General features: G+C 42.5%; 1 protein-coding gene across 1 annotated transcript; it reads left to right on the forward strand.

The window, feature by feature from the left end:
- Nucleotides 1-26,269: 26,269 nt before the first annotated feature.
- Nucleotides 26,270-57,512, forward strand: LOC144768391 (protein-glutamine gamma-glutamyltransferase 5-like). The gene is made up of 10 exons (XM_078652020.1): nucleotides 26,270-26,425; nucleotides 33,103-33,279; nucleotides 42,493-42,708; nucleotides 43,669-43,787; nucleotides 46,524-46,652; nucleotides 51,144-51,321; nucleotides 52,780-52,918; nucleotides 55,806-55,909; nucleotides 56,030-56,275; nucleotides 57,159-57,512. The coding sequence occupies exons 1-9, from the start codon at nucleotides 26,416-26,418 to the stop codon at nucleotides 56,266-56,268; spliced, it is 1,311 nt and encodes a 436-aa protein (XP_078508146.1). The 5' UTR covers nucleotides 26,270-26,415; the 3' UTR covers nucleotides 56,269-56,275; nucleotides 57,159-57,512.
- Nucleotides 57,513-72,089: the final 14,577 nt, after the last annotated feature.

A 72,089-nucleotide genomic window follows, 5' to 3' on the forward strand; every position in this document is an offset into this window, starting at 1 on the left:
CCCTATCCCTTCTTTTCAAATTCTCTCCTATTGTCAATCCTCCTCTCACTCCATATGCTGCTGTTTGCTTGTATAATGATAGTAATACTTTGAGGAACCAAAGTATTATTAAGGCTCAGGTTACCGTGATCAGCATGGTGGCCCATATCAGCCCCTCATCATTGGTCCAAAAGTCATGGGACATCCTGAACCGTCACCAGCGGTAAAGAGGATCCACAGAGCACAGTGGGAGCAAAGTAGGGATAAGGCTATTGGTGATCATGAAACTCTGCCACTTGCACAGCCTGCATGCGTTTCTGCATTCAGGTAATTGGGCCTGTTGTCAAGATCTTGGAGCAAACGGATTCATCCCGAGATGATTTGAGCTGATATATGGGATGATATAAAAGCATTAGGGATGTCAAAGGCAGAGTGAGAAAAGATAAAATTGCAATGGTAAAACTATTGATATGTTTGTGGTGGGTTTAAATCAGTTCAGCATTAGAAGCTATGACTTACCTCAGCATTGGCAGAAATATCAGAAAAACACGAATCTTTGGAAAACTTCCCTTATTCCTTTCTGCCCTGTCCCACCTGATCTTTGTCTCTTTTGCGTAGCTACACCACCATAAATTTCCAGCTTTCACTATCAGAATCTCATGCTGCCAAATTTCCCGATGCCTCCTCCGACCTTGTAGGATCCAGACTTGGCAGCAATTCCGCTGGGGACACTCTGGAGAGACTCCAAAGGGCAAAAAGGCAGTATTAAGCAGTGAAATCTTTCATGCAGCTACTCGCCACACCGATGGGCAGCCTACATTGCACAGACATAGCCGCTGAATGTCAGTGGAACAATTCAGCATCTAATGGTATGAGATGGTACTATCTCAAGTCAGATAGCTCTTGCCAAGCCAAACCACTATATCTACATTTGCCCATTGAGCATGCGCATACATGGTGAAGCTGCTGCCAGAGTCTGAATGTCCGCTGCCTAACTCTGCCTCAAGACGTATTCTACTTAGCTATAACTCCAATAATTCCTCGCTCTTTGTGAATACTGTCTGCTATGCACTTGTAACCACACCAAATAAAGTATGCATCCCAAAGTGCCCTCTTCTCATCTAACCACCTGACCAAGTAGCAAATTATCTTCTAGTAGATGGCCGTCTTTGCTTAAATACACAATCTCGGGTCATCTCAACTGCCAAAATACAGCCTCCAATCAGAAGCACTCTGCTGATTCTTGAAGGTAGGCTCACCCTCCACACATCCACAAAATAAAAATGTAAAAAAGAATTTTTAAAAACACCGAAACATTTGAAACCATGTACGATAAAACTCCAATCTAATTTGACTTCCAAATATCCAGCTCTTTGCGAACACTGATCCTTACACGTGTCTGCCCCATCTATTTTAGAATTCAGATATTGATTATGCCTCCCCCAGTGATCCACATTTATGTATTCAATATTTTGCATATCTCTTCAGGACCTTCTCCTTCAATTGTATGTTGTACTTTCTACTTCTAAGATCATTCTTCTACTGAAACATACCTGACTACGTTGATGCAAGTAATCCCTGGAGGACTGAGAAGGTATTTTATTGGTTCTACCTATTGGCCACAACAAAATCAAAACAAAGAAGACTAGCCTGACAAACTTAGACTGATGATGCTCCAAATTGTTGCATTTCCAAACTTAGGGAAAGCCTTTTCAGTGCAAGATTTGAAGAACTTTGACAAAAAAACAGAATATGGAGCAAAGGAAAGTGAATGATCTAGGATAAAAGTCAACTTAAATAGAGATTAGAGGTGAAAAAGGTAATTTAGTATATGCCGGGTACTGGCACTAAGTTATGAGTAATGGGAGAGGTATTGAAGTATAGATACGATAGAGATACTTTAATATGGACATTTGCACATTTACTATGGGCTAGGCGGGGCAAGATATACTAGAGAATAAACAGGGAAGATGTACTATTATTAGGTAGCAGTATAGTTACTAAAGGCCTTATTACGAGTACAGTGGTCCACAGGACCGCCATACTCGCGTTGGCGGTAGGACCACAGCCACCACTGCGGGTCCGCACGCAGTAATCAGAGTATGGCGGTAAGCCCACCATAAGACAGCCGCGTCTGCTGTGGATCCAGGATCCCTCTGCGGTTTCACAGTGTAAGGGGGCAGAAATATGCTGGTGGTGCCACTGCGGCACAGCCTTGTATATTATGAGTTGTCTGTCTACCGCCCCTTTCATGGTGGTGAGTCCACCATGGTGAAGAGGCAACTAAGGGGGTTTTAACAGGGCTCCCTGCCGCTCCTAGGCCTGAGGGTGCATATGGGAGGGGCCCATGATGTGCCCCCCTGGATTTACAACCCAGTTCCTGCATGTCACACCATGTAGATACGAGCTGCAGGCACTGTCACAGTGGGATCTGCAGTTAAGGCTTGCCTATGAGCCTTACACAACCACTGCCGTGAGACCATAGCAGCACTGCCCGCCATGGATTACAGTTATAATCCGGCAGGCGCTCGACGGTTGGTCTGTCCTCCAGTTGGCGCGGCAGTGGCGAACGGACAGGAGGACCACCAAACTTGTAATATGGCCCTAAGTTATATGGAGTGGAATAGGTACTAAGATTTCTGTGAAGTATATGTGCAGGGTAAAGGCAGGGCTAAAGGCACAAGAGCTGCCATTGTATAGGCAGGGGTACGGGGCTATGGTTTGGGTAGGAATACCGGTACTACGATAAGGCTATATTTCGTAGTGTATAGGCAGTCGTAGAGATACTAGAGTACAGAGAGGAGAAGAGGTACCAGGGGATAGGCAGGGGATAGGCAGGGGGTAGACGTAAAGGCCACAGTAGATGTAATTGGGTTTTGACTGACAAGAGAGCTACTAGAGTATAGGCCAGTGTAATGGTATTAAGTAAAGATGGGTTTTTGGTAGGGACCAAGGTACTAGGGCATAAGCAGGAAGAGTGATTCTAGAAAACAGGTGGGACAGATGTACTATTGTATGGACGGGGGTAAGTTAGTATGGTATATCCAGAGTAGATGACTCAGGACTTAGGTAGGGATAGAATTATACTAGGGTATAGGCAGGGGGTAGAAGTGCTAGGGTACAAATAGGATGAAATGTGATGTGCTATATGCATGGGTAGGTGTATACATTGTGATAGAGGTGAAAAGTTATGAGCTGTAAAAGAGGTACTAGTGGATAAGTAGCGTTATGGTGTTAGGGTAGAGGCTCTGATAAAAAAACACATAGTTGAGGGAACTAGGGAAGAACCAAGGACGTAACCATGGTAGGGAGCTGGCGTTTCCCTCCATACATAAAAAAGAAAGGAGTTAAAAGGGATGTGTGGAGATTGCCGTGTGACCCAGAAACAAAGGATGAAATGTTTTTTTTTTAGATAAAGGGTGCTCACAAGAATGGATTCGACACTTTAGGAATCCCATTCACCTAGAAGCCATCAAGGTAACATGTTGGTGGAGAAAGATCTCCTTAAATACGTGGAGTGGTGTGGCTCACTGGTTAGAGGCGGCAGGCCCGGAAGTAGAAGTCGGCCCGGGACCAGGATACGATTCCTGACGTGGTAGCGTCGTGGACCAGGGTCTGCGGACTCGATAATTCTCGCCTCGGTGCCTACTCTAACCAGGGGTCCCACTCGGCAACTCTGAGCATTAGCTTGCCTAATGTCCACAACGGCCCCATCAACGCCGGGGATGCCTGGCTCCACCTTGGGGATTCCCAGCAGGGACCATCCCACAGAGAAAGCCAGGATGGGTTCCCCAGCGGTATACAGCGCCAGGACGCCGGCTGGCAACAGTGCGCTTTACAAGTATACACATTACATTCATTAAATATGTTTTTCTCCAGAATCACATGCAATCCTTTTATTGTTTCCCCCTTTCACTTTACCCATGAATTCTACACGTTTTGCTACGTAGAGGTCAAAGTTTAAAAAAATATCCATTGATGGCTAGGAGTCCTAATCACTCAGCGTCACGGAGGTCCCTCCAACTTGTTTTGGAGTCTCACTTTCTGAAACTGATGCACTGGTTATGGATTGAATCTAATACATATTTAATGCCTACCTTTTTCCATCCTATCATTACTGCACAGCGCCACCTGCAATTTTATGACAGCAGCAGATGGAGGAATGCTTTAGGCATTGCTGCACCTGATCCCTGGCATGCCATGAATAACCTATAGTGCTATTTACATAACATTCGGGTAACGCTCTGAATACAGGATGCCTACTTAAATATATGTCTATCCATTTCTCATCCTGGGGAATGCACAGCATGTGAAGAAAGAGTTTCCCTTTAACCGGTAAACACTTCACGCCCCATGTTCTTCCTTTAATCCCAAGCACAATTATACCCTCCTATTTATTTGTGGTTAACCACAAAAATGCATAATCTCGGGCGCTGTGCCAACCAACGCCGTATTCATGCAGCGAGAGGGAGCTCATTAAAATCTGATGGTGTTTTTATTGAAAATGCATGAGGCTTCTTTTACATGATTAATGAACATTTATTGAGTGATGAGTAAGCTCTGTAATTATCTGTCAAGCCCATAGTATCGGTTCATTAAAACAGATTTTTCCCCATTCCTCTGGGCTTAAAGCTGAAATTTACCAGCTCCTCCACACAGGGGTAAATAGGGGCATTTTTATGAGTTCTGGCGCATCTCTGCAAATCAGCAGGGATGCGCCAGAACAAATGCGTCACGCAAAACTACCCTTGCGTCATGGCGGATGTGCCGCATTTACAATGCGGCACGCCGTGGCGCAAGGGTAGGCAGATGCGTGACACATCTCGTGACGTAAGGGCGGCGCATCGCTGGAGTCGCGTTGCGCTTGTGACGCGACTCCAGCGATGCGCCGCCCTTACGTCACGAGATGTGTCACGCATCTGCCTACCCTTGCGCCACGCTCGGGTGTGCCCTATACTTAACGTGCTGCGTCAGTCCTTACGCCTGCTTCAAGCAGGCGTAAGGAATTGACGTAGCAGCGTCGCACAAGTGCCTGCGTGAATGAAATCTTGTAGATTTCACGCAGGCACTTTTGCGAGGCGCACTTGCCCCGGAACGCCCACCCTGCGCTGGAACGCCCACATGTGGCGCAGGGCTTTACAACGTGACGCATCTGCCTAGATGCTTCACGTTGTAAATGGGTCGCAGGGATGCGCCACATTTGCGCCACCATTGCGTGACGCAACGGCGGTGTAAACGTGGCGCAAGTGCCCTGTAAATCTGCCTCATAGTGTTTTCCCAGCTGTGGATGAGCACCTGGTAAAACCCTATTTGGGGTGTGGAAACACCGGGGCAAAAATTACAAGGAAATGATGGAGCCAGGAGCTGTGGCAAATTTTGCAGCTTCACACTCCTCCATTTCCAAAATGCAGGGATGCACAGTATTTACAACACTACAGATCAACCCTAGCACTGGTGCTAAAAATAGCTGCCTAGCGCCAACACAGACACCCTTGAGCCATAGTGCAAGTGTACCTGAGTTGCAGGGAATGATTGCCTGTGTGCAGGAAGGGACACCTTCCTGCACATAAACAGTCATTAATGGCGTTTTGCTCTTTCTACGTGTGCAGCCGAATGAAGCAAACATAGAACAAGCAAAAATGAGGAAAGGTATTTCTGCTCGTTGGGCCAGTCTATCGCCTGCTATTGCATGGTGTTAGTTTTTTGGCGCTGATTCAGATTTACCGATCCTTGTAAATCTGGGGCAGCGTCAAAAAGGATGACAGAACGCCAACAGCAACACCCATTGCACGCCCCTTTCAAGCAGATACCAGCGTGAAAAGGTAGCATATTTACAAAGTGGCATGGGGCCACAAAAACTACCTTTACTCTGCTTTGTAAATATGGTGCAGGGAATTGCACCACTGGAACATTGGCAAAAGTGCCGTTTCGGTGGCACAGTCGCCTTTTAAACATATCCCTGGTTGTTATAATATATTCTCTCTTTGGCTGATATGCACAGAACTGCATCATTGCATACACTACAGGATAATTTTACCATTTTACAAAAATACTGAATCCTTCCATCGACATAAGAACAATTCTAACATGCTGGAGGTAATTTGAATACTTGTCTACATGGAAGAACATTTCTAAACTGACAGTCATATAGGGCTAGATGTATTATTTCACTGGTCACAAAAGCGGTAACACTACGCAACAAGCCTTATTTTGAGCAGTACAAAATTTAGCAAACCGTCCTATGTGCTTATAGGTGGGTTCGTAAGATTTCGAATCAAGGCGGGTCGCTGCCTGATAACCCTCATTATTATTCAAGAGGTAGGTCACACATTGCTACTCACTTTGATTGAACACAATCACAAAAATGGCAGCCTGCAAGGGTAGCAAACTACCATGTCTGTGATTGTGTTTCAGTAACAAACCTTTTTTTTATAAAAGCTGCCCAGTTTCATTGGAGGAAATAGGGCTGCTTTATGACAATGTTTCTGTTTTTTAGAGTTTCATTGCGAGTTGGCAGTTGTGCCCTGGCCACTGCTGACTTCCTCTGAAATGTTTACAAAAACTCACAAGGAGAAAGGGGTCCAGAGTAGACCTTTACCCCTTTGTGACTGTGTTACCACTCCAACTTGGGAGTCAGTAACTTTTCAATGGTTTGCAACCACTAATATAGATGTAAACCATTGATATATTGACTACCTATACAATATGTGGAATGGCTGACCACAACACGTCCCTTCCAAATGCCAAAACAGTATCCAGTCATAATCAGATTTTAGGAGGTAGTAAAATTTTACAAACTCCTGAAACGGGATTTGTACATAGTAAAAACCTGTTTTGAGGTTGCAAACTCCAATTCAGAGAGTTTGCAACCTATAAATAGGTGGGTATGACTTGCCCATCAAGTCCTTAACCCAGTGCAGAACAATTACACCATATTACAAGTATACAGGATCTTTTTATTCACTTCAAAATATTTTAAACATGTTACATGTGTACACTGTCCTTCCATTTATTGAATAACCCTCCGTGTCGGATCAGACATTTGATATTCCAGTGACTTGAAGTCCTTAGTCGAGGCGCTTTAAAATTAACAGTGAAACTGGAACGAAGCCTTTCTATAATATTACTGGTATGCAGAACCCACACAAACAACACTTCAGCTAATTCACTAGGCAAAACGTTTTCACTGTGGCATTGAGTGGACTTGAGTACAGCTGAGAGGCGTTGGGTGGAATAGCCTAGAGTGCAGTGGCGTGGAGTGTCCTAAAGGGGATTGGCATACAGTGGAGCAGCATAGACTGGAAAACTGTTGTGTGTAGTGGCACACAGTCGAGTGACATACATTGGAGTACCATATAGTGGAGTGGTGTAGAGTGGAGTGTCGTACAGTGGAGTGTTGTAGAGTGGAGTGGCATACAGAGGAGTGGTGTAGACTAGAGTGTCATAGAATAGAGTGACATAGAATATAATAGTGTTTAGTGGGGTGGCAAAGGCTTTCCAGAGAGCTGGAAACAAACCGAGATTGACACCCTACTCAAAAAACCCAAGGCACCCAAGAGACCTCAAGAACTTCCGACCCATCTCTCTGCTCCCCTTCCTGGCCAAGGTCATCGAGAAAATCGTTAACAGACAGCTAACCCGATACCTCAAAGAGAATAGAATCCTGGATCCTTCCCAGTCAGGGTTCTGCAGCAACCACAGCACCGAGACCGCCCTCATTGCCACCACCGACGACATCAGGACCCTTCTATACAACAGTGAGACTGCAGCACTCATCCTCTTAGACCTCTCCGCCGCCTTCGACACCGTCTGCCACTGCACACTAAGCGCTCGCCTCCACGCCACAGGGATCCGAGACAAGGCTCTGGAATGGACAACCTCCTTCCTCTCCGGCAGAACCCAGAGCGTCCGCCTCCCCCGTTCCGTTCCGAAGCCTCCGAGATCATCTGTGGCATACCCCAAGGATCCTCTCTCAACCCGACACTGTTCAACATTTACATGGCCCCGCTTGGAAACGTCGCCCGACAGCACGACCTCAACATAATCTCCTACGCCGATGACACTCAACTGATCCTCTCCCTCACCAAGGACCCCATCACCCCCAAAGCTAACCTCCATGAAGGAATGGAGGCCATCGCCGACTGGATGAAGATCAGCTGTCTCAAGCTGAACTCAGACAAAGCGGAGGTCCTCATCCTCGACTCCAACCCGTCAGCCTGGGACGACTCCTGGTGGCCAACAGTACTGGGGGCAGCCCCGACCCCCATCGACCAGCGCACGCAACCTGGGAATCATCCTCGACTCAACGCTCTCAATGACCAAGCAATTCAACGCCGTCTCCTCCTCCTGCTTCAACACCCTCCGCATGCTCCGCAAGATCTACAGATGGATCCCGACAGATACAAGAAAGACAGTCACCCAGGCCCTCGTCAGCAGCAGACTCGACTACGGAAATGACTACAAGGCATCCAAAACGCCTCGGCACGACTGATACTCGATGTACCATGACACGGCCATATCACCCCCCACCTGAGAAACCTGCACTGGCTCCCCGTCAACAAGAGGATACCCTTCAAGTTCCTCATCCATGCACACAAGACACTCCACAAGACCGGCCCAGCCTACCTCAACAGACGGCTCTCCTTCTACACCGCCAGCTACGCTCCGCCGACCTCTCACTCGCCACCGTCCCGCGCATCCTAAGAACAATGACCGGCGGGAGATCCTTCTCCCACCTCGCCACCAAGACATGGAACACCCTCTCACTGAGCCTACGACAGACCCAAGACCTGCTAACCTTCAGGAGGACACTAAAGACCTGGCTGTTCGAACAGTAGTGGCCCCCACCTCCCCCCCAGCACCTTGAGACCCTCGCGGGTATGTAGTGCGCTTAACAAATGACTGATTGAAAGGGTGGATTAGCATAGAGTGGAGTATGGTTCTTGAAACTGATGTAGCGTGAAAGTGGGAAAATCAATTTAGATGTAACGTGACAGCCATATAGATTATGAGGTGTAAAAGGTCATTTTTAGAAGTAGGTGTAAATAGTGTAAGTAGTGTTAAAGTAGTGTTAAAGTTATAAGTGTTGAAATACTTGGCTTTATATTGTACAGTGGCATACTGTGGTAACTTCATTTTACACCGTGGTACATGCTGATGGAAAGGCAGTATGTGATTGGCTAATGACTGTCTTTAGAAAACGTAAAAGGCAACCATGTAGTTTTCGCACACTTTCACTGCATTCTGGGTTAGGGATTTAAATATAGGTAATTTGCAGGTTTTATCTGTGTTGTTACACCTATTACCACTTTGTTTTAGTGGTAATAGGTATAGAAATGCATTTATATGTTTCTATATATTTTTACAGCGCCTTACAGAGAACCATGTTTTTTTATTTTTTTTATTAGGAAGCGCAGTGATTTGTAGGTATTACTGTGTTACTTCATAGTTTTTTGTAATGAATTAAATATGTAAAATGTTTTAAATACACTGCTGTACACTATAGTTGTAAAATATGCTGTTGTACAATGTATTTTAAAAATGTTTTTAAAAATGTAAGTATACATAGAAACCTATAACTAATTTTCATTACCTATTAGCACTTTGAAAAAGAGGTAATAGGTAGGGAAAAAATATATATCCTAATACTTACCTATATCTAAGGGTGTAACGCATAACAAAGCCAAACTGTACTTAAAACAACATGGCTACCTTTAACTTTTGTAAAGGAAGTCATTAGTCAATCACATAAGGCCTGTGATCGGTATGAACTGCAGTAGTTTAGTGAAATACCGCAACATTTTAACAAAACTACAGAGACAACAGATATTTCTGAGTTAAAATGCCTTATAACTTATAAAATAATTAACTTACATGCATGTACCAAACAATAGGATCATCTGCACCATAATGTATAAACCGCCAAATTTTTCATAACTCCGACTGGGTGTTTGCCCACTACTTGTGAGCACAAAGTTTAAGGAAAATGCATTGGGGCAAAAAGACATTTGGAACACCCCATTTTTGTTTGCACCCTCTTGTCATATCTCAGCAAAACTTTCCGTCATCCACCAATATAGAAAAAGGAATTGGTCTGGAATGATTGGTGGATTAGTCAAAACATATATTGCAAGATATATATATATATATATATATATATATATATATATATATATATATATATATATATATATATATATATATATATATATATATACACATATATATATATATATATATATATATATATATATATATATATATATATATATATCTTGCAATATATTCCTACCACACCCTTTCCCTCCCATTATCCTGTTCCCCCTGTTCCCAATTCCTCCCTGGATTCCTTCCCGTCTATTTCTTTGGACTCTTTCCTTGCCTTGCTTATTAAAATCAAGTCCTACTACTCCTCTCTCCCTTCTTAACGCTTCTCTTTCAACTGGTTTGGTCCCCTCCTCATTTAAATCTGCGATCGTTTTTCCTATTCTCAAAAAACCTGGTCTAGATTCTTCTCTCCTCTCTAATTTCAGACCCATCTCTCTCTTACCCTATCTTGCCAAAATTCTTGAAAGTTATGTTACCTCTTGCCTTTCCTCTTACGTTGAGCAGAACCATTTTCTCACTTCCCATCAAGCGGGCTTCCGCTCGGGCCACTCTACGGAGTCAGTGGTGGTAGCGTTTCTTGATGAGCTGAAAGCCAAGGCCGATACCAACTCCCCCCAAGCTCTGGTTCTCCTCGACCTGTCCGCTGCGTTCGACACGGTTGATCATACCATCTTACTTGACCGTGTCGGCGCAGCGGGCATTCGGGGCTCTGCTCTCTCCTGGATTACGTCCTTTCTTACAGGTCGCTCACAAGCTGTTCACCTCTCTGGTTTTTCCGCTTCTCCCCTCCCGGTGTCTTGTGGGGTTCCTCAAGGCTCCTCCCTCTCTCCTCTTCTTTTCAATCTTTATATTCGTCCCCTTATTGTTTCTCTTCTTGATCTGGGGGTCTCTGTGTATAATTACGCAGATGACCTCCAGCTCGTCTTTGATCTTTCCTCTTCTTCTCACTCCTTATAATTTTTTCGCTCCACTCTGGTTTTTATTTCTGGATGGATGAGCGCCAATCATCTCAAGCTCAATCTAGACAAGACTGAGCTTGTCTTGACTGGTGGCTCATCCAGTCCTTGGTCCTCTGCTTTCTGGCCCCCTATCTTTGGTCCCCCTCCTACCCCGGTTTCCTCTGTTAAAACGCTGGGCATCAAGGTCAGCCAGGACCTGTCAATGCACGGCTAGGTCAGCTCTGTAGTGTCCTCTTGCTTTCTCTCCCTCCGTCTGATTCGAAAAATTTCCCGTTTTTTTACCCTGGATTCCCTTAAAATCATCATTTCGGCCCTTATCACTTCCCGCCTTGATTATGGAAACAGCTTGTTCGTGGGCATCCCTGCCTACGAAACTCGCCGTCTCCAAGCAATCCAAAATCAGGCTGCCCGTCTTATTTTTCATCTTCCCAAAACTCACCACATCACTCCTGTCCTTAAATCACTTTACTGGCTACCTGTTTTGGAGAGATCCCTATTTAAACTAGGGTGCCTAGTCTTCCGGGCTGTTGATCGCTCTGCTCCGGCGTTCATCAATACCCTGATCTCCACTCACACCCCTGCCCGTACCCTCCGTTCTTCTACTTCTGCCCTCCTCACTGTTCCCCGCTTCCGCAAAACCCGCACTGGTGGTACCAGATTCTCTGTTCTTGCCCCCCGGTTCTGGAACTCCCTCCCTCTATCTATGCGCTCTATTCCTATTTTCTCACACTTCCGTAAAGCGCTCAAGACCTTCTTGTTTGCCCAGGCATACTCCTGTTAACCTCCTCGGCCCTGTTCTGTTCTGTCCAGTAGAGCTCTCAGCGCCAGGAAGCCGCTTGGCCACCGTGCGCTCAATAAATACCTTATTCATTCATTCATTCATTCATATAAAGAGAGATTCTTCCAATATGTAATTTACCAATATAGAACAATTATTTTATTATTTTAGAATGTAACAAAAAACTTAAACTAAAAAAGACATAAATATTTTATACAGTTGTTAAAAAATGTCGATTCACTTAATTAATTCTACACATAAGGTCCAAAGACATTTAATGCCCATTAAAAAAAATAATGTTACAGCAGATGAGACGTTTTTTAAATTTAAGAAAAATTATTTACAAATTAAATATATGAATTAATGTGCTTTAGCATTTTATTTTATTAGTGCTAGGTGTATAATAAATATTTCAATTTATTTTACATGTATAGATAATATTAGAAAATTTAATTATTTTTAGAAGAAGATTAAACTTAAATAATTTTCACTGGGATTTCCCATTGGGAGATCTCCACTACGGAGACGGCAATCATCAATCACATGTGAAAGGTTACTAGTAATGGAGACATGTAAGACTACACTTACATATAAATCGACATTTGTAAATGGTGACTAGCAAAAAAGTGTAGATTTACATCTAGGTGCAGTAGTAGATTTGCAAATAAGTACATTTAAATGTATCTTTGCTAATGAGCCCTATTGTGTATTAATTTGACTAATCTGTACATTCAAGCTTTAATGAATTAAGGTAGAATGTCTGTTCATATACATTGAAATATTGACTCAAAAAAATAGGGGCAATAATGAGAATGATTACGCAGATCAGGTAAGCAAAATGTAATCATAAGCACTGGATGTATCTGAGGACTGAAAAAGTAGTCAATTATTTGCACACATGTTTATGCAGCGCTATTTTTATCTAAGAGATTCAATTACACATCTTTGCACATTTTTTGCTTGAAGAAAAACTTCTGCGCAATGCTACATATGTTTACCTCAATCATTATCATGAAGTATTTGCTGTGTTTTTTAATTTCGCATAAGATTATTAGGCATCTAATGCTTGCATTTTCTTTTTACAAAAACTGTATTACTTCAGGACAAAGTAATCAACAAGTAGGGAGGAGGAATCGAGATCCATTCAGTTCCCAATTACTATAAGCAATTAATTAGAAAGGAGAATAGACCCTTGTAACTTCATAACCATTGGTTATAATGGATCACCCTCATAAACGCTGTGATGTTAAATGCGGTATATATCTGTTATCCGCCCCACGTGCAGCGTTATGGCATAGTCATCGGGTGTCCAATAACGTGCTATATGCCAGCCTCATCCTGAGGCAACCTCTGGTCTGGGTAGCAGTGTCTCGGAAATAAAGGACACCCCCAGAGGGAAGGTGAAAGAAGGGAAGAAAATTGTATGAAAGAGAATTACCCCTTAAAAAGCAAGACCTCTCCGAAGAAAACTTTAATATAAAAAGGAGAGGTGAAGTTGTTAAAATAAATTCGATATGGTGGTAAATCAAGTTACTAGATCACCTTATATCTCATAAACGGTCAACATGTTTCTGCTCTTTCTGGACCAGCCGGGTCTGTAGAGCATTCGTCAGGACATACAAGACAACAGGTAAGTACTTACACCATTTGTGTAGTATTCATGAAAGTGTGTGACTTTTTCAACACTTGTTTGAATTTGTATTTTTTGATTCCTAAAGTGGGGAAATAAAAAAATTTGTATTCATTTTATTTTGTGAGGTATTGCAAAATAGCACTCTAAACAATCTCTGGTTTCAGAGAGTTAAATAAATAAACGTGCGTCTCATTCTAAGCACTATGGACAAGTTGAAGGGTGGAATCAGGAGGGTTATATGGGTCCTCGCTGAGGACACTGGGGGCTTAATTGCAAGATGATGTATAAGATTTCATTGCTTTAGTGACTAAAAACAAACAGTTGTGGGTACAAGGGTTGGTTAGTATTCCCTCGTAAGATAAGTCACTAATGTGTCTATTGATTAACATTGAGAGTTAATGATCTCTTCCATAAGGGCTAAAGATTTTCGTGACGAAATTCGGCCTTTAGATATAAGCTGTCTTGTTATCTCATAGTTCTTATCGGACTAAGGGGTGAACACACTCAAACCTCCAGTAACTAAAAAGCTAGCAAAATAATTTTTTGGGGCTGGTATTGCGACAAAAAGTGGTTAGCGCTTGACCTCTCTTTTTAGGCATCCATCGGAACCCATACAAATCAGCTTTGATATCAAATTACTCGCATTCGCTGGTCAGTAGATTAATTAATAAAATACAGTCAATGTTACATAAGTCTAATAATAACACGCTTTATGGTGAATTATTTACTACTGAGTACTTATGATATTACTCCTTCTTGGCATATTCTAAAACAATACAATGCAAGCAAAATTAATCCAAATAAAGCTTTAGTAGTTTGAATGAGGAGGATGTATCCAGTCCTATCTCTATTGCGATACTTTTACAAAAAGGTAGTGGGAGCGGCCTCCGACTATCCAGGGGCAGAGCCAGCACAGGACGTGGAGACCGCTCCAGCAAGCGGGTAAGATTAGCGGCATAGTGAGAGGCGACCAGATAATTTATTAGTAATACATCAAGTACCCGTTATTCACGTTTTCCCCACCCATGTTTGTTTTACCACAGCTCGGGTTATCAATACCCTCGCACCCTGTTGACGTTTGGCAATTTCCTAACAAAGGTAATTCCTCCCCCCTTTTAAACACCATAAAAACAGCGAGTCGTATTTCCATAAGTAACCGACAAGTACCCTTAGTAAACACACTTTTTGTCTGTCATAAGGAGACTTATGGAACATTGGCTGTTTTTTATTAATTAATCTACTGACCAGCGAATGCGAGTAATTTGATATCAATGCTGATTTGTATGGGTTCCGATGGATGCCTAAAAAGAGAGGTCAAGCGCTAACCACTTTTTGTCACAATACCAGCCCCAAAAAATTATTTTGCTAGCTTTTTAGTTACTGGAGGTTTGAGTGTGTTCACCCCTTAGTCCGATAAGAACTGTGAGATAACAAGACAGCTTATATCTAAATGCCGAATTTCGTCACGAAAATCTTTGACCCTTATGGAAGAGATCATTAACTCTCAATGTTAATCAATAGACACATAAGTGACTTATCTTACGAGGGAATACTAACCAACCCTTGTACCCACAACTGTTTGTTTTTAGTCACTAAAGCAATGAAATCTTATACATCATCTTGCAATTAAGCCCCCAGTGTCCTCAGCTAGGACCCATATAACCCTCCTGATTCCACCCTTCAACTTGTCCATAGTGCTTAGAATGAGACGCACGTTTATTTATTTAACTCTCTGAATCCAGAGATTGTTTAGAGTGCTATTTTGCAATACCTCACAAAATAAAATTAATACAAATTTTTTTATTTTCCCACTTTAGGAATCAAAAAATACAAATTCAAACAAGTGTTGAAAAAGTCACACACTTTCATGAATACTACACAAATGGTGTAAGTACTTACCTGTTGTCTTGTATGTCCTGACGAATGCTCTACAGACCCGGCTGGGCCAGAAAGAGCAGAAACGTGTTGACCGTTTATGAGATATAAGGTGATCTAGTAACTTGATTTACCACCATATCGAATTTATTTTAACAACTTCACCTCTCCTTTCTATATTAAAGTTTTCTTCGGAGAGGTCTTGTTTTTTAAGGGGTAATTCTCTTTCATACAATTTTCTTCCCTTCTTTCACCTTCCCTCTGGGGGAGTCCTTTATTTCCGAGACACTGCTACCCTGACCAGAGGTTGCCTCAGGATGAGGCTGGCATATAGCACGTTATTGGACACCCGATGACTATGCCATAACGCTGCACGTGGGGCGGATAACAGATATATACCGCATTTAACATCACAGCGTTTATGAGGGTGATCCGTTATAACCAATGGTTATGAAGTTACAAATGTCCATTCTCCTTTCTGGTTAACTGCTTACTTCAGGACAAGTCAAGAACATTTCTACCAGTAATAATGAATTGCATCTATTAGTCTGGTATAAGCTATTTTCTCAACTATTAACATTTCTGAAAAAGCACTACATTGATTTCATAAGACTTTGTCCAACGGGTGTTTGGACTTCCCAAGAAGAACTTTATCCAGCTTGTTTTAATGGTATCATAAATTTGAATTTGGTTTCCAATATCTGGTTGGTTGACAGGTTAGGAAAATGTCTTCTTGTATTTTTTTAGAAGATTAGTGCTTCATCTTTGAAGGCTGGGAAGAACAAAGTATAATGATCCGAAGACGGTATAATACACGTAAAAGGGTACTTCTTTACACCAACTCAAAATCAAGTCCCCATTTGTGACAGTAAAGGATATAGATCTGGTTGTGAGAACTAAATGCGCACACACACTCTCACATTTAAAAAGAAGGGAGATATCTACAAACGCCCCGTGTTGTCCTAAGAATAAGTGCACCTCACTTGACATCTGATCAGTGGATATGAACTCTTGTGTTCTAGGACAAAGAGGAGTGCGAGAGAGCTAAGAGCCTTTGAGGCTTTTCAGTAGTCGTTGGCATCCGTGGTGCTTCTTGTTTTTTTTGGCTATTGGCTTGACATCCTAATATTGGCTTCCAAGGACTTATGATGAGTACTTACCATCCTGTCCTGGCATGGACAGAGTCTTGACTAACAAAGGGCTAAGAAGCTGGGCACCATGCTTAGCGTAATGAAAATGACAGTTCCACCTGCCATACAGGAAAGGTGAGTATCACCTAAACACCTTCACTCCCACATCATTTAAAGTCAGCAGGGTTGTAAACTAATTAAAGACTGTAGATATAATAGCAAGGAGACATTCTGTGGATGTTGGATGTGCACGTGCTGGAGCTGGAATGTGCTTATGAGAGAAGATAAGGCCAAACCTGATAATTAGCTCTGTTCCATATGTCCAACAAAATAGTTTTCGAATGCATATGTTTTCTGGTTGTATGTGTAAAGTATATACATACAAATATTTATCTCTGAATTGATTTGCCAATAGAAACTGTACATTTAATTATTTGGCCAGATAATTATTATTTGAAATACTGACATACTTTTAAAATGGTGCTCCTATAAGATTCTCTATCTTAAATCCAGACTTCTTGCGTTCTGGCAGCGCGAGAAATGTATGTATGTATGTATGTATATATATATATATATATATATATATATATATATATATATATATATATATATATATATATATATATAACGAGAAATTAAAGAATTGATGTGGATTTTATCCATTTCATATGTTTTCATGTAAAGCGGGTGAAAGGTAAATATATCACGTGTTTCCTTTCTTTTTATCTCTTCCTTTCTATGCATTTTTCCTCCTTGATTGTCTCCCTTCCTTTCTGTTTTCTTTCCTCTGTCCTTTTTCTACCTGTTCTTCATTTTTCCTCCTGTCTTTCTTTACCATAGCTTGTGCGATGACACTGTTGTTTTACATATATATCCAATATAGAAAAATATATATGAACCAACGTGGACACCGGCCTGATGGGAGCATCTGTGAACTAGTGAATACCACTAATGTGTAGGGCCTGGACCAGTGTGATACAAACTCTCTATCAGTCATATCACCTTGAACATGACCTTTGACACCATGAGAAGCTCAATGGCAGAGTTAGGTGTCTCCAATCACAATGAACTGATGTGGATTTTGTGTATTACTGATCACATTATTTACAGGTTAGCTTAATGAACAGTATTCATGTACATGCTAGCATACTTAGAACAATATGATTATAACACAAACTATTTAATGACCACTTCAGTGGCACACAAATGGTGATGGGTATTATATTGTGCCACAAACTTTGAAATAGATGGCATACTTTGGAATCTGAATGAACATTTACTTAGTGGTGGCACGGAGTAGTAGATCAATAGAATCGTCTACCTACTTTGCATTGCCTCTTACTGCATCTGGCACGTATTTTGGTCCCAGGCACATACATGATTTTCACCTGCTGTTAAGAAATTGTACTTCTGTGCTTAAAAGTAACCCTTAAGGTTTTCCAGTCCCACAGGTCCTACCAGTAAATCGTGTTGCTTTTTAGGCAATAACTTTGAAAACGTGCTGAAATGTGCACTGCATGGAACATTTAAAAAAAAGATATCCTTTGTGTGTGAACACACCCCTCTCATGTGGTGCAATTCGGGGCTGCCCGAGCTGGTTTTGGCTTCCAAACAGTCCCTACTCTCGTTCCCTGTAGTAAAGCTACTGCAGGGCTTAGAAGTCTGTCTTCAGCGAGTTAATACAAATCGTACAACTTTTCAGTGTTTGATTTCCTTCGGGGAGGCTGTCTTACACTCACACTGAGCTCTGGCAAAGGCAAAATAAGTAAAATAAGATAGACATTAAAAAGGGGCCTTTCTAGTTGTGATATCCAGTCCATTTTATCATTTTTTTAAATAACTGCTAAGCCTTTTTTCCTCATTAACCTTGCATTTTCAAGACAAGAAAATGAAATCGTACACACAGTTCAGTTCTCACGCTTTTATTTAGGTGTAATATACAGCCATATAAGCAATAAAAATAAGACATAATAAAAATACAAAACAGGCAGCAAATACCAGCAGTTAAAAGACAATGGAAAAACGTAAATCGACAAACAAGATCATATATTCACAATTTTGTTGGACAGGACGGGGGAAAGAGCATTGTACAATTCAAATTTCAGTTTTCCATTGTTTAAACAGTACTATAAAATGTTAAAGTAAAGTGCATCGTGCAGTTTACATTGATGATGCCGTAACATTTTCCAGAATAATAATCAATGGTGCACACAAAAAATGTGATGTGTTCCTTTTTTATATCATATTTGCTTATATAAACATAAAACCCAAAAAATTGCAAACAAATTATCTTTGGAGTTGTTTTAAAAATAAAACCCAAGTCATCGTAAAAACCGCTCGTAGGTAAAGTCTCTTGGTGAAACGCACAAAACTATTACTGTCTAGGATGAATGTTGCAACAACTGTGTCATAAGACCTATTGACATGAAAACTGGCCTCACACACCCCAGAAAGGTTCTTTAAAAAACCCATTATTTGCCTGCACTGGGCCTCTCGCTGACATTAATTTCCCTCCCAAGCTGAAGTGTCTGCTGCCATAGTGTGCACACTGTGTTGCTCTGTCCTCAGAAGTCTGGGTGGATCCCTCACAGAGCTCTCTCAGTGTCTTCTCATGAGCTGTCCCAGAAGATGAGTTGTGATTTTAGCATCATTGTCTTAATTTTTCCAGGAATGCCTATTATGTGCCTGTATGGGTTTATTTTTGCCGATCCAACTACAATTTTGGGGAGTTATTTTTTCTTCTTCTTTTGTTTTACAAGATGCCTTTTCTCAGCGTTTGCAATAGACGTGGACATCATTCATTATGAAGTGTATGTTATGGACAAATAAATCAATCCACAACCCCAACAATTGCCAGCCTTTTTTGTTAAATATCACTCCAAATGCATCAGAATAAAAATGCATATACTTTGTCAACATAAAATAGAATACAATGACCTCTATTCCTAAAATACTTTATTTTATTACAACCAACTCTATGTGCTCCTGTGTAGTTGACGGTAATATCCAGGTCCAGGCTCTATCTGTGGCTGAGGCTACAAAGATAATCAGTCTTAGAAGACAGGGTAATAATTCCTGGTGTGTTCTAAAGTAAGTGATAGGTGGGGATGTACCTTATCTCCAGTCACAAAAAATAATGATGGAAGGTAATGATTGAATAAATCAGTACCTCTAGAACTTAGCTGGGTGCATTCCATTTCAATGCATAAATGCCATTCCATAGACAGAAGAAACATATGCAACTAAGTCTTGACACACTCTTAAAGAGACAGTACAACTCAAACTGCTAGACCTGGTGATTATGTGCCAAGGGTGCCCAGGTGATACATTGGGGCTGTGAAATTTTGTGGTGCACCTACAGAATTTTAAATGGGTAAGTAAATCTATACAATGGTTTATGCTGCTTTGCGCCAAATGGGTGCCCAAGCAAAGCCTTCATATCTAACAACGCAAGTCCACTCTGAACAGCGACGTAAGGAACCCTAATAAGTCTCATCATTGCTCAGCCTCATTTGTTGGGTGCACTTTGAGTCACTGTGGCAAAGCAGGGTAGGAACCTGCACCTTCACTTGCTTTTGCTTCAAGTTTCAAGTTTCAATATTTCGCTTTATTCGGTTAAAAATTTTAAAACCATCAAAGCATACACAATAAATTCCTTTTCACAGTTAATCACGTCTCTGGGTCCTAATTACACGACAAAGTATATTACAATATAAATTGGTGAATACGTATATACAATAAAAAAAGTTTGTCACCAAACGGAGAGTTGATAATTTTTAAAATTCAAGAATCCAAAATTTTTCACATACAATTATATAAAAACTATCTAATAAACTACGTGCAAGGAATGCAAAGGGGGGTAATTATGGTAGCAGCATTTTCTTGCGACATCTCACCGCCCCTGTGATGTAGCTCGCCACCCCAAAACATATCACAACAGATCCTAACATTTGCAAATAAACCAGGGCTGGTCGGGCCTGTTCAAAATTACACCCTCTTAATAATGGGAGAATACATTTCTTTCGCTGCAGTGCATAATATTTACAGAAAAAGATCATATGAAGGGCATTTTGTTCCGATTTATTGTCACACGGACACGGCCCCAACATCCCACTTTTCGCAAATCCCCTGGGGAAAGATAACAGCCAAGGCAGCATTCCATGTTTAAACCTTAGCAGAACAAACAGGTGGAATGGCTTATTTATGTATCTCAAGTACGGCTGGATCTCTCTCCCCGTGCTTAACATAACAAATTTTCTCACCGAAGGTTTAGCCAATTCTTCCTCTTCCCTCTGTACCTTCAACCTGTTTAAATACTGGGATTTTACTGTCTTAATCATGATTTTACTTAGGGCCCTAGTGTTTGTGAACAAGTCAGGGCTACCCATTAAGTCTGCTTGCATTTTAATATATCGGATCCATGGTATCGCCGAGGCTTTATCTAGGGACAGGCAATCCTGGATAATTAGTTGGTTTAGGTTCGGCGCTTGCTGTGCCCAGATTCTTAGCCACCCTAGTAACGGCGCTACCGCAATCTGGTCAGAGATATAGCCAGCCCCCAAATCTTCATGCACATTAAAAGATGCTACGGATTGAGGGAGCGATAGAACTTTCCTAAAGAAGATGTTTTCTGCCATTTGGATCTCACTTGAGTTAGTATAGCCCCACACCTCGCTCCCATACAACACCATGGGCAAACACTTAGCGTTATAAATGTTCATAATGGCCGGTAATGGCTTACAGCCTAAATGTTTAGCAAAGCCCAACAGAGCCCCTGTCGCCCTCGCTAATGTGTTTTTTTTCAGCGCACGCTGCGTGGCCCATGATCTTCTGTCATCAAAAACTATACCCAAGTATGGGAAGGTGGGTACTTTATTGAGCTCCAGCCCCTTGCAGACAAACGATGCCCCTTTCGCCCGTCTGCTGTCTAGCGACATAGCGTGTGATTTTTTTAAATTAGTTTTTAAATCCAAAGAGTCCATAAAATTAATAAAGCAGTCTAACAGGGATCGTAAACCTCGTGCAGTCCTAGCTACTAGTACAGTATCATATGCATATAGTAATGCAGGTATCTTTTTTTGACCAACTCTGGGGATGTCCTTACATGATAAAATCAAGGCTTCACCCAACTTATTTATATAGAGTGTAAATAACAAAGGAGCAAGGATGCAGCCTTGCCTTACCCCTCGCTTTACCGGCCACGGGTCTGTCAGGCTCCCGTCCTCATTGTAGCGAACTGCTGCGCTTGTGTCTTTATGCATATCGGCTAGGAAGAATATCAGCACAGGGTCTAGTCCTATGTCAGACAGGGCACTCCAGAGTTTCTGGCGATTTACAAGGTCGAAAGCAGTGGACAAATCCATAAAAGCTAGATGTATATCCCCCTGCTTTGCGACCGTGTACTTCCCTATAAGAAGATGTAAGTTGATGCACTGCCCAGCAGTACCTCTTCCCTTTCTAAACCCGTACTGTAGGTCTGAAATGACTGCATTCGCTTCCAACCAGTCTGTCAGCCGTTCCAAGACTACTTTCCCCATTATTTTGGCAGCTGAGTCCAAAAGAGAGATTGGCCGATAACATGCCGGATCCTCTCTTGAACCCTTTTTAAATATCGGGACAATGACTGCTTTACCCCAGGACGCTGGGGGACCCACTATAATAGCTGCATTAAAAACGGAGGTTAAAACCTTTGCCCATTGATTCGAGTCTGCTCTATAGAGATCTGCCGGAACCCCGGGTGCTTTCCCATGTGCAGTGGACTCAATGGCCTTCAGCACTTCCTCTTCTGAAAAACTATCTTCCCTATCTGGGTGAGATCACGTTGATACACGGAAGATAAATTGTTTAATCCAGCGTAGAGGCTGCCATAATGCTCCACCCACTTGTCTGGAGGGATGAACAAAGGGCTATTAATTACTTTCCAAAATTGAGTGCTACTTTTCAGTACACTCACTTTGGTCAGTTCCTCCCATGCCATGTCTTTCAACTCCAATTTTCTTCCTTTCATTGCCTTTTTATAGGCCCTTCTTACTTCCGCAACCTTCAGTGCATCCTTGCCAGGCTCTTTAAGCACCTCTAAGAGTGCCGCGTGGGAGTCGCTACTGGCTTTGTTAAACCAGTTTTTCAGTTTCTTGGGCCTTGTTTTACTTTTCCTAGTCAGATTAACTGCTACCTGTGCTGTAATACGATTAAAAGTGGACAAAATCTCCGTAGGATCTGAATTACCTCCTAAGCAGGTGGTCAGATCCACAGTATTACTGCTGTACAAGTTTTCCAGAAAATGCTTTTGCATTTAAGGAGCAACTTCACAGCATAAAAGTGATGGTGGGCTTAGCAGTGTGCACATGACTGTTGCCCTCTGGCATAAGCAGCAGGGCCATTGCGCAGGTACGCACGGTGAGGCAGGGAGTCAACAGACAACGGAATATGATTTATTAATTCATTTAATTTACCCTATTCCGTCATCTGTCGGCTTCCTGCCCCGCCCCATCGCACTTACCTGCACCGCCTGATGCTGGGCGTAAGGCCAAGTTTGAAGTGCACATTTCTAGGGTAATGTCACACAAATACTACATACAATGGAAATAAATAGGTCTGTTTACTTGAAGCACTTCAGTCAGTCACCTTTTTGCTGTTCAAGTATCATGACTCTTGGGCCTGAAGCATGTTTACCAAAATTAACGTTTTCCTTTTCCTCTTTCTTAGGCGGTTCCACTTAGGAAGTGTTTGTTCATTGGCAACATTTCTAATTTCATGTGTTAGGCAGTTTTTAAAAAATGTATCTTGCATTGGAGAATATTCAGCCTGGCATTCTCACTTACTGCTTGCGCCATTTCAAGAAGTTACTATGCCATAATAACACTAACGCCGCTGATTTATGTGAAAATAGCCAGAGCAGGTGCTGCTGCTAGATGGGTTCTGTGAATGCTAGGTGAAGTCTAAAGTAGCCTCTCTATGCCTGGTCCCACCACGACATGAAGCGGTTCATCTGGCCATTTAAAGTGATTTTCCATCTAACCAGCATTTGAGAATATTCTGTTTTCAAACAGGCTCACAATCAATGCAAAACAAGTGTCCAAAACTTCTTTGGACGCTTTATTGGTCGCAATGCCTTCAATACAATTACCCCCATATATATCTGGAAACCACATTATAAATTAAAATGGAGGACATTGTTCAAAACCCTTCCCTTTTCTGTAAATTCTCTCTGTGATATGTCTTACTCTCCTGTTTGCACAGTGGAATTTAAAGCTCATTCACTGGGATCCAACCAACCAACCTACAGCCAATGAAGCAGCCTTCTCATAGGTTTGTTCTTCACACAGTAAATCAATCCCTCATTAAAATCAGTTATCATCACGAGCCCATTTCTGACACCGCTTCTTTGGTCTATCTTCTCTCTCCCACATTCAGAATCAATATGTTTACCCCTTATCACAAGAATGTGTTTCCAGTGTCTAGCAATGCAGTCTAGTGACAGATAGTATTTTGGTACTAGGGTGTAGTTACACCCTAGTACCAAGTCTGGTGGCAAGAGGTAAACATATTCGAATCTGAATGTCATGGCAGAGTTAGGTCTAGGTATGCTAGGTGGTACTGATAAGAGCTAATTTATTAAAGCTTACAACACACATTGGAGATTAGTTTGTGGTCTCCATTGCCTTTCTTTGTCTCACAACTCTGTTATAGACGAAAATAGATAGGTCTTCTGAGGATTTTGCACAACCTTGACAATTATTGGGAAATGTAGTATACTTGTAGTATACTTGTAAATGTGGGCATTGGCTCTTCGTGAAACAAAGTACATTGAGGAGAAGGTGGGGCCGCTAATTTTCTTCCTCTTGAGAATGAAAGAGGATCCAAGATCACAGTGATATGATTTAATCATCGAGACACATTACAGCGCACGTACTATTTGCAGGGCCTGGAAACACACAGAACTCTGAGAGAGAAGCCTTTAATACATAGTTCCTCATATTCTCATTGCCATTATTAGTAGTAGTATATTAGTAGCTGTTGTAGTGGTAGTATGGAAATTATAGTGGCAGTCTAGTAGTAGTAGTAGTATAGCAGTAGTAATCGTTATAGTAGCGGTATACAGTAGTAATAATTGTAGTAATAGTCATTGTACTCGTAGTATTGTATTAGCAGTATAGTTGTTGAAATGGTAGTAGCAGTTGTAGATGTGCTACATAGTAATGGTTGAATTGTAGTATTGAGAACTGTAAAAGTAATATGGCAGTAGTTATAGTACTGGCAATTGTAATGGCTGTGCAGCAGCATTAATTGTAATAGCGGTAATAGTAGTAATAGTATAGCAGTAGTGGTTGTAGTAGTAGTAAATGTAATAGTATAGTAATAAAAGCATTTGGAGTGATATTGGTGTTAGTATAGAAGTAGTATTTATAGTAGTATAGTAGTAATAATTGTAGAAGCAGTAGTAACATGTAGTATGAATAGTAGTGAAGATAAAATCCATTTTTGTATCTATCTGGAATTTAAATTCCGTGTAGATTCTTCTGATGCTAAAGTACAGTCCCTTTATCTAATGATATCACTGAATCATAGATGCATTTATAAAAGTACCTTAATATGCCAAAGATTGAAAGGAATTATGCCAGTTCATTTTTTTAGAAAGCAATTCAAAAATTGTTTTACTTAATACTATTATTAATAATATTGTTGTTAAAATAGATTAAGGCTTCCTCCATCAAAGAGCAACGTGTGGCATGCTATTCTGTCAGTACACTATTTTTCAGTAAAGGAAACTTCAGAATAAGATCTGTTGACCAGTACCGGAGGCAAATTCTAACTGAAAAGTTTTTGAGCTGCTGGACGCGTCTCTCACTCGTATGTGCCATTGAGCATCCCTGTGTATGTCAGAATGGCCTGTAAGAAATTAAATACCTGAATTTGTAAAGCGCACAGCTACCTCCAAAGTGGTGTCCCAGCGCTGGGGGCCATTGGGAAGATTAAGCCAGCTTTAGCCCGGAGTCACATGGTGCTGGGCTAACCTGCCGCCTGCACCGGGTATCAAACCCTGAACCCCATAGACCAGAGTTAGGCACCCTGGCCGCTGACCCATACCTCTTCCACCAGAGAGAGCCTGTGGTTTAAGATTGGTACCGAAACCCAATGCTGACTCTGTGTTCAGCCCAATAATAAGTCCTTATCAATGGTTGGCAAATGGAAAATCTGGTGATAGCTTCTAGAGAACAATAAGTTTTACTTTAATTTATTTTTAAAGGGGGCTTTAGAACGGAACTGTCATGCAGGACAACTGTAATGGGCTCCTTGGACAATAGGTAGCATATAAGCACATTTTGGAAATAAAAGAAAAGCAGATGTTTGGTAATATCAATTGAAGACTGAGGCAAGAGAGACAACAGAACCGTGTGTTATCTGGAAATGTTGTCCAGGGTGGGGCCAATAAACTGCCTTTCCACGTGGGCAGAGAGGGGACGTGGGTAGTCATCCATTCTTCGAAGTGGGTATTTGGGACATGTTGAAGGGGACTAGGAGGAATCATAGGACTAGTGGTTAAAAATAATGAAATATTGAAAAGTTCCAGCAAAAATCCAAAAATCAAGATTTTTACTGGAGATATGAACATTTTAATTGTAGAGGAAGCACTACATTGTTACAGCTGGAAACTTATTTTGCCTATGATGTGTGGGTGACAAGGCTGTGATGCTGCCTTGCTAATATTTGGAAGAAGAGCAGATGTAACAGTGATGTGAGCAATCCACCTTGGACAGTCACTTCTCAAGAATGCGAGGAGGAAGCAACCGAGAAGGACTCCTCCCTCACTGTAGGTCCAGCCTAAGGCATATAAGAGAACACTCAATTACTGCCACCGTTAATGTACTCTGGATACGACCTGCTCTGACCATCTGGGAAGAAGACCTGAAGACCAAATAAGTTTGCACGACAGGACCGCGAGACACTCCATCCATGGCTAAAGGTGAGTACTGAGACAGAGCTGGGAAGCAAAGTTACTTAGGTGTCAACAGCTATTGGCAAGGGAGCAGAGGAGAGTATATGTATGGCCAAGAACAAAGATGCATTTGATACAACTCACAATGAAGTACCCTGCTATCCGCATGGTGAGGTCCACGCCACACAAATACTAGAAGTCTTTTTTTTTTTTAAACTGTTGCCTATGGAAAAAGTTTTAATGAGTGTGTGTGGTTATCATTTCTAAAGGCGTGTCTGATACATTACAAAATCCCTTATTCTGTCCCCTCTGTTTGATTTTTATACCACTTTTTAAAAGATATGACATAAATTGTCGCAATGATTCACTTGCACGTTTGTTAAATATGGAATATTTTGATATGGCAAGTGCACTGGTAAAATTCTTCAAAATATGTCTGAATTAAATATGCTCAGGTGAAAGGGGAATGGAGATTATATTTTAAATAATGGCGTATTAGGTATTCCTTTGGTTTCTATATAAATATAAGATTTAATTCAGTTTTAAAATGTATGTTTTAAAGACAGTGTCTAAACATTAATAAAGTATGTATGTGTCCGCTCAAGGCATGGATCTGTAATTCCGCCTTCCTGTCTTGAGGTGCAACGGCATGATTATACAAATAATTAGAGCTAATTATTTCTTTCAAGCATGCGTCACGCGAAGCAGATCACGTGCCGGTGTCTAGCATTTACTTCATGAAAAAATATGTAGAACTGGACCTGTGCGAGGGAATGCTACCTCGGACGGGTTACGCGTCGTCTCATTCAGAGTTTAAGCAGCTGCAAGGGAGTGATTTCCCAAGAAGACGCGCTGGCACTTTCTCGTGGCGTTGTCTCTTTCAGCGACAGCACCTAAGTCCTTCTCGCGAGCGCCACCCCTCGTCCTGTCCCTACCAGTTTCAGAGTCTGCAGTCTCAGCTCTCGTGCCACTATATAGCTTCCAGGCTCATTACCCACATTCTTGGTCCCAGTACCATACTGTCTCTTCCAGTTTCGGAGTTTGCAGTCTCACCTCTCTAGACACCCTGTGAGCTCCAGGCAGTACCATCCTGTCTATTAAAATCTCAGCCCCAGCACTCTCACCTCTCGAGACACCCTCTCAGTCCCCAGTCTCAGCATTTAGAGTGTCAGTCCCAGCACCATCCTGTCTCTTCCAGTTTCAGTGCATGCAGTCTCACCTCCCGAGAAACCCTGTCAGCTCCAGTCGGCACCATCCCGTCTCTTCAAAACTCAGCGCCTGCAGACTCAGCTCTCGTGACACCCTGTCAGTTCCAGTCTCAGCTCTTACATTGTCAGTCCCGGCACCATCCTGTCTCTTCCAGTCTCATCCTCTGCATTTTCACCTCTCGAGACGCCTTCTTTCTTTCTCGGCACCATCCCTGCTCTTGCAGCCTCAGCGCCTGCAGTCCCACCTCCCGAGACTCCCTGGCTCAGCGCTTACATTTGTCAGCCCGGCTCCATCCTGTCTCAGTCCCGGCACCTGTGTTCTCAGTCCTCGTGCTACTGCTACCCTGTCTCTTCACACCTCAACACCTGTGTCCTCCTTAATCCTGGCATGGGCGCAATCCTGCCGACTGCAGCCACCACACCTTGTTCTTGTCCTTGGCACTGTCCTGTCTTCTATACTCGGCCTCTCTCTCTCATCTTAGGTGGGGTCCTTTCAGACTCGGGATATTTAATATTGATTCCAACCAGAACACTAGTTTCTCCTATTACTATTGTGTATTCCGACGTTTTCAAAGCACATTTCGACACATTCAAGGCGCTTTTGCAATAACTCTGGAGAACAGAAACGCCATCTCTGCTTACCTCAGGAAGTTCACTCTCAGCATTAGGACGCTGTCTCTTTCACCCTTAGCCACCGCACTCGATCTCTGGGACCGAGGGGCATATTAGCAAGGAAGTGCGCTATTTATCGCAAAACACGCTTAGCGCGTTTATTGTTATCGCTGCCTATCGCTGGATATTGTAGCGGAGAAAACATGATATTAGCAATGTTTATCTCCATTGTGCTAATATATCCTGCAATAACAGCGAAATGCCTGAATATCGCTGGAAATCCCAATACTCAAGCATTAACACCAATAGGGACTTAACCTGACAATCCACCTCCCATTGGATAAACAGGTAAGTCATGTTTTTACCAGGTGTTAGATTCTAGCGATAATCGCGCTTTCAGTCGCTAACCGTTTGGGTACGCCCACTTTGCATGTCATTAGTGAAAAATATTGCTGACATGCAAAGTGGGCCCCAAACCGGTCACTATCGCCTGAAAGCTGTCTCTAACTGCTGTTAGCGACAGCTTGCTGATAGGGGGATACAAATATCGCTGCTTTAGCGGCAAAGAGTGCACTAGCAGTATTTGATTATTCTCCAAACATGCATTCGCCCTTGCTATTGTTGCACTCCCCCCCACACCTTCCCCCTTCCCGGTTTCTATCTCTCAAGCACTGTGGGGCAGATTTACAAGCCCCTTGTGCCGACTTTACGCCGCTGTTGCATCACTTCTGTGATGCAGCGTCGTCGTAAACAATGCGCCACGTTGCAACATATTTACAACGTGACGCATCTAGGGAGATGCGTCACGTTGTAAAGCCCTGTGCTACATTATAGCTGCGTCAGGTATAATGTATGCAGGGTGGGTGTTCCGTCGCAAGAAAGCCTTGTAAAAGTGACGCAGTGAAAACTACAAGTCACTTTTACGACGCCACTGCGTCAGAACCTTGCGCCTGCTTGAAGCAGGCGTAAGGAGTGACGCAGCATGTTAGGAATATGCGTACTTGCGACACGACTCCAGCAATGCGCTGCCATTACACCAACAAGATGCGTCACACATCTGTCTATCTTTGCGCCACAGTGCGCCGCATGGCGCATACATGGTGGCACAAGGTTATTTTTCTGTCACGCAAATTAACTGGTGCATCCCTGCTAATGTGCAGGGATGCGTCAGTTCTTGTAAATCTGCCCATATGTCCTCACTATTGACTGTGATACATGCTCTTTGCACTCTGGGATACAGACTCATCTGACCTCTCACTGGTGGGATCAAAGCAGTGGCCTTCTAATACAGACCCTGCATTGGTTAACGTAGAAACCAATGGAGAGCTGTTTCTTTGACTCTCCAGTTCGCTATCCAATAGCTATCTGCTCCTTCCTGTTTTCAACATGCACACCCTGTAATGCCTATGCTAGACACCCAGGGGCAGATTTACAAGCCCCTTGAACCGCTGGTGCATCACTTTGCGTGACGCTCCGGGGGCGCAGCATGCTGAGTGATATTTACAAACACAGGTAAAGTCATCCTGCGTGACTTAACCTGTGCTAGTAAATATTGCCCCTGTTCACGCAACATTTTGAGTGTTAGGGGGCGTGACACGGGTGTTGCTGTGGGTGTTCCCACACAACACCCATGTCTACTGATGCATTTCCAGATTTACAAGAATTCGTAAATCTGGAAATGCGTCAGAATGCTATTCCACCCTAGAGGTGGAGTAGCGAGGTGCAACGAGGAGAAATTTTTCATTTCTCCTCGTTTTTTACTCTTTCAATGCGTGCTGCATTCTACAGCACACATTGGAAGAGGAAATCACCTCAATTGATTGTTTTTGTGCAGGAAGGTGCCCCTTCCTGCCAAAAAACAATCTCCCCATGACACAGGCATCCTTGCACTGCTCTGCACTTATTATTAGCGGGCTGTGTTTCTTCTAGGCCACCCTTCTTTTTGAAGGAGAATATAAAACGATTCTAAGAACAATATCAGACAGACACTGTGTGCTGATATTATTACAAATTAGAGCTGGAGTTCACTGGTACCGTTTAGAAATGTGTAACCTGAGAGCAGGCACCATGGTACCTCATCACCTCTGGTCTTATAGTTTTGTTGATGTATATTTTTTAGACTTGACTAAGATGCTGGACTTCTGCAATATTTTGGTTTGTGAAATTAAGGGCATCCATAGATTTTCTTTTGTATTATACAAAACAACAGAGATGTGTCTTGAATGACCTCCGACCCAAGATGGAGTGACAGTGTGCTTATTTCTTTCCTTCTTTATTCATTTGGTGTTTTATACCAAGTGAATCAGACCCATGTGGGTATCTTTAAAACTTTTACGTTAAATATGGAATACATTTACACAAAGGGATACAAAGTGACAAAAGTCAGTGAGAAGAAAGTGGTATCAAAAGTGGAGGTCAGGTCCATAAATTGTAAGCAATTACCAGTAAAGCATTGTTGAGCATGAAGGAAGAGATGCCTCAAGAAGGTAGAACCTAGACCATTAAAGAAAAAAGAGGGTCATTCAATCAAGTCTGATAAAGCTTAATCTGGGTGAATGTAGCTTGATGCCCTTGTGCCCAGAACATGCTGTTTCCATTATTTGTGTTGCCCTGTACTATGGGAGAAGTGAGTGGAGCAGGAGCTGTGAGTGGCTATTTGACTACCCAAATTGGATCTGCAGATATGTCACTGTGGGACAAATACTGGCGCACTCAAGACCTGGGTGATTTTGCTACCCCCTCCTCTTCCCCCACTTTTCTTTATTTTTCGTTAAAAGGGGTGCCCCCATGCCCATGCTTTTTTTTCTTTATGGACAGGCAGTGCTTTGTTTGGAAAAAATTAAGTGCTGGATCCCTAGGTAGTGTTCACTGGTACCCCTTCACCTGGCACACCCACGTCACTTTTTAACTGCAGTTTTAAGGTCAAGATTCATAATTTTTTTAAGCTATATTCAATAGTCTAATGGTCCATTAATGGATGTTACTTAAAATACACACACATCGCCACCATGTGGTTGATTCTAATTAACAAGTGCCTTTATTTTGCACCGTAACACAGTCATTGTGAGAAATTGGGTAGTTGGTTGAATGAGGGTGACCCCTGTTCAAGCAACAGCCATAATCCCTGTCAGGGAAAACCACAAAAGTCACTAAATTAACCTGTTCTTAACCCGCTGGTAGCTGGGCACAAAAGCAGTCAGGCTTAAGTTAGGTGCAATGTGTATAGTATTTATGCAACGCAAAAACAGTAATTAAGTAAAAACACAAAACAAGAAAAAGCCCCCACCGATTTGGAAAAAGACAGTACATTTAAAAAAAAATTTGACCGCAAAATGATAAAAATTTAATTACTAGAATAAAAGTTATGAATGTTTAAAGTTTACAGCAAAAACGAACACTGAAAAGATCAAAGCGCCAACATTTGATATCTAATCGAGCGACACCGAGTTAAAGTTAAAAAATATGGCAGACCATGATGGAGCGCAGGTCGGATACTAAAAGTGGACATGCCCCGTTCGGCGCTTGCCTTTGGGCTTAGAAGAAATTCTGCAGGGAAGAGCGGTGGGGCGGTGGGCTGGGTGGGGGGGGTTTCGACAGACGAAGACGAAGGAAAATTTAATAAATAATTAATTTTCCCTTGTCGTGTGTCGAAAAAACCCCACTCCCCCCTCCCCGGCCCCACCACCCCACGGCTCTTACCCTGCACGGGCCGCTGCTGGCTTCTTTGTATCCCCACCAGGTTTGGAAGTGATTTATTCTCCTTTCCATTGTGGAATGGAGTTACTCCGCTTTTTGCAGGATCTATCTCCGATCACGATATGATACAGTGAGGGCACACTACATCTTTGCGATATGTGTAATGATCTGCTATAGATGAGGTAAAAAAAAAAGCTTCACCACCTTAGAATATCAATTAGAATTTTTCCAAGAACGCATTTCATTTCCATGAATGGATGTGAGTCTGTATTTGGTATTTGTATTCCTTGTGCTTACAGGAATAATATTTTTACAGACACAGCCTATTTTAGTAGGCGAACAATTACTCCCACACTGTTTTTCTTTCTGGCCTCCACTCCTACTGTTGGAAGGCATCACACCTTTTCAGGAAAAATTGCTGGCATTGTTTTTGTGTGCTGATTTTAGAATAACATCCTGTACCACATGCACTCATCATGAAAATGCCCAATGCTTCTTGGGCTGATGAGAATGACATGAGTGATGTGCATGGTATTGCCAGAGTGTGAAAGACTAGACCGCTCACATCCATCTATTTACAAAGTAATTGCACTTGGCTACTCCTTTGTCCGTGACTAGTAAAATTGCATATGGCATCCCCAAATACACCACCAGCCCCTGCTCAGAATTATTTTCACATGGTCACGTATAGAGAAGATTTAAAAAAAAAAAAAGGTTATTCCACTCAAAGTGCAATAAATGGTAAGGTACTAGAACCAGGAAAAGGCAGAGGTTAAGCTCTATGAATGCAGCTCTGAGAGCAGACTTGATTGGTTTGTTGGTATTTTTTGATTGACCCACTAAATTCAACTTTGTGTATCAATTTTCAAACTAGTAAGTAAAGAAATTGAACAATAGATACGATCTTGAATTGTATGATAACCTCTCTATGATTTATCCAAGCATCTGATTAGAGCCAGAGCCAGTAACAAATCCAATAAAATATTAATTACTGGTTTTAAAAATGAAAGTATTAACCAGGTTGGAAAGCAAATAATATACCCATAACCAACTGCATTGCAAATATTATGGCGCACATCCTGTCATTTGTCATATATCCTGATGGTCAGTTATAGAAAGAAAGGGGTAAAAAATCTACCATCGTAGCCCTGAATTTTTAGTAACCATATCCTCTCTTTTAATTTTCAGCACTGGAATTCAAATCTGCCGACTTTCAAATCGGCACAAATGGCAAGGCCCATTCCACCCATGAAAATAACACCAAGCACCTGATCGTGAGAAGGGGACAAGCATTTGACATCTCCCTTCAGTTCAACAGAGGGTTCCAGGATGATGTGGATCAGCTCACCTTCATCATGGAGACTGGTAATTACTTAAACAGGAATGTTGGCAATCGTATCAGAACACAGGAATGCTGGGAACTCCTTTGAAGACAAATGAGTGGCGGAAGGCAAATAATGGCTGATATAGACCTTCTGCTCCAACGTTCCAATATGTGTCTTCCTGTTTCTTCTTGTTTAATTTGGTATAGTGTACCCTCAGTGGGGGGGAATGTTCTAATAGCATTACGGCTCTTCTGTCCTATCTTTACCAGTAATTAATTCCTTCTGCTTCATTGTCAGTGAGGCTCAGGATGAATATTTAATATTAGGAATGGCCTTCAGTAGCAGGCTATAATGATTTATTAGGACATTGGAATGTTGAGCGCTCTATTGAAGACAATGGAGTGCTCGGTGCTTCTACTAGCCGGTAGAAGCCCAGAGAGCAAGATTCCAATGATTTTTCATTTCACAGCCAGTGCTGTGAACAAAGGCTTCTCGGAGCCTGAGGGGATTTAAACCACCTTGAGCTCCGAGGGGCCTTTGTTGTTGCAAATTAGAACATTCTGCCCTCTATGTTCCAATAGCTTTGGAGCCCTCCATAGTGGGCTCTACCAGCCATTAAAGGCCCACTCCCTTGTTAAAGGGCCTTTAACACTGGAGCGGCCCGCTGGTAGAGCCCACTACGTCGGGCTCTAAGGCTTTATTAGAGTGTGCGTGGAACTCAAGCACATCCACAATAGACACAGATAATCTCCTATCCAGGTCCACCAATCAAAAAAGTACCTCTTCATCATCTTCTACTCTGCTCTCCATAAAGTACACTTCACAGGTAAGCATAATCATCTAGAGCTGTAAGAATTTAGAGCCTGCCAGCGGAGTGGCACATCATTCATAACTTCATAATGTTGGAACGTTTGCGGCCTGTACACCACCTCAACAGCTCGGAGTTTTCCTGCAAAAACTTTTCTTTTTTATGGGCATTGTTTTTGAATACATGTATTGTTTTTTTCCTACAGCAAATAGCCGTTTTTAATGGTTTTTTTAACTTAATGAATTGTATAAAGCTGGAAAAGCATAGCAAACCTTAATGGCCTAGGCAAAGGAGGGCAACTTTGCCCACCTTTAGGATTTACACAATTTTCAGACATAGCGGAGTTTATGCTTGTAGCTACATTTTCTTACTTTTCTAATTACAGTCTAAAATGTTGTAAGAGCTCAGGAAACCAGTGCGTAATTTGTGTAGCTTGGACCATATTCGCGGCGAATGAATCAGGATGTTTTTTTCATGATCAGACTTTGACCCAGAGGAAGAGAAAGAAAGGCAGAAAGAAGAGAAAAGGAAGGAGGAAAACAGTGGCAAAAGTAGAAAGCAATAATGAAAAAGAGTTTGCAAGAGTGACTAGGGTGTATAAAAAAAGAGGCACGTGGTGAAATCAAGACTAGGTTCTCTTGGTGTCTGGCAACAATGGCTTTCAGAGGTATCCGCGGCAAGTTCTTCAGAAAAACCTTTGGGCCCTGTATGCATTAATTTTATTTACAAATTAAATACTGCAGCAAAACTTCTTGGGGCGCCAAGGATTCTTGTGCCGTGACACAAGATGATATAGAACCTCTCTGCAAGACTGTCTGAAGAACATTGTATTTCTACATTCTCAGCTATGTGGACAAGCAAGCATATTGGACACACAAACGTTTTTTGCCCTGCAGCAACTCCAGAATTGCCAACATGCATAATGGCCTCATGTATTTGATATTTGATATTTGATATTTGATATTTGATATTTGAGGGGTATTTCTAGAGCGCGACGTTCGCTCCGGAGGGAGCATCTTGGCGCTTGGGAACCTAAATGAAACCAGTCCAGGGGGTTAGATGGAAGCTTTGGAGTAATCGTCCGGGAGATTAAAAATCCATGTCTTTAGCAGCTTTCTAAAGGGTTTTTCCTGGGTTTGTTGTCTGAGGGTTTTGGGCAGTTTGTTCCAAGCTTTAGATGCAAGGAAGCTAAGGGTCTTCTCACCCTTCGTTTTCAGTTTGTATTTCGGGAGAAGAATGAGGTTGTCATCGGTTGAACGAAGGTGACGGCTGGGCACGTAGTGGGGAAAACGCCTGGTGAGGTATTTAGGGCCTGTCTTGTTGTAGGCACGGAAGGCTATTATCAGGATTTTGAAGAGAATCCTTTTGTGAAGGGGGAGCCAGTGAAGTGAATGAAGCGCTGCAGAGATGGAGGATCTGCGGGGTAAGCCCAGGACGAGACGGGCGGCAGTGTGAAGTACGCTCTGCAGTTTTAGGAGGGTGCTCTTTTTGACTCCTGCAAGCAAGCCGTTGCAGTAATCCAGTCGCGAGATTATGAGTGCGACTGTCACCGTCTTTCTGGCATCAATGGGGAGAAAGTCGAAGAACTTTCTCAGGGATCTGATCGTTCCGAAGCATTTACCTGCGATGGTTCTGGCGTGCTGGTCAAAGGAGAGTTCAGAGTCAAAGATTACGCCGAGGTTCCTGGCTGACGACACCGTCTGGGGAGGGGCAACAGAATTATCCGGCCACCATAGTGCTGGGCAGAAAGAGATATTTGTGCCAATCGGGAGGATCTCTGTTTTGCTCGAATTGCATTTCAGGTGGTTATTGTCCATCCATCGAAATACTTCGGTCAGGCAGTGTTTCAGGTTGAGTTCAGCTTTGGTAGATAGTTTGTCAAGTGGCACAATGAGTTGTGTATCATCGGCATATGAAGTGACGGGTATGCCGAATGATTCTATCAGATTAAGGAGGGGAATGAGGTATACGTTAAAAAGGAGAGGGCTTAGGATAGATCCTTGCGGAACACCTGAGGAGACAAGTTTGTCTTTGGAGTGGAATGGGCCCAGAGTGACAGTTTGGGAACGGTCCGAGAGAAAAGACGTAATCCAGGATAGGGCGGTGTCGGAGATACCAATGTCCCTGAGTCTACTAATGAGGATGGTGTGGGAGACGGTGTCAAACGCCGCCGTTAGGTCGAGAAGGATTAGGATGGAATTTTTTCTCTGATCTTGTAGAGTTTTTATGGTGTCAGACAGTTCAATGAGAGCGGTTTCTGTCGAGTGCTTGGGGCGGAATCCGGATTGTTGGGGATGAAGAAGGTTGTTATCATCCAGGTAGCGTTTCAGCTCGCTATGGACTAGGTGTTCCGTAATTTTTCCTAAGGCCGGGAGTAGCGAAATTGGGCGGAGGTTGGTGAGATCCGTCAGGGGTTTATTTGCTTTCTTCATAAGGGGTTTGACGATACCTTTTTTCCAACGGCTGGGTACTGAGCCTGAGCTAAGCGAGGAGTTGATTAGGCTGTTGATGGTCGGGTTGACCTCATCAATTAGTTGGTGAAGTATCATGGGAGGACAAGGGTCGGACGGGGCGCCAGAATTGCAGGCCAAGATGGCTTTTTTCGACTGCTCAAGAGTGACAGGGGAGAAACGACTTAGTGCAAGGCCTAGGGGGACCAGTGGAGGGGACACTGGGGGAGCAATGGGGGGGGGGGAAATTGATTTGGAGCGCGGCAATCTTTTCCTCGAAATAATCAGAAATTTGATCGCAAAATTTCTGGGAAGGGGGGATTTCAGGCTGGAGTACCTTTGGATGCGTGAATGATTTAACAATCGTGAACAGAACCTTTTGTTTTTGGCCTGCGTTTTTTATGGCATTGACATAGTGGTTTTTTTTAGCCAGTTTAATTTCCGAAAGGTAGTTTTTCCTTGTGGCGATATAGGAGGAGCGGTTAGTAGCCTCGTATGTCTTCCGCCATTTTCTTTCTGCCTTTTTACATAGCAGATGCGCTTTTGCAAGGTCTGGTGTGAACCAGGGGGCATTGATTTTAGTTTTGGTTTTGCGCCGGGAAATACAGGGGCGTGAGGGCGGGATTCTGGATTTGATTTCTTGAGTGATCCAGTTTTGGAAAAGATCGGCGTCAGTGTCGACATTGCCGGAGAGAATAGGAGCTTGAATTTGCATTAAAGGATTAAGAGTGATGTTATCCTGGACCTTTTTCCAATTGATATAATTATCGGGGTGAAAGGCAACTTTGTCACGATTGGGTAGGTTTTTGCTCAGGATATGGAATGGGATCAGGGAGTGATCAGACCAAATCTGGGGCAAAGGGGAAAGAGTGATCAAGGAGGGGGAATTAGTGCAGACTCCATCAAGGGTATGACCTAGAGAGTGGGTGGGTGAGGTGACGAGTTGCCTGAAATTGAACATCTCGAGGGTTTGTACGAACTTGATGGTATGAGTATCTGTTTTCGATTCTAGATGGAGGTTAAAATCACCAAGGAGGGTGAAGAAAGGGTATCTAAGGGAGAGTTGTCCTAAAGAATCGTACAGAGAGTCGAGAAACTCAGATGCATTGCCGGGTGGGCGGTAGATAAGTCCGCCAGAGAACGAAGTGTGTTCGTTCAGTTTAATAGAGAAGCCTAGTCCTTCAGTCTCTTTTTCAGAGGCTCTAGACTAAAGGTGTGGCAAGGGAAGGAGTCTTTAAGGATGATTGCAACACCTCCGCCTCGGCCCTTGGCTCTATCTTCCCTGAAGAGGGAGTAGCCCAGGGGAAGAGCAACAGCAATATCAGGGTTACTATCTGCTGTGAGCCATGTCTCAGTTATCATGAGGCAGTCGAGGTCGGACTCCAAGATGAGGTCGTGTATGTCTTGGTTGTGCTTGCACATGGAGCGAGCGTTGATCAGGCCGCCTTTGAAGGAGGGTAGAGGGGCCTGAAGTATATTGGCCGATGGGACAGCTGAGTGGAGCTCTGTGGACCAGTGGCAGAGTTTGCAACTAACTAGGCTTGAAAAAGCAGTTGGGTCGAGTATACATGGACAATGCTTAGAGGGCTGGAGTTGAAGAAGATCGCTGGGTTGGTAGGAGATACGGGAGGTGAGTTGGGCAGAGTTACCTGCGCCTGTCGCGGTCTTGGCGCGGACGGGCGCAGACGGGCTTGCCTTAGGCGCGCCTTCGGCGCGCAAACGGCGCTCCCGCTGCGCTCGTCCGCTGCGCGTCCTATGCACGCACATTTGTAGGGTGAGGAAGGGGGTGTGGCCTCCAAGGGGGCGGAGTCAGCGCGCACGCCGCTGGTGATGGCGGCTGCAGGCAAGGAACTGAGAAGGCGCGAACAGCTTTTAAAATCAGCTGAGCGCTAAGGTGAGAGCGAGCGCTGAGTTGTGCTTCGTTTTTAAAAGACAAGAAAATAGTGACACCACACAAGAGACAGAGTGCAGTGAAATGTACAGGTTTTTTTTAAAAAACAATAGAGTACCTCCAGCCCCAGCTTTCCGCCTCAAGACTGGGTCAAGGTTTACTGGTGACCGCTAGGAATCAGCGGGTTAAGTAGGGCGAGTAGGGGGCGTGGCCTCCAAGGGGGCGGAGTCAGCGCGCACGCCGCTGGTGATGGCGGCTGCAGGCAAGGAACTGAGAAGGCGCGAACAGCTTTTAAAATCAGCTGAGCGCTAAGGTGAGAGCGAGCGCTGAGTTGTGCTTCGTTTTTAAAAGACAAGAAAATAGTGACACCACACAAGAGACAGAGTGCAGTGAAATGTACAGTTTTTTTTTTAAAAACAATAGAGTACCTCCAGCCCCGGCTTTCCGCCTCAAGACTGGGTCAAGGTTTACTGGTGACCGCTAGGAATCAGCGGGTTAAGTAGGGCGAGTAGGGGGCGTGGCCTCCAAGGGGGCGGAGTCAGCGCGCACGCCGCTGGTGATGGCGGCTGCAGGCAAGGAACTGAGAAGGCGCGAACAGCTTTTAAAATCAGCTGAGCGCTAAGGTGAGAGCGAGCGCTGAGTTGTGCTTCGTTTTTAAAAGACAAGAAAATAGTGACACCACACAAGAGACAGAGTGCAGTGAAATGTACAGTTTTTTTTAAAAACAATAGAGTACCTCCAGCCCCGGCTTTCCGCCTCAAGACTGGGTCAAGGTTTACTGGTGACCGCTAGGAATCAGCGGCTTAAGTAGGGCGAGTAGGGGGCGTGGCCTCCAAGGGGGCGGAGTCAGCGCGCACGCCGCTGGTGATGGCGGCTGCAGGCAAGGAACTGAGAAGGCGCGAACAGCTTTTAAAATCAGCTGAGCGCTAAGGTGAGAGCGAGCGCTGAGTTGTGCTTCGTTTTTAAAAGACAAGAAAATAGTGACACCACACAAGAGACAGAGTGCAGTGAAATGTACAGTTTTTTTTTAAAAACAATAGAGTACCTCCAGCCCCGGCTTTCCGCCTCAAGACTGGGTCAAGGTTTACTGTATCCCACGATATCACCTCCCTTCACAGGGTCACTCAGTGAAGGGTCAATATCACATGGTGAAAGGGAAGGTGAAATGGAAATCCCTGCATTCGGTTGGTTTCCAGCTCCTCTTTGGAGTTTCTGAACAGTTGCTGTCCATTCTAAGTTTTGAAATCATCCCAAGATATGGGTGCCACCCTTAGCAAGATTTTGTGTTTTATGGGGATGTGGTGGAGAAGTGGAGAAGTTGGAGTGGGGGGGGCAGGGGTGGGTTTTAGGCAGCTCTCTGCAGAAAGCCCTGCCCCTGCAAAGGCCACGCCCCCTCCTCAGAGCTGGTGTATCCTTCTGAACCACAAATGCAAAGAGGCACTAGTGGAACAAACATCATTCAAAGAATGATTACTACATAAAGGACTCACCTAAGAAGAGGCACCATGAGGCTGTCAAGGGGGAGGCGCTAGGTCAACCAGACCAATAACAGTAAATGTCACACTGTGAGTCTCACTGGTATGACTTGTGTATATATAACAGAGGAACGCGGTACAAAAGGGGGTGGTGATGGACGGAGCATCTGAATCAAACACTCACATCCAGTCAAAAGATCTGGGTTTAGTCCATCACCGTTCTTTAGCCCCCTCTGCCACCCCAGTTCAGACATGGCTATATGCAAATCAGTCTGACCCTGTGCCTCATGGAAACAGTCCAGCCCGAACTGCCAAGCCATGTCTTCCCTGGACCGGAAACAGGCTTCCGAGGACCGGTTTCTGGCATTCCAGCCGTCTTCAGCCCGGCTTGCTTGAATCCAGTGGCAAAGTGTATATAACAGAGGAAACCTGAGCATCTCTTTGCTGACAGTTGCACTTGAAAGAACACATTGTAGAGATCCACCTATGTTGATGTAATGAGCCTCTTAGTAAAAGGGCCATTGTCTTCACGTGGTTGTTATTCATATCACATGTTTTAAACAAGCCCATTAGCCGGAAAACATGAATTTTTTCAGGAAAATAAAACTTTTCATAGAAGTATATGCATCCCATGGGGACCCAAAACACAAATCACACATATTATAGTGGCCGTCTATTGTGCCAGATCTGTCGAACGAGCTAAGAATCAACATCAGGTGATATGGTACAATAATATTGTCCGAATATTGTCTGGCATATGTAGTTTGCCCTAAATATCACTTGAAAAATTATTGCCCCCCTTGGATTTAATGATGTAAATATACACCCAACGGGAACATATTTTTAGTAACTAGGGGGCATATTTACTAGTAAAGTGGCAAAGCCTGTCGCTAAGCCAAGAAGGCTAACGACACACTCTGTCACTTTTGAAACGCAGGGCTACACCATATTTACAAGAATATGGTGCAGCCCTGTGTTTCTCCTTGTGCTGGTGCTAAATTTAGCACCATAGTGCAAGGGTGTCTGCATTGCAGGGGAAGATTGTTTATGTGCAGGAAGGTCCCCTTCTTGCACATACACAATCTTTAAATGGTGTTTTGTAATTTCTATGAGTGCTGCTCAAAGCGGCACACACAAAAGTTGCAAAACAGCATTTTTTTCTAAATGTTTTTTTATGTGTAGGAAGGGATGCCTTCATTCACATGAACAATCATTTGCGTCTTGCTGTTTCCATGTGTGCTGCATGATGCAGCACACACGGAAACAGCAAACAGAAGGCGAAATTAAACATTTCTCCCTGTTTTGCAAGCGTAAGATCAGCCCCTATTTACACCACCCATGTAAATAGGGGGCAGCATCAAAATTAATGGGTGTTGCGGTGGAACGGTACATATAGCGTGAAAGGGTGCCTTATTTACAAGGCAGCGTTAATCCACATTCAGTGGCTTAACGCTGCCTTGTAAATAATGCAGAGCCCCAATCACCAATTCAACGTCACTAAAAGTGATGTTGTGGTAGCGATAGGGGCTTGTAAATATGCCCCTATATCTGGTGATGATGATGATGTTGGTATGTATTTGTAAAGTGCAAAAGATACCCTAGAAGGGCGTCCTAGCACTAGTTAGGCTTAGTAAACTTATTCAACTAGCCGGGTTTGGGACTTAATATTATTCATGCAGATAATATGCTAACATAGAACCACATCAGGTGCGCTTGGCAGTCAAAGAACCGATTTATAATAAGTAGCAGAGCAGCTACTATGTGGTCGTTTTATTTTTCAAACTACATTTTATGAACTTTTCAAAGTTGCAAAAATTCAAACTCAGTTGATTTGCTTGAGATTCTTTACATCAATCACATAACAAAAATAAACAAGATAACACAAACAAGCTGCTAAACAAATCTGAATATCACACAAGCCAATGTTAAAACAACAAATCATGTAATTTCGAATACATAACTAAGCAGCAGATCGACCACTACCGGTTCAGTAATTCGACAACACAGCTGCACCACGTTCAGCCCCATCTAATCAGATTTTCACTCAGTGTTTGTCTCTTTAAAGCTTATCCACTCGATTTCTTGGTGTCAACTCATGTCTTAAATTCACAACTCAGTGGTAAGCTTCTGAAAACATTTACCTTTTTTACGATCAGCTTTCCTAATAAAATTACACTCCCAAAGAGAAAAATGTTCGCACAATGTAACAAGCTTTTCAAAATACTCACATTCCTGTGATGGTTAAGGAATATCAATTTCTAAATCCAGTAAAGTCAAACTAACTCAAACGCCGTCTCTTTAAAGATAGATGTCAAATACCCTATAAATCATATGCTACACAATCCTTCACATCATTAACATCTTACAACTAAAAATAAATGTACCTATTTTGTAACCATATCTGATTTAAGAAAGCCTCATTCTGTCAGGCAGCACAGTGCTGAATTTGTAATACAAATGTCTCCTTCTTTAGGTTGTTTCAGTTTAAGTTCAGTAGAATAAGCATTTATATAAACAATTGATAATTAGAAAGATAAACAGTTAAAATAAATCAATGATGTATACAATTCCAGTCTTAAGCTTAAAGTTAAATACTCTTCTTGAAACTAACCCAGTTTTTCTTCCACAGGATCTGGAAAAAAGACAAAGGCCCCACTCTCAAAACAGACATCAGCCAACAACTGGGGTGCAACTGTGAAAAGCAACAAAGGCAATTCCCTGGAAGTCTCATTGTTCACACCAGCCAATGCCATCATTGGATGGTACACTTTGTCACTTGAGATCAATAAGAATTCTGCTCAGGAGCTTGGGGACTTCATCATGCTCTTCAACCCTTGGTGTTCAGGTAGAACAGAATTCATCATGTTTTTAGCAAAATCTGGGCGGTGGTACAATTAATATGATGACATATTCTGCTGCAGTCCCAAAGAACTAGTGTCTATGCCATGAGAATAGAAGTAAAGGAAAATTTGCTTGAAGCACATTTATGTGGAAGATTGGTTCTCTGACTATGAATATGGAAGGCTGGTTAAGTATGTATGAGTGAGGAGAATGGTTGTGCTTCCATGAATCTGGATGAATGGTTCTGTGTCCAATAAAGTGGAAGAATGAATCTGTGTCTGTAAGTGAAGTGAAGTTGTTCCACGCCCACGGACATTAAAGAATGGCTCTAAATATATGAATGTGGAATAATGTTTCTGAATGAAGAACATTGGTTCTTCAAGACGAATGAGGGAGAATGGTTATGTTTCATTGAATCTGACTGAATGGTTCTGTGTCCATGATTCTGAAAGAATGGTTATCTGTCGATGAATGAGGGAGAACACAATTTTTTTATGAATCTGGATGAATATACCTAAGTTCATGAAAGTGGAAGAATTGTTCTGTATTTGTAAAGTAAGACAAATAATTTTGGCTCCATCAATGTGGGAGGATGGTTCCATGTTCTAGAATCAAGAAAAATGTTTTTTTGCATCCATGAATTTGGAAGAATGGTTCTGGGTCCAGGGACATGAAAACATAATTTAATGCACATATATGAGAACAATTCATTCACAGTCCAAAACACCAAGATCAGGGTTTGCACTCTAGTATATGGGTGATTGAATTTAGACTCTAACGTAGATGACTCAAACAGCATTGCGCTAGGATTGGGTTTAAACATCAGCACCCTCAGTGGCGAGATCACACATCAACATCTGAATATAGGAAGAGAACATATTTATGCACAAAATATAACACACTGTTCTTGGATACATTTGTATTTATGAGCAGCTACTCACTTCTGGGTTTCAATTTCCCTCAGATGATGATGTCTTTCTGAACAATGAATCTCAGCGGTTTGAATATGTCCTGAACGAAAATGGTACCTTGTTCACTGGTCACTCAAAGTATATTCAAGGTCGCTCGTGGATCTATGGACAGGTAAGGTGCCATTTACAGAATGTTATGATTGCTTTCTTTTCAACCACCCATTTCCTGGCATTACAATTGTACTGTCAGAATCTGAAAGTATAAATTATGGGTTTCTGTGATGGGAATAAACAAATTCACTGATAATCATATTACATGGATATATACAAGGTGTGCCAACAAGCAATATGAATGCTGGATCTATGACAGATTTTGAAGGATTAGTTCTGACTATGCAAATACGTGCAATTGAGTTTCTCTGACTGAATTTATCCTTTGTTGCCATCCTGAAATTGTGGCATGGATGCAGTCATTCTGAACCTGTGTCTCCCACCTCTGATATGTGAAAACAGTGCACTACCCTAGATTCTAATACGTAAAGTGCAGAAAGGGTTTGTTTGTTGCAAATGTGATTGGAGGTGAGTTTCTAAAGAAGTATTTCTAAATTTCTAGCTGGATACATGAATCCCAGGTTCTCCTGGAAGAAGCTAAAAAAGAGGCCAAGGTGTGTGCACTAACTAGTCCAGCTTCCAGGTTCCCAACCTGATGTACAGTACATCAGGTTCATTATTGAAATGGAAAGCTTTGAGTTTAGCTTGATTTCTCAGTTAAAAAGGCTTGGGACTGGATGTATTTAATTCAGTGATCAAATATGTGAGTTTGCAGCAAAGTTTCTCATTGTGGTCCATTGACACAGCATCAGGTCTGTGGAATCGTTTTCATGACTAGACACTTTTCTTTGGCTGTCTGATTTGAACTGTGGCTCAAGGAGCTGTGAGACACAATGATTCAGTGATTTAGTATGCTGCAGAATTGGAAGGCTGTTCTTTTTGGATGTTGTATATCAAAATACAGAGGGGCATATTCACCAACTGTAATTTGTAATGTGTTTAGTAATACTACTACAAAACTATGAGAGTACTACAAAAGGTTATTCACAAAGGTACGAGTGTGCATCTCTACCTCCATCTTTCCTATCTTTTCTACGGGACATCCTCACACATGTAAGTTTACTCCTTAGTAGTAAATGTCCAAGGAACTGGGGTAGTGGCTGAACAATGAAACAGGTGGAGTTTAGGAAATAGTAAGGATGGGTTAAGGGAAGGTTAAAGAGGGGTTTAAGAAGGGACAGACACCAACCCACAATAGGGTAATCCCTTTCCTATTCAAGAACTCTACTTCTAAATTTACTAATGTTAAAAAGGTCTCAAAAGAGTAGCAAAAGTTCTCCAGGTCACATCTGGAGTAATTGTAGCTTATATTTTAATAATTTATGTTTTATTCATGTATATATATATATATATATTTTAACATTAAATAATATTTTTTTATATTTTAACTATTTAAAAAAATGTAATTTGATATTTTTACCCAATGAGGGTTTTACTTTAAGTTCCCAACTTCATTATTATAAATTAATACTCATTAAAAGTGATGTACATAATTAATTAAAAGCATGTTGATTATAGTGATACATTTTATATTAATTTTACATGAACAAAAGTTGCTGAGATATTTTATATTTAAATAATTCATGCTTTTATATATATATTTTTTTAACATTACATTTTATTTATTTATATTTGAACTATTTTAAATAATCTAATTTAATATTTGTTCCTATGGGGTTTTATTTTAAGCTCCCATCTTCATTATTTTCTGTGGTAGGGTAATGCTCAGTGGCTGGCCATATGTAGTGGACGTACTACTGTTTTTTTGGGCAGTAGTAACATACCATATACAATTGGTTCTATCTCTTTTTCAAGAAACTGCCCCTGTAAATTGAAATCTTTAGTAATTTTCTTTGTAGATTTTGTGAATAACAGTTACTCAAATGTGCAAGATTAAATTGAACATGTAAATTACTCACAAGTGTAAGTTACCTTTGTGAATATCCTCCTGAGATGTATATATTAACCTACATCACTATTGAATTTAATATATTAACTATAATATCAAGGTAATTATTCATAGGTGAATATGGATTTACTATTCTTAATTACACATCTTCATATCTAAGAACCTTGTATATAAATGAATATGTAGAGGCATGGCATTGTCCAGTTCCCCATGCATCTTAGTAGAGGAAAATTTGGAAAGGGAAACCCAAATATATGTCTAGGAAACCTAAGGAATACACATTTCTCTCCTATCAGTTACAATACCTTCACCACGTCAAACACCTGAGACTCTACTAACCACCAACTACTCTCCCCCTGTGCTCAACACCAGAGGAAAGCCCCCACATATGCACTTGGCCAAGGTTTAATGGCATTTCAAACGTGCAAGCCATGTTTGAGAAAGGGATTTGTTTAACTGCACCAAAATATCAATTGGAACCTGAATTTTCTTGGCCAGGTTTGATAGAGCAGGAAACATTGAATATACTTGTCTCATCCTCAGCTATTATTCACTCAAGGTCTTCCAGAGTTAATTAATTTTATCGAACTGTTACATTTTCCATTTGAAGAGCGAGCTTAGTAAATAATACTTCCATGGTTTTTTGCAATGTCCTTGGTCACTTAAGGGATGATGGAACTATAAGGTGTCTCTAGAACCAGAGGGGGGGAGACAAAAAGAGAAAGAAAGTATACCAGTGCATATTGATCTTTAATTTTTGTGATTTGGAAGTACACTGCAAGAGTTAACCTTGCGCTTTCATTATCTGTCCGTGAGTGCTCCATATATCTTTAGAAATATTACCTATATTTTAATCCTCTGTCTCATCTCTTCCCTCTTCCACTATAGTTTGAGGATGGTATTTTGGAAATCTGCCTGCAGCTTCTTGACAAAAGTTTGAATTACCGTAACAACCCATCTGCAGACGTTTCCAATAGAAGCAGCCCAGCGTATGTGAGCAGAGTCGTCAGTGCCATGGTAAGAGAATGCATTGTTGATTAATATGTCATGCCTAACTACACGTCAAATAGATATAAAATCTATTGTTCTCATCATGTTGGAATGGATAGCATATCAAGATCAAGGATATGCCATCAACAAGAGTCCCAGATAGCAAAACTAAGCTGTCGCTGTTAAACTGTCAAAGGACTTTTGAATTAACTGGGTTGTGCTGCTACTGTATTCCATCGATGCTCTACTGGTGGTCTTAATCTTGGTTGCCAAGTATGGCAGAGTAGCAAAACTTACTATCATGTGGATGGTGCAACATCATGTGGATGGTGCAACAATGTGATTCAGTCAGCTGTAAGAAGCTAGTATTGTTCTCTGGTGGTAAGGGCAGTCCTGTAGTACTTGCAAAGATCTTCGATAAACCATACTGCAGCCTAGAGTTGAATTTAATGTGTTGAGGATGATGGGAGAAATAAATGTAAATGTATTGAAACTTATATAGCGCACGTATCACCCGAAGGCATCAAGGCGCTTGCCTTGGGAACCCGTCCTGGCTTTTCCCTGTGAGATAACCCCTACTGGGTATCCCCAGGGTGAAAGCCAGGCATCCCGCAGCGGGTGGGACGCTGTAGTGGAGATTAAGCAACTATTGCCCAGAGTTGCAGCGTGGGACCCCATGATTAGAATAGGCACCGAGGCGAGAATTATCGAGTCCGTGGACATTTAGGGCTCAGGACCCTGCCGCGTCGGGTATTGAACCCTGGTCCCGGGCCAGACCTCTGCATCAGGGTCTGCCGCTCTAATCAGTGAGCCACACTCCTCCACTAAATATGGTGCATTTGAACTTTGGACATCAATTCTGAGTGTTTTGAATGATGATCCTAAGACTATTTTGAAAATACACCTCTAGTAGGTAGCTGCTTGATGACAATATTTTAAAATTACCATGCCACAAATTGAGCCTATCAATTTACATGGGCAGGACAATTATATAATCCATTTGCTTCCTTTTTATTATTATATAATATTGTTTTTAGATTGTGTTTCTCTGAGATGGAAAATCATGCCTTAAATCCTGGAAGCATTTAGAATGTGCAGCTAGGGATAGGTCAGAATCATATACTTATTGTTAAGTCTGGTTTACCCTTCGTACCTTAAGTGAATGACAGGTTGCCTCTTTGATGTACATGTGTGTCAGCCAGCTATGGACCGTATGGTGAATGAAAGCTATTTAAGTTAACATCTCCTGTGGTGACATAACCTTTTCTAGAGGGTTAAATATATCCATTATTTGCCATATAGCACTGCAGGCATGGTTCTGAGGTGCGCAATAAGCCTCTGATGACTCTTTACAGGTGCATTTTGATAGATTAGTAGAGTACGCCAGGGACATGATCTCCACAGTCATTATGGGAGACCTTTTTTCTTGAAAATGCAGAGGGGTGTTCATGGCTTCCTGGTTGGATCTAAATCTCTAAATACTTTCACAGCAGGTACATTGTGGTCTTTATTTTGAATATTCTTTTCTTATGTGCTTACCTTCTCTTTCTGAAATTTGGTATGAGTATGTGTGGAAGGTGGAGCTACTCGTTATGATCTTGTTGCATGCTCCCTACATCAGCATAGACCATGATGTGAAGTTTTGTCGAAATGTTTGGACGGGGCTGTGGGAGTGAAGGTATCGGCTATGCTATGCTGTGCTTTTGCAGTTTGTTGAGCCTGGCCCTCTCTGCAGGGTAACTCCCCTATTTTCTGAATCTGTTTTTGCTATGTTTAAGACTCTGTACACTTCACCACTGCTAACCAATGCTAAAGTGCATTTGCTCTTTCCTCTAAAGATGGCAAATTTGTCTTTCACCCCATTAGACTATTTAATTTACTTGGAAGTCTCTAATAAGGTGGTACTGCAAGCATCCAGAGCCTGTAAATTAAATGCTGCTAGATGGCCTGCAGTACTTATTGTGCCACTTACTCAAGTAGTCCTTTAAAATGTGCCTCAGGCCTGCCATTGCAGCTTGCGTGTGCTGTTTTAAACTGCCATTACGACCTACCAAAATTAACCTTTTTCCAGGCCTAGACTTTCCTTTTTAATACATTTGAGTCACCCCTAAGGTAGGCCCTTAACAGCACATACTTCAGGGTGCATTGTATTTAAAAATTGGGACATGTTGTTTTAGGTTTTGCATGACCTGGTCGTGAAAAACCCCTCAAATTCATTTTTCACCATGGCATGGCCTACCTATTCCAATGGATAACATTGGGTTAGCTTATTTACAATTAATATGTGATACTTTTTGTTTGGGAGCAGGTAAGAATGTCATGTTTGGTTTTTGAAGAATTGTAATATAAAACCCTTTTTACTGGTAAAGGCAGATTCTAAGTAATAATTCTGAAAATGCCACTTTTAGCAATTTGCAGTTTGTTGTACTAATTTATTTGGTGCCTGCAGTCTCTATCCTGCGTAACATGACTAGTATAGTTGCTAGTTGGTCTTTGTGTATACTTCCCAGACAGTATCACAGTAGAGGACTTGGGTGTTGGCAGGATGTGCCACCCCAGATTGATGAGACGAGCTGAGCTATCACCTGTCACTCTTGCACTTCAAAGACACTGCCTCAGCTCACACACAAAGAACACCACACTAGCCTATTGTGACTACAGAAGTCTGGGACCAGGGCAGGGAGGGAGAGAATTCCAGAATCTTCTCCCACTTCAAACCTGGCATCGGGAATAAAAATGGGACCCTCAGACCCACTCTTCAGCACACTACTAGACCTATGGACATACAGAAGAAGCACTGTCCTGCTGCTAGAGGACTGCCCTGCTGCTTGAGACCTGCCCTGTTGACTGAGAAGGATGACTGGACCTGCTTTCTTCATCACAGTCTACCTAAGTGACTCGTAGGGTTAGCTAACCTCCTTTTCTGAGGTACATGAACTCGACAAGTTCCAGAGACCACCCTTCAAAAGTCAATCTGATCTGCTGCACTGGACCTGCCTGGACCTGCAACTGGTGCTGCCTGAGCCCTAGTGGCCTCTGCTGGAGTCAGTTCCTGATACCCAAAAGGTGTCTTCCAGGTCCTGGACCCCTGGTATGGTATCAGTTGAGCTCCTCCTTGAAGAAAAGGAGAAGTCCTGAAGTTTTGAAATCGTCACGACCGCAAACCGATCCGTCCATGCCAAGATCTTAATGTCCACTCCAAACGCCAAAGTGAAGCTCTGGTGAACTCAACTCTCTGCACTACAGTGGCAACCAGTGACAAGCACCCATACAAGATCTGCATTTCATGCTACAGTATCGACAGCCTATGGTGACTGCCAACACGAAGCTCCAGAAGCAAACATCATGACACCCAACAGGATCTTCTTGCTACATCGACGACCATCAACGAAACCTGACTTCTCTTTGAGCTACATCGGTGGCCATCTGCGATGCTTTCTCTTCTCCTCATAGCCTCCTCAACCACAAACTGGACTCTTTGCACAGGGCTTTGAGAAGGTAACGTTTTCAGAGGAACTAACCTGGTCCCTGTATCCAGAACCACATTAAACACAGTCAGACTGAATTTGTAACTTTCACACAGTTTTGAATGACCAGATAACCACGATTGGCACTTTGTGCTCTATCAGTTTTTCCTTTAAATGCAGACATCATACCATATTCAAGTACAGTTAATCAAAACTGTGATAACCTACAGTGTAGGGAATGTTTGGAAGCATGTCTATAGTGTCAGAAAACATTCCTGTTAGATGTGTTTTTTTGGTCTGGCTTGGCAGCGCAGCTGTTGTCAAACGATTATGTGAGCAATACTAGAGAGGGTGCTTTGCCCCGCTCACATGCTGGGAGCTAGGAGTAGATGTGTTAATTGCGGAGATGTTGTATGCTTCCACAAAAAAAAGTGCTTACCCTCCATGCAGCTGTGATCATTTTGTTTATTTATCCAGCTACCTAAGCTTGAACTTTCAGTGGCACATACATGACATTGGAATGGTATTTCAGTGTCTTAGATAGCTAGTTAATGTATGCAGCACAGATGATAGGAGGGCAGGCATTAACCTACATGGAGTTTTAGGTCTGGTTTGTAATGCTTCACATTACCATATAACATTCTATTAAGGCCAGAAATGTTGGCATTGCCAATGCTTTTTTATGTTGCAATTACACATTCTGCAGAAGATAAAGGAAGACAGGAATGCACTATGTCTTTGGATCAGAAGGGCTGGTTCCAAATCACATTTTCAGGACAGCTACCAACTATATTGTTTCCATTTAGATTACTTCTAGGTATATATTCAGGTGACTATACTCAAACTGCTCTAGAGTATTTGGCCCTTGAGAACTAATCCTGGATAATCTGGTGCTAAACCAAAACAATCTACCAGAATATAAACGGTGTCAGCAGGACTATGGAGCTCTATTTAAATTCTACAACATTACATGGTAAAGACCAGTAGCCTTTGTTTTCAATTTCCTATCACCTTTTCCCTATACCTAAGCTATTGATATTTTACTTTCCAGATAAATGTTAATGATGAGAATGGAGTGGTGGAAGGCAACTGGAGTGGAGAGTACAAAAATGGAAAAAACCCATCAGATTGGAACAGCAGTGTGGCCATACTGCGACAGTGGGCCTCGTCGGGATTCAGAGGAGTCAAATACGGACAGTGCTGGGTATTTGCATCCGTCTTGTGTACAGGTACTAGAGCGGCTAACTTTGTTTTTGAGTCAATGAGATGTTCCATTATATGCATGCACATCAGAGAAATGATACAGGCTCTGTTTAGCATCTGTGGATCTAAGAGAACATTTTGAAGCTAGGCCCATGGTGGGATATGACAAACCAGACAAAATGACTAGTCTGTAACATGGAGACTGAGCGTGGAGACAAATTCATTTCTGGATCTCTGCCCAACTCTTAGACTACATGGCCAAGTCCCATTTAGCCCATCTACCATTTCTGTGGAGTTTTTGCTGAAGCAATAGAAAAGATCAAGGGCAAACGAGCATAGAAACAATGTCAAGGGGAAGGTGGATGTAAGAGATGGAAAAAAGGCAGTCCTGGCGTATGCGGTAACCACAGAGGGTACCCCACTCTAAGTGAAGAAGACCATTGGTGGTGAACTTCTCAGTCGTGAAGTGTCCGAGATTCAAAAAACTTCTATTCAGATGCAGTCCTACCAACTTAAAACAAAATCAGTGTGTAAGGAGGGAGGAGGCTGTGGGAGGTGGCAGATCTTCATGGTGATAACTGCCTGAGAGGCACTTTTGCCCCCTGCCAGAAGTATCTCGTTCGTCCTCCATTAAAATCAAAAACTTGCCCAGCCTGCTGCTGAAGTCTTTGGATGTTTTCACACCCTTTAATTGACTTCAGCTGCTTAAAGCTTGCGAAAACAAACTGGATGCTCACTTAGTACGGGGGCTTCCAGCTCACTTTCCCTACCATCGTATGATATTGGCACTTCACCTGGAGGCTATGTAAAGCAAGTATATATCGTGTGATACACAATGAAACTGTGTGCAGGGGCAGGCCTGCTGCTGGAACAAAATCTATACTGAGAATGTCACTCACTAGTTCTTGCACAACTAGATATAATGAACGATAGAGTCAAGGAGATGATAGGGGTTTAGAAGAGAATGATCAGTTGACTATGTTATAGGCATGTCCAGGACTAAATATAAAGTTAATGCCCGATTACTACTTGTAGTACAAAGGATTACTATATGCTTCAAACTTTCCATAGCATCCAAATCTACAGACTAGGAACTGGAATCAAAATATTCATCCACTTTCTATAGGACTAGATAAACAATATTAGATGTTACTCCAGCTCGAGTACAAGCAAGCAGTATGTCAGAAAAAATGATATCCAAAATTAAACTTAATATGAGTATCACCCTTAAATCAACAAGAGAACAGAAAGTGTTTAATGTACAATTTACAATGTTGTCATACTGACATATTTCTGTATAGTTTGGTCAAATGCAATTACTCAAAAGCAGCATCTGCACATTCTCTAAGTTTATATATGTTGCATGTGTAAGCAGCACTCTTTCCCAAAACTAATATCCTGTCCTAATCATGGGCATATCAAATGCTTTTTTGATCAAATGAGTGGCTCAACCACTGATGTGACATTCTATTTTTCCTTTGCAGTATTGAGGTGCCTTGGAATTCCTACCCGAGTGGTGACCAATTTTGAATCCGCCCATGACACAGATGGAAATATGGATGTAGACATTTTCTACGACAAAAAAGGAAAAGAACTGAAGGAAGAAACCCGTGATAGCATATGGTGAGGATGATGTTCCATATAACATTCCAGTCCTGGAATGGATTCCCTTTGTAAAGCAATATCAAAATGAATAAATACTAGCAAAGTGCACAGACAACAAATATAATCAGAAATCTGAGTGATCGTTATAGTATCCGCGATAAAATCTCATACCACTGGAATGGGGTTACAGGTGGGTGCCATGTACCCCCAAGACATTCCCTTGCAGGCATGTGTAGTCACTCACAGATGCAGCCTGTAGGGGGATTTCTGCCCCCTTTTGGAAGTGTAGGTCGAGTGCGGCCTGCACTGTGAAAGAAGTAATGGCTGCTTCAAACAGTTGCTGTTCCTTTCACTAATAAAGTGTCCGGAAGGCAGCAGCAAGTTCTAGTCTTCCCTGTGGGCAGTGCATTAATTATAATAGGGTGCACTGTGTCTTATTGCACCTGGAGCACCCTGTTAAAGGTGCTATCAGACACAGGAGCAATGCGCCCTATCTTTAAGACAACTTTGGTCATCATTCTGTTGCTGTATTCACATTAAACTTTTGCCATGGAGGTGAAATTGTTGCCCAGACAGTAAAAATGTGTGCTAAAATTAAAACATAGTGAAATAATACTTCCACAAAATTTGGCACATCACACCACAAAATGTACTTTTCCTTGCTGAATTGTTTAGTCAACTCATTTCATTTTTTCTTAAATTGCTGCATAATTCTAGTAGTTTTAGTCATGAGTTGATAAGAAAATGCTTCAGTTGGGGCCTCCTGCAGTTGTGGGGATGGTCTGAACAATCCTGCCAGGGTTGATGTTGGTTTCCGGTCCAGACCTACACAGAATGCTTCTTCTTGCAAGGTTTTTAGTAGCATTGATAGTCCTTAGCTTGAGACTGATACTGTACAGTTTTCTGGAAATTTCCAATGGATCCAACCATGATAATGGGCCCTCTGTCTCTTCAAATGTGAATATATAAGTTCTTGTGTGTGGTGTGTTTTGTAGGTGGACTAGGCTAGGCAAATCCCAGGTTCTGTATATTGTTGACAGGCCCTTGAGCATGTTTTGGTTGGTTACTCACTAATACATCTGAAATCCCAATGTGCTTGGTGTAAAGTTGCCAGATCAAGTGAATTTCTGAGGGATATTGTATTTTTGAGATGTATATAAAACAATATTTCCAGTGTATTTAGTACCTCAACATCCCCACACTTTCCCAGTGTAAAACAGGCATAATCCCTGAAGAAATAACCTACAGTTTTAATGGTAATTTAGTTTTAAGGTGCTTTTGTTCATTTTAAAATGTAACCAGAAGTTACACCACACTATTTGTGCACACCACAGTGGAGAGAGTACAACCAGGGGTGGGGGTTGTTGGGAATGTTGGATTGTGTTGTATTTTTTTGCCATATAGAACAAGGGAGGAAAGAGCTGGTTGCGGCTCTGCTGCCCTATGTAGCGTTGTAATAGCAAAAACAATAAAATTAATTTGAACCATAAAATGTAACCAAGGCACTAGGGAAGTCCATACAGTGTAATTCGGGGAACTCTGCCATTTTGAGATCCTCCCAAGCTTCTGGTCTTTCTCAGGCCCCCCTCTTATGCTACATATGTTGCTATCTGTCTTTGGCATTGTTAACTTCCCGGGAAGTGCTCTATTACAGCCCACTGGGAACACAAAATCATGCTCTGTGCAAACGTGCAGGAGGTCACCTCAAAATACAGTATTTAGAAAATTGGGCACAGGTTGAGATGACTTTCTCTGCCTTGTTAAGCAGCAGTAGTTTATTGAGATACCCTCCTTACTCCCCAGTCTAGGTTGGAGTGTCCTGGTTCAAGGATTGTCTGGGCTATACTGTGGGGAGAGGGGTGCAGTTCCTGTTATCTCTGTAATTAGCACTGGGTGAAGGTTGCAAACAAACATAGAAGCGTTCGCCTGAAGACATGCAGAAGTATTTACAGTAGCCAAGTCATGTTGTAGCCGCCACAACAAGGACAAGTGAGATCTGGTGAGAAAGGTTCAGCCAGGAAAGGATTCCATAAAGATTGGCAACAGCTATTCTTTTCTGTGCCTTAGAATTAGTGAATTCAACAAAAGAGAGGGGGGACCAAGGAGCCAATAAAGGTCCAGTGTCCATGCTCCTAAACCAAATCTGTTCACAAAAAGAGGACAAAGTTCCTATACCAGGGTGCAAAAGTCACCCACGTATCTGAGTGCAAATAGTCACCCATACATTAAAAACAGGGAAGAATGGGGAAAAGTAATCCTAGGTAAAAAATACCCTGATGGGAGAAGGAAAGACATACTACATCCTCTGCTGCCCTCACACACCCCGGAGGATGTCATGCTTCATCATCGGGCAATTTTGCTCCTCGTAGGGCCGGCGCTGCAATTCCCTATGGGTCCCCAAAGGGTCACTTTATCTGAGATCTTTTAGAGGATTAGCCGGATGTTGCATGCAGGTGTGTGGGGAAGGGTAAGGGAGGGTAAATCAATTACGTGCAAACATGGTAGTGTGCTAAAATCAAGGGTATGGAAGCAGCGATAAGATTGTCTAGGTAACCCTTGGCAGTTAAAAGTACTGCTTAAAAATGACTGACCCCACAAGGCCCACTATGCCTGGGTGTCACTAGTCAAGGTCAGCATTAGTGGACAGGAATTAAGTGGCAGCACTTTGTTTGAAGAAGGTGACGCATCTTCTTGCTAAACTAGGAGTCAGGGCCTGTCAGCTCTCATGTAAAGGACCCAGTGAAGTGAATGAACCTGAAAAGAGAATGAATGATTATTTATATTCATATTACTTCCCATTGATTTCTTAGTGTGTTGCATGAAAGAACCCTATTTTGTAATAGAATTCAACATCAGGTCTACTACAGCTATAAGAATATTACATTTTGTGTACTCCATTTTGCAGGAATTTCCATGTATGGAATGAATGCTGGATGGCCAGAAATGATCTTCCATCAGGTTATAGTGGATGGCAGGTGGTGGATCCAACTCCTCAAGAGCTTAGTGATGGTAATACCAATATTTAAAAAAACACATACTTCTTGAAACTTACTTTTCTCCGATATGCTTTAAAGCATCTGATCCTATGCACCTGCTCTGGTGAGCTAATTTGTTCTTAACCCCCGACAGGAATATTTTGCTGTGGTCCAACCCCCGTCCGTGCGATTAAGGAAGGCAAAGTGGACATTAAGTACGATGGCCGTTTTGTGTATGCAGAAGTGAGTGCAAATGTAATTTCTTGGGTCATCGAGCCGAAAACGTCGAAGAAGGAAAGAGCAGACAGCAACTCCAGAGCTGTTGGTCAAAACATAAGTACTAAAAGTGTGGGCTCAAGTGCACGTGAAGATATCACCAGCAACTACAAATAAGCTTAAGGTACCTAACCTCATCTCTTCTGCATGACTGACATTAATAAACATCTCAAGATTGCTTATATTGCTGTCATTGTCACATGGCATTTGAAAATAGTTCAGTATAGATAACAAACAGCATATATAATACATAAACCATGTGCACTCTCATCCTACAAACAGAAACAGATATTTCTAACCGTGCATTGAAGAGATCATAATCTCCAATCAAACTACAAACAGTCAGAACATCTGGTTGTCTTTAAACCACTGTTAAGAAACTACATGTGTTTTCAGCATTTTCCTTTCTGGGGTGAAGGGATGATGCATCCTCCCCAGACTGCAAACGTTAGTCCATTTAGCCAACCCATTGTCATATTTCTAGCAGTAGATATTCAAAGAATCTTATCTATTTATTTATTTTTATCCAGGATGTTAAAAAGCTGTGTTGCTGTTTATGCTTTTATGAGTCCCAAACTTCTGCTTTCCACCCTCCTGTTTGTTTAACAAGCCGTACAATCCAGTATCCTTGTCAACTCTAGTAAAATAGGTCCGATGGATTATGGCTGAAGCTGGTATTGACGTAACCTTTTTTGGAGCTAAGTTAGCATGGGAAGCCATGGGGCCTAAAACCTACATTGCTTCAGGACTTCTGGAGGACATTTTTAAAGCAGCAGATTGGTCTCAAAAATCTATTTGAAAATGTTTTTTACAAACCTATACAGCATGTGTCTTGCAATGTCATTACAAAGCTTTAAAGTTGTTATAATCAAGCCTTTGGTCTTGTAATAGAATCGAAATCTTCTGCACTAATATGACAGGTGCTTTGGATTCTATTAAAGACAAGAAGGGAATAATTATACCACCCTGCCTCACCCTGTATTTACCATCTTTATGTTTCCTTTCAGCTGAATCTAGAGTTAATTTCATTTCTCAGATGGGATCTTTCGTCCTTGGCAGCCATGCCAGTTTCTATATGGATTCTTCTCTTCCTTATCAATTTTCGGCTACTTCAAGGATACGCTCACGCCTTTGAATACAAGAGATTTACTTCAATGAAAATTTGGATTGGAGCAATGAAGAGAACATTTACTTCTCTGCAGAGTTTCTTTTACTATCTCATGCTCTATAATTGGTGACCTTACAATGAAGTCATATAGACTCTTGAATGATAACCTCTGTGTTATGTGTACTAGTATTGCGTCATCCATGTTGGATTTTTCTTTGCTGCTAAAGATTTCAGTAAAATAATAATTATCATAGTTCTCGCCTCTATGTCTTTAATGGAATTCAAACCTACTGTCACATTAACAGGAAAGATTTTCCATTATGAATATTCAAAAAGTGCTTGAGGAAATTCACATAACATGCAATTTTGACTTTTGCACAGGCTTTCTCTGAATGCCATTAGTACATTTAAAATTATGTGTAAGATTTTGACCCTACAGTTTTTGTGGGAGGCGTTGTTTGAACGCTTTGCACTAATCATCACTTCATAAACATGCTTGCATCAAAATTTACCCTCAGCATTGGTCAGAGATCTAACATTGTTGTTTCTGCTACATAAAAAGTGCAAAGTTCTCTCATTTGTATCAGGAATTCCCATAAAAGCCAAATATTAATCGGCGTGTCTTTGTGTTATTTAGAACTTGGAGTCAAATAGTGCTATTAATCAATTATTTTAAAGTGGGGGCAAACGAGTCTCACTCAAGGAGGAGATGCAAGAACTAGGTTGGAAATAAACACTCATGTAAATATGGTGGAAAAGAGTCACAAGAAGAGATGCCGGGGGTAGTTAGTAAGGGTGTATAGTTAGAGAAATTAAAAGAGGGGATATCACAGTATTGACCCATAAAATATTGACCGCCACATATCTCATTATATCAACTCCCAAAATATTGTTGAGGTTAGTGTAGATTGACTATTATTATGTGTGCCATAATGGCATTTCGGATTCAATATTATGGTCACAAAATATATCTGTGGGTCTAATTTTTAACTACAATAATGAGGAAAGCACCCTTAAAAGTCAATGGACAATGAGCCTCCTGATACGCCTTGTATAATTCTATCTAGTCTATTACCTTTTTGTAACTGCAGGAGCCTATGTATCTTGCTGCGTTCAATTAGCATGTGGAGGATTTTCCCAGTACTGTTACACATTCTGTATTCTTTTATACAATTGAGAAAGATCAAGACATCAAGTCACTCTTTGCTCATCAGAAGAAAACAGAGAATTGATGATAAAACATCTATGGAGAAATGATTTGAGGCCAAGAAGACCTAAAAAAAACTTGATTTCTCCAACAAGGCCACTCCACAAGGCGAAACTTCTTTTAATAGACCCCTAAGAGAAAATAAAATCTAGCTTAAAATGAAACTTTAAGAAATGCTGGATGTTGGCAGAGATTTTACTGTAATGCTAGTGGCTTTAAACCGGGGACCAGACACAAGAAAAATGAAGATGAACTTATACATAGGCAACATGGGACCCCAGCCAAAGTGATAATGCAGAAGAGATTCAACTTAGCACTTGCAGCTAAAGCAGTGAATATCAATTCTGTTGCTTAAATACAAGTCGCGCCTGAGGGCTATGTTATTGAACATCATATATACATCGTTTTTGCTAAACACATCTCAAATTGAGGGGTAAGAACAACCTCTGTCCTTAACATAAAATACAATGCTGTGCAACATAACACAAGTCTTCCATTTGGATTAAATTACAAAATAGCAACTCCATTTTACCCTTGCTAGAAAGAAGCAGTGGCCTAGGTTCTACATATGAGCGATCAATTGCAAGGCAACAGGGGGTCACAACCAGCAGGCTGGCAAATTGCTGCCATGTGAGAATCAAGCGGGGTATTTACTGACCAATTTTAGATAGGCTTGGGTGGAAGGAAGGACAATAATGGTGCCAACAACCGCTAATCAGGGCTGAGTGAGTCTCCAGGAATTACGGATCACAGGGAAGCAGAAATGTCTCTCACCACATCCATACCTTGAGAAACCATTGTAATCCTTAGGAGTACTTTCCCATGTGTATGCAGTCATTCCTATCGAGGTGCAAATATACCTCAAAGGCTACCATTAGAAATCATGTGGGACATCTTATAGGGAGTCCTGCACTGGAAATGACTGAAACCGCACTTTATTCCAGACAACAGCTTCATGGGCAGGGGGGGGGATTATCAATGCAGTTTTCCAATAGGGTTGTAATCCTTATTCGACCACAAATACATGTTTATGCCCCAACTGAGATCACTGTAACCGCCTGTAATGAGGTTCTAAGGGGCTTATTTACAACATCTCTCTGATGCATCAGTTTCCCTGCACCAGCCTGCACAACCCTTGCACCACCATGGATGCACTGTATTTACAATATGGCACACCATGGCACAATGATTGACAGATACATCAGAAATGCTGACACATGTGTCGGCACAAAAGTCACACATTGCTGGAGTTGTGTCGCAAGCACAACGCAACTTCAGCAATGAATGGGGAGGGCTATTCCTAATACACCACGTCATTCCTTACGCCTGCTCCAAGTAGGCATAGGGTTTTGACGCAGTGGCATCCGGGAAGTGGCGCCGTGAAATCTTGTAGATTTCACGTCGTTACTTCAATGAGACAGTCCCGCATGGGAACGCCCACCCTGCATACATTATACCTGACGCAGGTATCATGTGACACAGGGCTTTGCAATGTGACGCATCTCCCTAGATGCGTCACATTCAAATGGGCCGCAATGTGGCACATTGTTTATGCCGCCGCTGTGTCACACAAATCAGCCCCTAAATGTTTTAAATCTCCTCTTCATATAGGGAATGTCTGAAACATTGTTTTTTGTTGCTGCAGCCATAACGATGCACATTGTGATGTATGTTCCTTAAGGGACCTTTCCTTTAAATGTGTTTGGCTTCCCTAAGTGAAACTGTAATTACTGAACAGCATGTTCCCTTCCCAGGTCACCCCTTAGTTGACCGTCTGTAGTTGCAATACTGTAAGCGGGAGGAACAAGACCAGGGTCTTTACATCATCACAAAAGGATACTATAAGGTGCTACTTAAGAAGCATATAGAAGGAACGTTGGAATGACCATCTTTTGCATGGTATTGACTCAGATTTTTGCCTTCGTTTGCTGAACCCGTTTTTGCTGGCCATAGTACTCTGTGCACACTTTACTTCGGATAACTAGTTGTAAAGTGCTTGTCCTCCCTTCTCTAAACATATTAGAATTGGCATATTCCTAATTGGCAGATATAATTTACTTATAAGTCCCAATCTAGTACATGGTATAATGTGTATCCTGGGCCTATAAATGAAATGCTACTAGTGCAGTGGGCTGCACCGCTCATTGAGCTACATACTAAAGTGGCATTGTGAAGCATGTCTCCAGGTCGGCCATTGCAGCCTGGGTGTGGCTTTTTAAATTGCCATTTCGGTCTGGCATTTGCAAGGTCTAAACCTTCCTTATAAGTCATCATCACTAAGGAAGGCTCTAAATGAAGATATGGTTGGGATGTATGATATCAATTACAAGCCTCTTTTGAATAAAATCATAGGATTAGCAAAAAACTGGATACCTCCTATGCTCCACGGCAGTGTATCTCTAATAAACATGGCAGCTCTCCCCTTATATAATTTCCTATTCAAAGCAGCTCTCTGTATTTATATTCCCATTTTTTTTAAAGTTGTCGACTCCATGATTTCATCCTTTTTATGGTTTAAACGTAGTCCAAGATTAGCACCAGACACTTTACATGGGCGCTCGGAGGAAGGGTAGTTGGCTCTCCCAAGTTTGAGAGCTTACTATTTTGCCCTATTTGCACAATATTGTTTTAGATTTCAGAAAACCTGTTCTCTGCGCAACCATCTGCAACATTACGTAGAAGATATAATGAATACAGAGAAGCAGATTCGGGATCGACTCTGATTAACTAAGTCTCCTAAAAAGTGAGATACAAGACACTCCAATGGTTTTAAAAAAAGAAAAGCTCAATTTTTTAGACGGTACAACTTCCCTTATATAGATTCAGAATCTAGGGCCCGATTCTCAAAAGGTAATCTGAGACAAAATCCTAACTTTAGGACTTTCGGTATTCAAAAAAGGCATTTAGGAGTAGTAAAGTTAGGATTCCTAACTTTACTACTCCTAAATACCTTTTGTGAATACCGAAAGTCGTAAAGTTAGGATTTTGTCTCAGATCATTTTTGTGAATTGGGCCCCTAGTTAAGGTATGTTAAATGGGGTAGTGGGGCTGCTCTGGACCCAATGATTGTTGAAAGCAGAAAAAGCTTTGGGTTGCGTAAAATTAGCCAACTTCTTGATCAGTGAAAAATTTTACATTTGGAAAGAATTTGAACAAATTGTTAGCAATAAAGTCTGGCTGTAATGGGCATAAAGTGCTTTAATTCTAAGAGCCTAGTAGAGAAGAAGGAGTCACTGGATAAAATTGACATATGTAGCCGGATCGCTACCAAATGGCTAAGTGAGGATTGGATAACACTGACTAAAGATATCTGGCAAAGAAAAAATTCATTGAAGTATGAATTATTGAGGGTTGTGAATTTTCATAAAATGCAATTTCATTTAAAATGGTTGCTCTATTGGACTCAATGATTTTTAAATAAAGTAAGTGTGGTTCATCCAAATATGTGCAGTAGGTGGGCTATTTTAGTCAGTGAAGACTGTCCCATATTATCTGGCACCGTAGCAAATTGGGTGATTTTGGGAGGAATATTTTTAGATTCTTGGAAAATCAATTGCTGATTAAGACTCCTAGAAACCGATTACTAGGGCTATACCATTGCAGGATATAGCGATGAGGTATCAGAAGTCAATATTTATCTTGATGTAAGTGGCTGATCCCTATTTTTACAAAACTAGCGGTCTAAAGTTGCCCGCTGTTTTACCAATTGGTTAAATAAAATGCGAAGTGTAAGTGAGAGAGAGAGGGTGAATTCGACTTGGGTGGGCTTAGTAATTGAATGCCTTCTTAATTGCTATTTTTTATCTACTATCCCTGCCTTATTAATGAACTATGAGAACTTGTTGGTATATTTCAAGCATTGTAATGTACCTCCAAATTAAATATAAAAATGAAACATAAAAATAAAAAAGAATGACGATGGAAGCCATTAACTGCAAGACAAACTTTTCAAAGATATACATCTTCTTTTGGACTCTGTTCCAGGAGACCTCACTTCAAGAGCTTTTTTGGCATTAAATCCATTCCTACTAACATAATGTCCCCCCATCTAAACACAGGCCATGCAAGGAATTTGAAAGCACTCTGTCCTGATCTATGATGCTTACCCCACGTTGAGCTCTCCATCCTCAAGGCTCCGTGGCCTCTTCCATCTGGGGTGATGCTGGCTCTGCAGCAAGACGGCCGCAAATAAATACAGCTCAGTGGGGTAGTCCAACAGATGAGCCGCATGCAAATCAAGGTCAGCTTTCCCCGGTAAAGCTTTTACTTGGTACAGACAGTTGCGCTTTTCAGTCCATTAAAACACCTGACAGCAGCCCAAAGCGTTTCGGGGTCTTCCCTTCTTCAAAGGCTTTCAACAGTCAGTAAGAGAGCATGGCAGACTTTATCTTCCCTCGTTCTGCCAATATTGTACTCCCTGATTGGATGCTTGTGATAAGATTGTACGGTGCATTCTGGGGAGTGAAGTCCGCTAATAAATGCGCCCACCAATAGGGCCTGATTTAAAGCTCTCCGTGAGCCCTGGAAAGCACACTGTCCTGATCCATGACGCTTACCCCACATTAAGCTCTCCATCCTCAAGGCTCCGTGGCCCCCTCCATCTGGGGTGGGGGTGGTGCTGGCTCTGCTGCAGGATGGCCCCAAATAAATACAGCTCAGTGGGGTAGTCCAACGGATGAGCCGCACGCAAATCAAGGTCAGCTTTCCCCGGTAAAGCTTTTATTTGGTACAGACAGTTGCGCTTTTCAGTCCATTAAAACACCTGACAGCAGCCCGAAGCGTTTCGGGGTCTTCCCTTCTTCAAAGGCTTTCAACAGTCAGCAAGAGGGCAGCAGACTTTATCTTGCCTCGTTCTGCCTATCTCGTACACCCTGATTAGATGCTTGTGACTGTACGGTGCATTCTGGGGAGTGAAATCTGCTAATAAATGCGCTCACCAATAGTGCCTGATTTAAAGCTATCCATGAGCCCTGGAAAGCACTCTGTCCTGATCCATCAAGGCTCCGTGGCCCCCTCCATCTGGGGTGGTGCTGGTTCTGCGGCAGGACGGCCGCAAATAAATACAGCTCAGTGGGGTAGTCCAACGGATGAACCGCATGCAAATCAAGGTCAGCTTTCCCTGGTAAAGCTTTTATTTGGTACAGACAGTTACACTTTTCAGTCCATTAAAACACCTGACAGAAGCCCGATGCGTTTCGGGGTCTTCCCTTCTTCAAAGGCTTTCAACAGTCAGCAAGAGCGCATGGCAGACTTTATCTCCCCTCGTTCTGCCAATATCGTACACCCTGATTGGATGCTTGTGATAAGACTGTACGGTGCATTCTGGGGAGTGAAGTCCGCTAATGAATGCGCTCACCAATAGTGCCTGATTTAAAGCTCTCCATGAGCCCTGGAAAGCACACTGTCCTGATCCATGACGCCTACCCCACGTTGAGCTCTCCATCCTCAAGGCTCCGTGGCCCCTCCATCTGGGGTGGTGCTGGCTCTGAGGCAGGACGGCCACAAATAAATACAGGTCAGTGGGGTAGTCCAACAGATGAGCCGCACGCAAATCAAGGTCAGCTTTCCCCGGTAAAGCTTTTATTTGGTACAGACAGTTGCGCTTTTCAGTCCATTAAAACACCTGACAGAAGCCCGATGCGTTTCGGGGTCTTCCCTTCTTCAAAGGCTTTCAACAGTCAGCAAGAGCGCATGGCAGACTTTATCTTCCCTCGTTCTGCCAATATCGTACACCCTGATTGGATACTTGTGATAAGACTGTACGGTGCATTCTGGGGAGTGAAGTCCGCAGATAAATGCGCTTACCAATAGTGCCTGATTTAAAGCTTTCCATGAGCCCTGGAAAGCACACTGTCCTGATCCATGACGCTTACCCCACGTTGAGCTCTCCATCCTCAAGGCTCCGTGGCCCCCTCCATCTGGGGTGGTGCTGGCTCTGCGGCAGGACGGCCGCAAATAAATACAGCTCAGTGGGGTAGTCCAACGGATGAACCGCATGCAAATCAAGGTCAGCTTTCCCCGGTAAAGCTTTTATTTGGTACAGACAGTTACACTTTTCAGTCCATTAAAACACCTGACAGAAGCCCGATGCGTTTCGGGGTCTTCCCTTCTTAATAAGGCTTTCAACAGTCAGCAAGAGCGCATGGCAGACTTTATCTCCCCTCGTTCTGCCAATATCGTACACCCTGATTGGATGCTTGTGATAAGACTGTACGGTGCATTCTGGGGAGTGAAGTCCGCTAATGAATGCGCTCACCAATAGTGCCTGATTTAAAGCTCTCCATGAGCCCTGGAAAGCACACTGTCCTGATCCATGACGCTTACCCCACGTTGAGCTCTCCATCCTCATGGCTCCGTGGCCCCTCCATCTGGGGTGGTGCTGGCTCTGAGGCAGGACGGCCACAAATAAATACAGGTCAGTGGGGTAGTCCAACAGATGAGCCGCAGGCAAATCAAGGTCAGCTTTCCCCGGTAAAGCTTTTATTTGGTACAGACAGTTGCGCTTTTCAGTCCATTAAAACACCTGACAGAAGCCCGATGCGTTTCGGGGTCTTCCCTTCTTCAAAGGCTTTCAACAGTCAGCAAGAGCGCATGGCAGACTTTATCTTCCCTCGTTCTGCCAATATCATACACCCTGATTGGATACTTGTGATAAGACTGTACGGTGCATTCTGGGGAGTGAAGTCCGCAGATAAATGCGCTTACCAATAGTGCCTGATTTAAAGCTTTCCATGAGCCCTGGAAAGCACACTGTCCTGATCCATGACGTTTACCCCACGTTGAGCTCTCCATCCTCAAGGCTCCGTGGCCCCCTCCATCTGGGGTGGTGCTGGGTCTGCGGCAGGACGGCCGCAAATAAATACAGCTCAATGGGGTAGTACAACAGATGAGCCGCACGGAAATCAAGGTCAGCTTTCCCCGGTAAAGCTTTTATTTGGTACAGACAGTTGCGCTTTTCAGTCCATTAAAACACCTGACAGCAGCCCGACGCGTTTCGGGGTCTTCCCTTCTTCAAAGGCTTTCAACAGTCAGCAAGAGCGCAGCAGACTTTATCTTCCCTCGTTCTGCCAAAATCGTACTTCCTGATTGGATTCTTGCGATAAGACTGTATATGCATTCTGGGGAGAGAAGTCCGCTAATAAATGCGCTCACCAATAGTGCCTGATTTAAAGCTCTCCATGAGTCCTGGAAAGCACACTGTCCTGATCCATAACGCTTACCCCACGTTGACCTCTCCATCCTCAAGGCTCCTTGGCCCCCTCCATCTGGGGTGGTGCTTGAAGAACTGTAATCTTCATTCTCAGGGGTCTCACTAATACAAAAGAAAAATCTGACACAGAAGCTGGAATATAAAGAGAACATTTTTATTAAACTCAAATGAGTGAGACTACGTCACACAGAAGCTTTAACAACTGAATGAGGCAGTCTAAAGAGTACAAAACACAGAGGCCTTTTATATGCTTAGGGTTACAAACTCAGCATAAAAGAAAGGGGCAGTCCTAGCTTCTGCAAGCATGCAAAATACCTAATATGGACATACAAGATCTGCAAAATATTAGCCAATAGGAGAACATTAAAAAAAAGCTTCATATAACCAGAACGTCCCCCTTACGTCGTGTTTCTGCCCAACCCACCAGTAAATTAATTACAGCACCTATAGGTCAATCAGTAATGGCAGGACATGTCTGTATGCAGTTAGGCCAGCTGGTGTCTGAGATTGATTTCAAAGCAAGGACAGAGGGGGGTTTTCAACACGTTGCAGTCCAAAGGGCAAAGACACTTCATGAATAGAGCAGCCTGTATAAAGGCAACACAAATTGATGACAAATGTAAGATGGAGTCAAAATTAAAGAACCTCAGACCCTCCTTTTGCCATTACACAGGCAAATCCTAAAATTACTTTGCAAACATTTTCAGGGCTCCTAGTTATTTCAGCGACTATTGACAATGCCAGTAAAACAATAAGAATCAGTCTCCAAACACCCATTCTATGCAATCGCACGGGAAATACCCAGAGTCCGTCGAAGCCTCTCTGGCAGGCTTCTATTGTCCATCAAATCTGCTTCTGTTGTTTTCTTCCGCATGGGCCTCTTCATTCAGGCCTTTCCTGAAAAATGGTGCTTCTCAGTATCCGTTGGAGTGCCTTCCTGGCAAACACTCACAGCTCACTTAAAAGTCTCAATGTCTCAATGCAGTGCACCAATATATTTCCTGTGCTGCAGGCACTACAGATATTGTGCTTTTCGTTAGTGATGGGCACAGGTCATCTCATGCAAACCCAAGTACTATTAATCGGGAAAGAGCAACAGACTGTCACTCTCAGCAACACTTTCAGGCTCCAACACTCTCTATTCAGTGTCGGAGGATGCTCTGGCTGCTCTTTCATTTAATCATAGGTACCACAATGGAGTGCCTTTTGCCAATCCTGGATCCTCCGGTGCACTGCACTTCCATTGGAGCAAAGAGAAGGGGGTGTGTGGTCAAAACTCAGGCCAAGGGGCTCACGGGACTGCACACTGTCAGAGGTTACCAGCACATGACAGGTAGAAAACTGAAGCCTCAATTCTTTCGCTCTTTTTCACTGAAACTCTGGTTCTGTGGCAAAACCAGCTCCTCCTTCTTTTCTGATGTTCAATGCCTTCTGATGAAACAAGCACAATACTTTGGAGATACCATTGATGGCACGCTGGCGATCGCTGTCTGGGTGCTGGGACTTTTCATCTGTTAGCTGTCACTGATAGGATTGTGGGTGAGTTCCGCAGGTTATTATGACTTAATCCAGCAGAACCTAGTGACGTAGGAAATGTGACACAGTTGTTAGTTTCCTTCAATTAAGTACAAAAACAGTTCATTGTATAACAAGGGGACTGCAAGCAAGTGGCCTGCAATCTTTAAAGGAGTGGCCATACGTCATGGGACATTTCTGGTCTAGAACACACTGTCATTCTCAAAGGCAATACAAAGACAAAGGCAGTAGGCAAAACAGTGCCTCTAGCCTCTTTAATTGGGTTTCCATGTGAGAGCATATCCTCTACCATCTAAGGGTAGATAGCGACATGGGAATTCTATCTGAATGGATGTCCTCACACATGGTGGCATTGTCTAATGGGGCAAACACATTTTTTTTTCTCTCAATGATTACATATAGGTGTTCCCTAATTCCTTATCTACAACACCTCAAAAGAGAAATCGCATAATACATATTATCAGGGACATGGCTTCAGAAACATGGCTCCGGGATGACATGGACGCTGTGATAAACCTGGCTACCCCCACAGGGTTCACCACTTACACCCTGAATAGAAACTGCAGGGGAGGTGGGATTGCGATCATGGCCGAATCTCACTTCACCTGTCAGCTAACAAAACGGGAAATTAAAGACTGTGAATGTACACGCTTTAATATTAAAATCAACCCTCAGTTCAACCTCATGGGCCTTTTGATTTATAGACCCCCGGGAGCAGTCGCAAGCTTCACAACCTCGCTCTTGGAGAACTTATGCTCGCTGATCACCGAAACCGCGAACTTTACCATCATCGGTGATCTCAACATCCACTTTGATCTTAATGCAGACATTAAGATCAATACCTTGTTAGCCAACCTTGCTGCCTTTCAGCTAGGCCAACTGGTGAGCGGCCCCACCCACAGTGGTGGTCATCTTTTAGACCCCATCCTTTTGAATTTGACCAATGTACTCGTAGAAACACCTATCCCTATGACCTGGACCGATCACTACTTAGTGGTTATGGCAGTACTCTGTAAGGAAGTCCCTATCACAAAACCCATCCAGCAGGTCTGGAAAAGACCCTGGAGGAAGCTCCGCCTGGAAGATTTCCACGCACTTCTTACAACCAATCCTCCCCACCCCAGCAATGACCCCGACCTAGGGTATGACCAATTCTGTGATTGGATCAACCTAGCCCTTGACACCCTGATTCCAGCTAAATGGATCAAGGCGCGTTCCAACTAATCTAGCCCCTGGTACAATAAAGAACTCTCCGCGCAAAAAAAGGATTGTAAAATAGCTGAAAGAAGATGGAGAAAAGATTACGATCCTGCTCTCAAAATTCGTTATGTCCAGTAACAAAAAAAATACCATCGTAACATATGTAGAACTAGAGCAGCACACTACGCAGCTGAGATTAAAAACAGCCAGAATGCTTCTAAAACTATCCTTAGAATTCTCAAAGAACTCAGCGCCAAAAAAACAGTGGATAACCCTAACACCTCATCTACTCTGTGTGGCAGCATGGCACCATTCTTCATGGAGAAAATCCAGAAAATCTATAGTGCCTTCCCCGCCTCCCCCGCCTCCCCCCACCTCATGCCCTCTACTGACCCAAATAAACCCAATCTACCTAGCATCCTGGCACTCAGTCAAGAAGACTTCCTCAATATCTGCAATAAAATCAAATCTGGCTCACCTGCAGATCCCCTAAAACCTGAAACTTTTAGAGAGGCAGATTGGACAGTCCTCGGCCCCCTCAGAGACATTATAAACCTGTCCTTCTCGACAGCCATCATCCCCACTAGATGGAAGCAAGCCTGGGTCTCACCCATAATAAAAAAGCCCAGTCTGGACCCGACCCTGCCTGAAAATTTCAGACCGATATCTCTCCTCCCGTGGCCAGCCAAAGTAGCAGAATCCCATGTAAATACCATCTTGACCAAGTTTCTGACGTCCAATTCCATCTTGGACAGGTCGCAACATGGATTCCGGCTGGCCATAGCACCGAGACAGCACTCCTCAGTGTGACAGAACACCTTCGGACCATCTTAGACGCTGGTGGAACGGCAGCACTGATCCTTTTAGATCTCAGTGCTGCCTTCGATACGGTGTCACACGAGGTGCTGTTGTTCAGGCTCAAGGAGGCGGGGATATCAGGGTCTGCCCTGGACTGGATCAAGGACTTCCTATCAGGCAGATCGTTCCGAGTTTCCACCCCCCCCCTTTTCTCTCAAAAGAATGGCCCATTGAGCAGGGAGTGCCCCAGGGGTCGGCCCTCAGCCCCACCCTGTTCAATGTGTACGTTCAACCTCTGGCAGAAGTAGCCAGGAGACATGGAATGTCACTCGTGTCCTATGCTGACGACACCCAACTAGTGGTGGCACTGAATGACGAAAATGGTCTCGGTGCTCATAACTTCAAACAGACTCTTGTCGACATCACTAGCTGGATGACGGCGAACTACCTCCAGCTTAATGCAGGAAAAACTGAAGTTCTGTTGGTGGGAAAAAAGACAGCTGCCTGGGGAAACAGCTGGTGGCCATAAATCCTCGGCCAACCGCCAGAGCCGAAAGACTGTGTAAAAAATCTGGGAGTCTGGATAGACTCTGCCCTGAACTTCGCCAACCATACCAAAAAAGTGGTGGCCACTTGCTTTGGCATTTTACGAAATCTTAGGCCAGTATTAAAGTTCTTTGACCATCAAACCCGCCAGCTGATAGTTCAGTCTGCCATCCTCTCGCGACTGGACTATGCCAGCTCCCTTCTGCTAGGGGCTAACGTAGCAGAGAAAACCAGACTCCAGCAAGTCCAGAATGCCGCCGCCAGGGCCCTGACCGGACTTCCCCGCCGTACGTCAGTGGCAAGCGTCATCACAAAACTCCACTGGCTCCCAATGGAGAAAAGGATCCATTTTAAAACGCTCTGCCTAGCATTCAAAATTTTAAAAACTGCCTCCCCCCCATGCTATGCCCACTCCTTTCAACTTACATTCCCCGACGCGCTTTGCGATCTGAAGGACAGAACTTAGCGGTCATTCCTCGCATCAAACTAGCTAGGATGGGTGGCCGTTCATTCAGATACCTGGCCGCAAAACTCTGGAACGACCAGATACGAGGTCTGAATGATCTGCTATCCTTCAGAAGAGCCATTAAAACACATCTCTTCAGTTAAATCGGTATTTTCTCTGCACGCTTCCCCCACCTCTGTCATTTTCTAGCTCTCATACAGAAAGCGCCGGGACGCCCCTTGGCTGGGGCAGCCGTGCGCTATACAAGCACATATAACATTAACATTAACATGTAGATACCTCCCTTTAATAATTGTGCATCAGGTGGACTATGCAATACAAAAGCTAGTGATCAAAATGTGGAAACAAAAGACAAGAACTAGAGAGTCCTGGGATTTCCATGATTTGGAACACATCTAATCCACCAAAAATTAAAGCAGCAGAAAAAAGGAACTAAAACCAAATTAGAATAGGCATTTAATTTGTCATATTCAAAAAAACGTAAGGTGTCACCTATTGAGGTGGAAAACTTATCTTACTATAGTATTGAGTCAGTCAACCAGTCCATCACTACCCTGACAGTCAGACTGGAAAACATCAGAGTAGGCCTAAAGAAAATTCTTGAAAACCAGTCTGGTCATACAAAAGGGAATTATACATAATATGGGTGTCTCTGGTACATTACTGCAATCTGGAAGTGTGAACCTGAACAATACAAAAATAATAAAAGGGCTAACTGGTGAAAGGAATATGGAAAAGAGAAATGGGACTAGGACACAGCTAAAAAAACAATAGCTAGGCACGATGCGACATCGCTCAGGGGAGAAGTAACAAAAGAAAAATCTATAGGAAGAACAAGGAATTACTTGGGTGAACAAAAATCAAAAATAGTTCACAAATTTTAACTCTACCACTGGCCGCTAAACCATATACGGTAACCTCAGCTAATGTTCCAGTTCCTTCTTCAGGGAAAAATGAAGCCTTGTTTCCTTTATGGTACAAAGCCATACACTACTTAGGAAGCAGAACAAAACTGACTAATGTAATATAGAAATTAGGTCACCATGTACAAGAGTCACAAATCTATAATGTATCCTTACGTCCAATCAGGATACATACATTTAGGGCTGCCTGTTCCTTAAGGGAAGGGGGGGGCAGTAGCGTGACTAACAGCAGGGGACACACTTTGATCCTGTATATCTCTTTTATTTTACTTCAATACTATATAGCCAAATTTGACATACACTGGTGAAGTGTTGTCTGTCTTGTTCACAGCACGAAAAATCATATCTGTGAAATTTAGTATCAGCGCAAATTCACCCAACTGTTGTGCAGCGATTACATCGTCATGTAGAACCGTTCACAACACAGGTGAACTTGTAATAGTATCTAAAGCAGCAACATAAAACAAAAACATGCACAAAATAAAAAAAACACACATATGCCAAGCCATCAGATATACGCGCTGTATATCAAGCACAAAAAGCATAGACAAAGTACAATAGCATATGTAAATAAGCGGTAATACACAACACCATTGCATGCACTTTATGCACTGTGAACCTGCAGCCCAAAACAGAATATTTAGGCCTGCTTAATTTGTCAGGCTTAAAATCCTCACCCTCCTTTTGACAGCAGATCACCAGTTAGTGGAGATTTGGCTGTCAAACACAACTTACTGTGTCGCTTCTGACACACAGGACCAGCAGGAACAATTCATAAAAGGATAAAATGCAAAAATATGTAAAACGCACGAACATTTCTTTTCAAAAGAAGTCATAATTAAAAAAAACACATCTTTTTCAACATATTGCCAACACTGCACATAACACACAAAATATCAATTGTAACCAACCATCTTTTGAAAACATGCTAAACCACCTTAATT

The sequence above is a fragment of the Lissotriton helveticus genome, chromosome 7 (genome assembly GCF_964261635.1).
Source record: "Lissotriton helveticus chromosome 7, aLisHel1.1, whole genome shotgun sequence".
In the NCBI taxonomy this organism is placed as follows: Eukaryota; Metazoa; Chordata; class Amphibia; order Caudata; family Salamandridae; genus Lissotriton; species Lissotriton helveticus.

What these genes read in the sequence shown, in the direction of transcription:
- LOC144768391 (XM_078652020.1), top strand. An exon ending in GCTCGTGGATCTATGGACAG is followed by an intron (nt 43,788 to 46,523) that starts GTAAGGTGCCAT and finishes CTTCCACTATAG; the next exon opens with TTTGAGGATGGTATTTTGGA. An exon ending in GCAGAGTCGTCAGTGCCATG is followed by an intron (nt 46,653 to 51,143) that starts GTAAGAGAATGC and finishes TTTACTTTCCAG; the next exon opens with ATAAATGTTAATGATGAGAA.